At 39.8% G+C, this 72,089-nt stretch overlaps 1 protein-coding gene and 2 pseudogenes across 2 annotated transcripts; 1 reads left to right on the top strand and 2 right to left on the bottom strand.

Moving 5' to 3' along the window:
• The first annotated feature begins 24,153 nt into the window (after positions 1-24,153).
• Positions 24,154-25,092, top strand: LOC110196154 (olfactory receptor 7C1). Its single transcript, XM_020969285.1, has one exon. The coding sequence runs from the start codon at positions 24,154-24,156 to the stop codon at positions 25,090-25,092; it is 939 nt and encodes a 312-aa protein (XP_020824944.1).
• Positions 25,093-36,402: 11,310 nt separating this feature from the next.
• On the bottom strand, positions 36,403-40,192 carry LOC110196164 (olfactory receptor 7C1-like; annotated as a pseudogene).
• A 6,659-nt stretch (positions 40,193-46,851) lies between these two features.
• On the bottom strand, positions 46,852-60,843 carry LOC110196149 (olfactory receptor 7D4-like; annotated as a pseudogene). Its single transcript, XR_013485759.1, has 2 exons — positions 60,543-60,843; positions 46,852-48,283 (listed from the first exon to the last, which is right to left on the bottom strand). The product of XR_013485759.1 is annotated as an olfactory receptor 7D4-like (transcript).
• Between the last annotated feature and the right edge of the window lie 11,246 nt (positions 60,844-72,089).

The following is a 72,089-nucleotide window of genomic DNA, read 5'->3' as shown; positions in this document are numbered from 1 at the left end:
CTCTAAATCATCCTCTTATGTAAAATGAAATATGATACTTGTGCTACTTATCTTCAAAGGCTGTTTTTTAAAATTGTTTGCTAAGCCTTAAAGTGCTACACATACAAATTGTTATTGTTGTAAACATTTCAGGTATATTTCCACATTTTGAGAGGTAAAGTGGAAGGGAAAAACTGGATGGCAGGCATCATTCAAAACATGAAGAAATGTAATGTTGTAGTTACAAACACATTTCATGTCCTACTTAACCTAATAACCAGAGAACACTACATCTCATAATTACAAATAACACTAAATAAAGACTCTTTCTCTTAAGAAATTGCAAATGTTCACATTCTGTAGGTAGAAAAGTGGGGTCAACTTTTGAATAGCCAAAATAATACTCCTCAAATTAAAAAATAAGATATAAGGAAAATATGCTCTAAGGAAAAACTAAAAATCAGTTCAATAATAAAAATAACAACCTACATTAGTAGAAGAGTTTATATTAATCAAAATGCTGACATATATCTTGTTGTTCAGTGATGGCTGCAGAGTGATAGAAAAGGAGTGCTCTAACAGGTAGCAGAAGAAACAAGAGGGCCCCAGACCATACAGGATGAGAGAGGATCCAGGAAAAGAGGGTGGCTGACAGTGTCAAATGCTGCAGAGAGTCAGGTAGGACACAGGTTGAGAAAATACCACTGGATTTGTCATTAAAGATCTCACCAGAAATTTTGGTGAGAGCTTTACAAATTTAATGAGAATTAAAGGATAATAAGGGGAGCTAAGAGCCAGAGAGACTAGAAGGATGAAAGTACCTTGATGGAAATAGGAAAGGTCAGAGGATGGGTGGATTTGAGAAGAGAGGATGCAATTACAACCTATTTGTGCCTCTTCAGTCTATGATATTCACTCTTTTCCCCTGAAAAGATGAGAAAGCAATACTTGGGGGCCATTTACTCGTGGATAACTGCCCAGAGCCCACCACCTAAGGAGTATCAGTGGCAGCTAAGACATGATAGGAGCAAGATGCTGCCTTGGGAAACAGTTGAGAGGGTAAGAGAGAAAAGAAATTTTGGCTGCTGTGTATACGTGGATCAGGTTAAGCTATAACGATAAAGGAAGGAAGGTAGGATTGATCCCATCTTCCTATACGGGGAAGTCAAGTCACAGCCTACTTGGAGTCATTCCAAGATTCCCCTGGAGTCCCCCATGCCCATTTTGGAAACTAATGCTGTGGAGTATCTGAGAATCCCCAACACCCAATATCCTTTTTCCCTGTCCTTGCCCTAGATCTTGTCAAGCTTTCTTCTTGATACTGTGAGCAGAATCTTCTATCTTCATCTCTAGATATCTATCTGTTTTTCTTCAGCTTATGGTAAATGTCCCCAGTTTCCTGATCATCTATAATGGTAAATGGAATATGTCCTTCCACCTTTCCTGCCCAGACTTCAGTGCATATTGGGGAGGAGGTGGCCTTTGGGCAATTCAAGTTCAGCTTGTAAGTTTTGTTACAAATCTGTAAAATCAGTGATCTCAGGAAACACCCATGTTTGGCATGGAAGGAACTATCCAGGTGCCCAGGACTCTGCCTTTGGGAGTTAGATAAGGAACCCCTCTATCCTTACTGGCATCATTTGAGGACAAATGAGATTTGATTGACTTGAGTTTTAACATGGACTCTGGAATAGGCTTGGCTCAGATGTGCTGAACCACACTGGACTTGGACTTCATTATGATAACAGCAATGACAACTATACATTTCTATTGTAACTTATAAGTAGCAAATATTGAAATGGATATTAACACCTTTGATGCTCACAAGAACATGCCGAAGAATAAAATGGACTATTGCTTTTGACACTGAGCAGCTCATCTGGTGCTTCTGCTTCTTAACAATCACACAAATGTTTGACCAAATATCAACCCATTTTATGACTAAGGTTCAGAAAAGGTAAGCAGTTAAGCCAATGTCTGCCAGGTATTTGGTGGCAGGGCTAAGACTTACACCTAGATCTCTCAATGTCACACTCAGCAGCTGGTAGCACATAGAGCACTGGCCCAGGGATCTGGAAGATCCAAGTGCAAATCCAGCCTCAGACATTTACTACCCATGTGACCATGAGCAAGTCATTTAGTCAATGTTTGCCTCAGTTCCCTCGACTGTCAAATGAAAATGATGATCATACCTACCTTATAGGCTAGTTGTAAACATCAAGTAAAAGAATATATATTAAAATGGCACACAGTAGGTGCTATAAGTGCTTATTTCCTTTCCTCCTCACTCTCCATTCTCCTTTTTCTCTGCATTTCACTACCCCTGAACCCACCAATCAGCTGAACTGGGGGCTGGGCTGTGGTCTTTCAGAGACTAAGGGATGTCTCAGAATGAGCTTGGATTGAACTATAATTTGGGTTGTGTGAGGATTAGTGGAATCTCTCTGAATTTCTGAAGAAAAAGCAGCTGCCTCTCTATTCCCACATTTTTCCACATTTTTCCACCCTTCTCTCACTCTTCCTCCATCATACTTACATTGCATCATGGAGGGAACAGGTTTGGGGACCCTGTTTCTGGCCTGAATTGTTGTAAAGAAGGACAAGGTAGACAGCAGCTCTGCATCCTAGAAGAGCTAAGGCATGAGGCCTCTGACTTGGTGACTAATGTCACTAGGAGATGAAGTAGACTCTTTCCTGCCCTGTGACAAATTATCTGAGGGTTTAGAGAGCAGGAAGGGAATAAAAGAAATATTTTCGTTTCTGAGGTTTTGAAGGCTGACTCCCAAAGCTCCTAATTAGAAAAAAATCATACACTTGTCATTCCATTCCCTGAATAGCTCAGATCCCTGTAGGGCAGGAAACCTTGGAAGAAAACTTCCTAATAATGAGGCCTATATGACAGTGGAACTCAACATGCAAATCTTCCGACAGCGGCTTGATGATTATTTCTCCGAGTTGCTGGAGACAGGATTCATTCTAGGGCTATTGATCAGCTGAGTGACCTCAGAGTTGTTCTGGTTCTAACGACCTCTATGTGCTTCCCTGGAGCCAGTGAGCTCCCTCATCACTGGAGGTCCCCGAGCAGAGGAGGGATGATCTCTTTTCTATTGTGTTGTATCGAGAATTCCTAACAAGTGACATGGTTGAACTCGATATCTCGTAGGTGTATCTAGGCTCTGTAAACCAATGTCACCTCTTAAATAGTTCCTAGTCCTCAAGTTCTTCAAGCTGATGCTTGATGAACATTTACAGATTTGAGAATAATGTATTTGGAATCACGTACCCATGTTGGAATCCCAGTTCATCTGCTTGACTTCTCTAGACCTGAGTTTCATCATCTGCAAAGTGCGAATCTTGGACTATAAGATCTCTAGCCCCAATTGTAGGGCTAAATCAACCTAATGGCCTCATAAATCCTATCAGGAGATACCTCTTTAGGTCTGACTTGGACCACATGTCCCATGGACTCTCTGTCATTTTAGAGAATGTAGGATAGTCAATTTTTCAACCAATTCCCTATTTTGAGGACATCAGCGTCAAGGCTGGATGTTTCCTTCAGTTACTTTGTACTCCTAACTTCATGGGGATTCTTCAGTGCTGACTTCTTATGTCTGAAAACTGGTCTCTATGTCTGCTCACAGAAGTAGGACTCATTATTCTTTCAAACTCAATTCTCTCTCTCTCTCTCTCTCTCTCTCTCTCTCTCTCTCTCTCTCTCAGCAATGGGGTTAAGTGACTTCCCAGGGTCATACAGGTAGTAAGTGTCAAGTGTCTGAGTCTGGATTTGAACTCAGGTCCTCCTGACTCTATGGCTGATATTCTGTCCATTGTGCCACCTAGCTATCCCTCAATTCTCTCTCTAAATAAATGACTGAAAGACAAATAAGGAACAATTGCCCCCAGAACCTGATTTGGTGCTACAGGTATGGCCCCTAAAACTCTGAAGTTGTGTGTGCAGCATAGATATTATCCCCACCACCATTACGAAAGAGGACATATCCTACAGAGATGCAAAACTAGACTGATTACATGTGAAAATTTTGTGGACCTGATGTCCATAGCTTTACAAGTTGACTGAAGTGGTCAAGAAGGAATGTCAGAATTATTGCTAGATAATGACTTCCTAATGAAGTTTTAGAGACTGATAGGATGGTGGACTACACAAGGCTTGTGAAAGGAATTGTACCATCAGGAAGTATTTGTTGAAGCCATATAGCAGCTCCCTCTGATATTGCTCTTTAATGTACTTTTTTAAATGTACTATTTCATTATTTCAAAGATTCTGTCATTTCAGCTATGTGTATACTATTTCCAATGGTAGAGATCATGTCATATTCATACCTTTCTAGACCATGGGATTCTTTTAATATTTCTATTAAATTTTTGTTTTTAATTTTTTAAATTAATATGCATTTATTCTGCCTCTTACTTCCATCTCATTGAACAATCAAAAAGAAAAAACAAAACACCACCAAAAATACATGTAGACAAGCAAAGCTGATTTCTACATTGACCATATCCAAAAATATGTCTTATTCTGACTCCAGAGTCCATCTCTGGGCTGTCAGGAATTAGGTGGCATTCAGCATTATCAGGCCTCTGGAAATGTGACTGGTTACTGCATTAGAGTTCTTAAGTTTTTCAGAGTTTTTTGTCTGTACAATGTTGTTATTTTATAAATTATTCTCCTGGTTTTGCTCACTTCATTCTGCATCAGTTGATACAAATCTTCTCAAATTACTCTGAAACTCTCATTTCTTATGGAACATTAGTATTACATGACACTCCTATTCCATATTTTGTTTATATTTCCCCAATTGATGGTCACTCCTTTGCTTTTTAGTGTGTTGTCAGCACAAGCACAAATTTTCTAAATATTTTTGTACTCATGAGTCCTTTTTCTCTTTCCTTAATCTCTTATTTGATATACAAGACCTATGCCTTGTAGTAAGTAGTATCACAATCAAAACGTATGCACAGCTTAGTGACTCTGGGGGCATAGTCCCAAATCGTTTTCCAGAATACCTGGAAAATTCTTGGAATTGGAATTAGTGGAACTGGAATTAACAGTTTCACCAACAGTTCATTGATGTGCCCATTTTCCCTTGGCCTTTCCAAAATTTGTTATTTTCCTCTTTTAACAACTTTGTTAATCTGGTAGGTGGATCCTCAGAGTTGCTTTAATTTCTATTTCTCTAATTATTAGTGATTTGTCTAGTTCTTCCATATGGTACCTTAGTTTGGATTTCTTTCTTTGAAAACTCTTCCTTCTTATCTTTTGACCATTTATCAATTGGGAATGACTCTTAATCAAAATTTGAATTGAATTGCTTATGCATCTTGGAAATGGGACCTTTTTCAGATAAATTTGTTCTAAATAGTTTCCCTAATAAACTATTTCCTTTCTAGTTTTAAATGTATTAGTTTTGTTTATGACAAAACTTTAATTCTAAATCATCATAATTATCTATTTTTTCTTTTCATTCCTTTCTGTCCCTTATTTGGTCATGAACTCTTCCTCTATCCATAGATATGAAAAGTAATTCCTTCTTTGATCCTCTAATTTGTTTATAATATGACCTTTTGTATCTAAGTCATTTTTCTATCTAGAGTTTATCTTGGTATGTAATAGAAGGTATTGATCAAAACAATTTCTATCAAACTTTCCAGCTTTTGTCAAATAATAAGTCCTTACCCCAGTAGCTGAGGTGTTTGGATTTATTAATGTACTTGGCTACTAACTTCATTTGCTGTGTGCTTAATGTATTCCATTGATTGACCTACTTTTTAAGCAATGCCAAATCATTTTGATGGTTTCTGCTTTGTAGTTAGTATAGTTAAAAGTCTGGCTTTTATTTAAGTTGATGATTTTATTGGCAGATAGTTGCTAATAATTTTTTTTATTTCTTCTTCCTGTTGTGTGAATTTTTCTTTTTCATACTTCATACTGATAATTTGGTTTTAAACTTTCTTATCTTAACCAAAGTCATCTAATGGCTCATATATTTTTTGTTTTTCTATAGCTTATAATTTTATCAATTTATTTTTCAATTTTAAATTTTATTAATCTGTTTTTTTAATTTTCAAGATTTTTATTTTGGCATTTACTGGTTTTAAATAATTTATTTTCAAGGGTTTTCTTAGTTGCATTCCATTACATTTATTTTTTCATATTTAATTTCATATTTAATTTTTTCCAATTACATGTAAAAATAATTTTAACATTCTTTTTTTTTAATTTTGAGTTCTAAATTCTCTCTCTTTCTTGCCACCTCATTGAGAAGGCAACAATTTGATATGTTATACATGTGTAGTCATGCAAAATATATTTCCATATTCTTATATTACTCCATATTATTGTTTCTATATCATGCTGTGAAAGAAAATATAGACAAAAACAAACACAAAAAAAGGTTTTTTAAAAGTATGTTTCAGCTCTTTTTTTGGTGGCAAAAAATTGTAAATTGAGGGGATGTCCATATATTGGGGAATGGCCGAACAAGTTGTGGTATATTAACATAATGGAATACTATTCTGCTATAAGAAATGATGAGGAGGCAGACTTCAGAAAAACCTGGAAAGACTTATGTGAATTGATGCTGAGTGAAGTGAGCAAAACCAGGAGAACACTGGACACAGTAACAGCCACATTATGCAATGACTAACTTTGATAGACTTAGCTCTTTTCAGCAATGCATGGATCTAAGACAGCTCCAAAACACTCATGATGGAATATGCTATCCACATCCAGAGAAAGAACTTTGGAGTCTGAGTGTGGGTCGAAGCATACTATTTGCTCTCTTTTGTTGTAGTTGTTTTGTTTCTTCTTTCTCGTGGTTCCTCCCATTTGTTCTAATTCTTCTTTGCATGATGACCCAACTGAAAATATGCTTAATGTGAATGTATATGTAGAGCCTATATCAGATTGCATGCCATCTTGGGAAAGGAAGAGGAGAAGGAGAGAGAGAAAATTTTAACTTCAAAATCTTAAGGAAGTGAATGTTGACAACTAAAAATAATTTTTTTTTGGCTAGGCAATGGGGTTAAATGACTTACCCAGGGTCACACTGATAGTAAGTGTTATGTGTCTGATGTAGGATTTGAACTCAGGTCCTCCTGACTCCAGGGCAAAGCTCTATTCACTGCATCACCTAGCTGCCCCCATAAGTATTTTTTTTAAAGTATGCTTCAATCTGCATTCAGACTCCATCAGTTCTTTCTTCAGAGGTAGATACCGGTTTTCATCAGGAGTTCTATGGAATAGTCTTAGATCATTGTGCTACATTTTCACAGCTAGGAAACATGTAATACGAATACTGTCTTCTGTTCTCATTCAATAATAGCCTAAGATCTATTATATCTCAAATTCTGTTCAGGTCCTTCCTTCTTTCTTGTTTATTTTTGATGGATTTGTCTAGGTTTGAAAGAGGTACATTGACAGCCCCCACTATTAAAGTTTTACCATTTTTTCTTGTAACTCATTCAGCTTTTGCTTTAATCTATACCATTCGAGGCATCATTGCCCATAACTTTTTGTTTAAACTGTCTTTCAATAAAATGTAGTTTCCATGTTTATCATTTAATCAAATCTATTTTTGCTTTTGCCTTCTATGACATCATAATTGCTACTCCTGCTTTTTTTGAGTTCCACTAAAACATAATAATTTTTTCTTTGGTCTCTTATTTTTAACAATGTGTGAAACTTTATGTCTCACGTGTGTTCTTTGTAAACACATATTACAGAATCCTGCTTTCCAATCCATTCTGCCATCCTTTTCCATTTTGTAAGTGAGTCTATCCTATTCATACCCCATCAGTTATGGTAGAATGTCTTATTATTATCATTTTCTTTAATGAAATTTTCTTTTGTTTCTATAATTTGTTTTTCAACCACTAATTCTTTAAAATTATGTTTAGTCTACAGTTGCTTTCTAGTTCAAGGTCCCTTACTGAATGTGATTTTTATACATTTGTTATGCTTATGACAATTCCCTTTCCTATTCTACCTTTTTAGACCCCTTTCTACCGCTACTTTTTCCCTGTCTTCTTCTAGTTCTTTTGTGAGTTTATTGTATTTCCACACCAAAATATCTTTGCAAGGGTTGGGGTTGAGGCCATAGTGGGGGGTTAGGGGTAACTGTGTTCAATATTTCTTTAGTGAATTCAGATGAAGTGAGGTTCATGGGATACCTGTTGCATCCACCATTTTGTTCATGACTATATACTCTACATGTTATGTAGCTCTATTATATGACAGCAATTTCCCTTTCTTTCTCAATTTTTCCTCAGTATTCCCCTGTTCTTCTCATATTTTGCTCTAGAATAACAGGGCAGTTTTACTTGATAACTTCTTGAAATATGATGCCTAGATTCTTCTTTTGATCATGGCTTTCAGGTAGTCCAATAATTCTTAAATCATCTGTCCTCAATATGTTGTCCAGGTCAGATTTTTTTTCAAATGAAATAGTTCACATTTTCTTCTATTTTTAATTCTTTTGGTTTTGTTTTATTTTTTCTTGATGTCTCATGGAGTCATTAACTTCCACTTGCTCAATTCTAATTTTTAAGGAATTACGTTCTTCAGTGAATTTTTTAATATCTTTTGTCATTTGTTGTTGTTCTTGTTCTTGTTGTTAGAAGCTCATCTCTTCAATGGATTTTTGTGCCTCTTTTACCATTTGACCTATTCTGCTTTTTAAGGTGTTATTTTCTCCAATATTTTTGTACCTCTTTTACCAAGCTGTTTATTCTTTTTCATGATTTTTTTAAAATTTTTTTTTATTTTTTCCATATGCTTTTGAGTTGAAAATTTTTCTCCCTTTTCCTCCCCCCCACCCTCCCCAAGACGGCGCACAATCTGATATAGGCTTTACATTTACATACCCATTAAACATATTTTCACATTAGTGAAGTTGTAAGTAAAAGTTAAAACCAATAGGAGGAATCATCAGAAAGATGAAACAAAACAACAGAAGGTAAAAATAAGTGATAGCGATTCGACTTCCATAGTTCTTTCTTTGAATGTGAACAGCATTATCCATCCCGAGGCCTCTGGAAATGTCTTAGATCCTCAAAATGCTGAGAAACGTTCAGTTTAACAATCTTAGTCACTACATAACATTGCTGTTATTGTGTACAAAGTCCTCTTCGTTCTGCTCACTTCACTCAGCATCAGACTATATAAGTCTTTCCAGGTTTTTCTGAAGTCAGCCTGTTCATCATTTCTTACAGCACAATAGTATTCCATTACATTCATATACCACAACTTGCTCAGCCATTCCCCAATTGATGGGCATCCTCTCAATTTCCAATTATTTACCACCACAAAAAGAGCTGCTATGAATATTTTTGTACATGTGGGTCCTTTTCCCATTTGTTTGATCTCTTTGGGATATAGCCCTAGAAGTGCTGCTGCTGGATCAAAGGGTATGCACATTTTTATAGCCCTTTGGGCATAGTTCCAAATTGTTCTCCCAGATGGTTGGATCATTTCACAACTCCACCAACAATGTATTAGTGTTCCAATTTTCCCACATTTTCTCCAACATTTATCATTTTCCTGTTTTGTCATGTTGGCCAATCTGATAGGTGTGATGTGGTACCTCAGAGTTGTTTTGATTTGCATTTCTCTAATCAATAATGATTTAGAGCATTTTTTCATATGATTATAGATGGCTTTAATTTCTTCATCTGAGAACTGTCTGTTCATATCCTTTGACCATTTATCAATTGGGGAATGGCTTGTGTTCTTATAAATTTGTCTTAATTCTCTATATATTTTAGAAATGAGGCCTTTATCAGAGAGACTGGTTGTAAAAATTCTTTCCCAATTTTCTACCTTCCTTCTAATCTTAGTTGCATTGGCTTTGTTTGTGCAAAAACTTTTCAATTTAATGTAATCAAAATTATCCATTTTGCTTTTCATAATGTTCTCTATCTCCTGTTTGGTCATGAATTCTTCTGTTCTCCATAGATCTGATAGGTAAACTATTCCTTGTTCTCCCAGTTTACTTATGGTATCAGCCTTTATATCTTTTTGGTATATGGTGTGAGATTTGGGTCTATGCCTAGTTTCTGCCATACTCTTTTCCAGTTTTCCCAGCAGTTTTTTTCAAAGAGTGGGTTCTTATCCCAGAAGCTGGGGTCTTTGGGTTTATCAAATAATAGATTACTATAGTCATTGACTACTGTGTCTTGCATATTTAACCTATTCCACTGATCCACCTCCCTATTTCTTAGCCAGTACCAAGCAGTTTTGATGATTGCTGCTTTATAATACAATTTAAGATCTGGAATTGCTAGGCCACCTTCCCCTGCATTTCTTTTCATTAGTTCCTTTGATATTCTGGACCTTTTGTTTTTCCAAATGAATCTTTATTATTTTTTCTAACTCTATAAAATAATTTTTTGGTAGTTTGATTGGTATGGCACTGAATAAGTAAATTAGCTTAGGTAGGATTGTCATTTTATTATATTAGCTCAGCCTACCCATGAGCAACTGATGTTTTTCCAATTATTTAGATCAGATTTTATTTGTGTGAAAAGTGTTTGTAATTGTGTTCATAGAGTTCCTGGGTTTGTTTCGGGAGGTAGAGACTCCTAAATATTTTATAATGTCTACAGTAAGTTTAAATGGAATTTCTCTTTCTATCTCTTGCTGTTGGGCTTTGTTGGTAATATATAGAAATGCTGATGATTTATGTGGGTTTATTTTATAGCCTGCAACTTTGCTAAAGTTGTTTATTATTTCAAGTAGTTTTTTACTTGATTCTCTAGGATTCTCTAAGTATATCATCATGTCATCTGCAAAGAATGATAGCTTTGTTTCTTCTTTGCCTGTTCTAATGCCTTCAATTTCTTTTTCTTCTCTTATTGCTAAAGCTAATGTTTCCAGTACAATATTGAATAACAGTGGTGATAATGGACATCCTTGTTTCACCCCCGATCTTATTGGAAATGCTTCTAGCATGTCCCCATTACATATAATGTTTGGTGAAGGTTTTAGATATATGCTATTTATTATTTTAAGGAAGCTTTTTCATGATTTTCTTGCATCATTTTCATTTATTTTCCAAATTTTTCCTCTATTTCTTTTATTTGGTTTTTTAAATGTCTTTTGAGCTCTTCCAGGCTTTCTTTTGGGGCCTGAGACAAATTCACGTTTTTCTTTGAAGCTTTGCAAGTAGCTTTTAATTTTGTCATCTTTTCCTGAGTTTGTGTTTTGATCTTCCCTGTCATCACTATAGTAATTTTCTCTGATCAGGTTCTTTTCTGTTGTTGTTTGCTCATTTTTCCACCCCATTTCTTGACTTTTCACTTTATGTTAAAGTTTGGCTCTGCTTCAGGGATAGAGAGGGCACTGTCCCAAGCTTCAGGTTTTTTGTGCTGCTATTTTCAGAGCTAGTTCTGGGAGGTCAGTAAGTTTTCAGTTCTTTCAAAGGGGTGTTATCTAAGAAGTGTGGCCACCCCTCTCCTGGCCTGTACTCTGGTCTATGAGCAATCAAAAGTGCTCTTTTTCACCCTGAAACTGTGACCAGGGTCCCCACTTCCCTGTTGCTACATGATCTAGTGTGCTAGTGCTTCTCCTCATCCTGAGATTGCAACCTTGAACCACATCTGGGCAATGCCAATAGCCAACTACGCTCTATGCCAGCAAAGGATCTTCTATAATCCCCTTAAGACCAGTTGTCCAACCCCCTTACTACCTGTGGGCTGAGAGCTCTAGAAGCCACAGCTAAAGATTCAGTCACTCCCAAGTCATGCTACTGCCTTTCCAGGATGCAGTGTATGCTGAACTGTGTTCCACTATCACTCCAATAAGACAGATTTTTCCTACCAACCTTTTAAGTTGTCTTAGGCTAGAAAACTGTTGAATTCCATCCTTTCATTGGTTCTGCTGATCCAGAATGAATTTCGAGTTATTAATTTAAAGTTGTTTGGGAGGGAATTTGGGAGAGCTCAGGCAAGTCCCTACCTTTACTCTGCCATCATGGCTCTGCCTGTCTTTGTATTTTTTTTATTGACAAAAATATCTACAGATAAAAATTTTATTCTAAGGACTGCTTTGAATGCATCACAAAAAGTTTGTATGTTGTTATTATCTTTGATGAAATTATCAATTTTTTCTATGATTTGTTCCTTAACCTACCAATTCTTTAGGAATAAGTTATTTGTCTTCAAATAATTTTTTATCCTTTATTCAACAGCTCTTTGTTGAACATTTTTTATTGTATTGTGATCACTAAAAGAAGTGTTTAATATCTCTGCTTTCATGCATTTGTGAGGCTTAATGCCCTTATACTTGGTCAATTTTTGTAAATGTTACATTTCCACAGCTAGGAAATATTTAATATGCATAATCTCTTCTGTTCCCATTCAATAATAGCCTAAGACCTATCATATCTAAAATTCTATTCAGGTACTTAACTTCTTTCTTGTTTATTTTTATGGACTTCTCTAGGTGTGAAAGTGATTCATTGAGTTCCCCCATTACTAAAACTTCACCATATTTTACTGTAACTAATTATTTTTTTTCTTTTAAACTTCATTCAGAGCATCATTGTCCATAACTTTTTGTCTATGGTAACTTTCGCTATAATGTAATTTCCACATTTGTCTCTTTCAATCAAATCTATTTTTGTTCTTGTCGTCTATGAGATCATGATTACTACTTCTGCATTTTTGAGTTCCATTAAAACATAATAGATTTTAATTTGATCCCTTATTTTTTAACAATGTGTAAACTTCTGCATCTCACATGTGTCCTTTGTAACTGCATATTGTAGAATTCTGCTTTCTAATCCATTCTGCCATCCTCTTCCATTTTGTGAGCCCATCCCATTCATAACCTATCAGTTGTAGTATGCCGTCTTATTATTCTCATTTTCTTCAATAAAATTTCCCTTTGTTTCTATAATTTGTTCTTGAACCACTAGTTCTTTAGCATGTTTAGCCTACAATTGCTTTTTAATTCAAGGATCATTGTTGAAGATAATTTTTATACATTCATTATGTTATGACTATTCCCTTTCCTATCCTGCTCTCTTCTTAGACTCCTTTCTACTGCTCTATTTTTCCTTGTCCTCTCCTACTTCCCTTTTGAGTTTAATGTATTTCTACACCAAAACCTCATGGAGGGTTGTAATTGTGTTTAATATTCTTTTTCTGAGTTCAGATGAAAGTGAGTTTCGTAGGATGCCTTTTTCATCCACCATTTCCTTTATGACTATATATTTTTCATCTTATGTTTCTCTATTTTATGACAATTTCTCTCTATTTATCCTTTCTTCCCCAGTATTCCCTTCTTCCCATTTTTTGCCTCCTTCTAAGACCATTAAAATAAAACAAAGCTACTCACAAACCACTATCATTTCTACCTTTCTTTATGGTCCTTAAAAATATTATGAGCTTGAACCTTATTCTCATCAGTATTGGCTCAGAGAAAGAACAATAGTACACCATCATTTGAATATACATTATTATAGATCTTACTCAACAGGAAAGTAGGGGGGAGGAGATTAAATAAAGGAGGAAGGGACTGACAGAAGAAAAGGCAGACCAGAAGAGATGGTAGACAGAAACAAAACACTGTCAAGGAGGGAAAGGGTTAAAGGAGATAGAGGACAAATAAAAGGAAAAATAGGATGGAGGGACATACAAAGTTAGTAATCATAACTGTGAATGTGAATGGGTGAACTATCCCATAAAATGGAGCTGGATAGCAGAGCGGATCAAAAACCAGAATCCTACAATATGTTGTTTACAAGAAACATACTTGAAGCAGAGAGACACATGCAGAGTAAAGGTAAGAGGCTGGAGGAGAACCTATTATGCTTCAGCTGAAGTAAAAAGAAAAAAAAGCATGGGTAGCAATCCTGATCTCAGAAAAAGTAAAAGCAAAATTAGACCTAATTAAAGAGATAAGGAAAGAAGCTATATCTTGCTAAAAGGTACCATAGACAATGAAGAAATATCAACACTGAACATACACACCAAGTGATACAGCATCCAAATTCTTAAAGAGTGAGTTACAGGTTCACAACCAAACAAGAGAGAGGCATTACAACATGTAAAATAGATAATTTTGATAATATAAAATTAAAAATATTTTGCACAAACAAAACCAATGCAAACAAGATTAGAAAGAAAGCAGAAAGGTGGGAAAACAATCTTTCCAGCAAGTATCTCTGATAAAGGCCTCATTTCTCAAATGTATAAAGAAGTGAGTCAAATTTATAAGAATACAAGCCATTTCACAATTGATAATGGTTGAAGGATATGAACAGGCAGTTTTCAGATGAAGAAATCAAAGCTATCTATAGGTATATGAAGAAGTGCTCTGAATCACTTTTGACTAAAAAATTGCAAATTAAAAGAACTCTAAGGTACCATCTCACATCTATCAGATTGGCTAATAAGACAAAAAAGGAAAATTATAAATGTTGGACAAGATGTGGGAAAATTGAGACATTAATGCATTGTTGGTGGAGTTGTTAATTGATCCATCCATTCTGGAGAGCCATTTGAAACTATGCCCAAAGGGCAACCAAATCGTGCATATCTTTTGATTCAGCAATAGAACTACTAGATCTGTATCCAAAAGAGATCATAAAAAGGGAAAAGAACCAAAAATATTAAAGTAGCCCTTTCCATGGTGGCAAAATATTGGAAACTGAAGGAATGCCCATCAGTTGGGGAATGGCTCAACAACTGTGGTATATGAATGTAATGAAACTATTGTGCAATAAGAAATGATGAATAAGCAGATTTTAGAAAAACCTGGAAAGACTTGTATGCACTGGTACAAAGTGAAATGAGAAGAACCAGGAAAACATTGTACACAGTATCGGCAACATTGTGTGATGACCAACTATGAATGACTCAGCTCTTCTTAGCAACATTATGATCCAAGACAAGTACATAGCACTTACAAAGGAAAACGTTATCCACATCCAGATAAAGAAGGGATGTATTATGAATGTAGATCAAAGTGTATTTGTTTTCACTTATTAATTTTTTTCATTTTTTCTTTTGATCTGTTTCTTCTTCCACAACTGTGATGAATATGGAAATATGTTTTACATGGCAGCATATGTATAAACTATATCAAATGGCCTACCATTTTCAGAAGGGGGAAAAGAACGGAAGGAGAAAAATTTAGAACACAAAATCTTGTAAAAATGAATGATAAAAATTTTCTTGAAGTGTAACTGGGGAAAAAATAAAATACTATTAACAAAAAAAGACAAAGAGCTGGAAACAAAGAATATTCTTTTTGAGTGGGGAATAAGTAGCTAAAAATGTTATACAAGAGTATAATGGAATATTACTGCACTATAAGAAATGATGAATATGAAGAATTCAGAGAATCATTAAAGGCTTATATGAACTAATGCACTGTGACATCAGTAGAAGCAGGAAAACAGTAATGTATGCCCAATGAATACAAAACTGGTAGTGGAAAGAAAAATGAAATGGGAAAGGATTGAGAAAATGCATCTCCTTCCTTTCTTCCTAGAGATGAGGGGCATTAGCATGGAACATTGCATATGCTTGACACAATTGATATATTTATACATTTGCTGGAACAAGTATTTTTCCTGCTTCTATTATAAAGTTTAAGAAGATGCAAAGGTATATATGGAGGAGGGGTGGATATATATTTGGAAATGAATGTGATATAGCAACAGAAAGCATTGAAGATAATTCTTAAAAATATGAAATAAATCAAAGGCCTCTACAGCTTCCTATTAAGTGTAACATAATAATGAAATTAAGATAGGCAAATATGAAGAATACAAAGAAATATAGAAAGATCTTTATGAAATAATGCAAAGTGAAAGGAGTAGTACTACTAACTACTACCACATATGGGTACGCGCTAACTACTACTACATATGAGTAAAAATGACTGAGAGTGAGTAGGCAAAAGAACAAAATAATGCAAAGGTGACTAATCAGGAATCCCTCTGTACCCTCATCAATTTGATGAGGCCTCCAGTCCAATTGCTGGGATTATAGGTTATCAGTCTTTGTTTCGGAGGTAGCTGAAGAGCACCTCTCCATCAAAGTGCGTGCCTACTAGGACCTAATTGAGATGACACAGGAATTCCTGATTACTTTTTAATTGGAGCAGTCCCCAAGAAGCATGGCTTTCTGGGACTCAAGATGACAAATCGGTGACATAAAATCTACCCCTCTGAACTGTAGAATTAAAAGCACATTATTGTCTCTTTTCTTTTTTTCCTTTTGCCCATTTTATCTTTCACTTATTCAAAAGTAGAACAAACATACATCAGAGCAAGCCTGGATCTTGGATAAATAAAAGTTGCGTCGCCCCATCCTCTTAGCAACTGTAAATGGCTGTCTTAGAGCCAGAGTAATTACATGCCCTCGTGCACAGATTTCTCAGCACAGAACAGAAAATAGAGTTCTGAAGATTAGCCTGACACATCCCAAGAGATGGAAGCAACCAGGGCATTGATTGAGTTCCCAAAAAGCATGTGGTAGAAACAGATATGTACTCGCCAGAATGGCTAGAGAGGATAATTCATGGACAATGCCTATTAATCCCAACTTCTAGTGCAGAAGACAAGGGATTTGGGGTTCCTAGGCAATGTGGTCCTAGAACCTTAATTTCTAGCCAAAGAGGACAGGTTTCCTAGGCCAGAGATAGTTCAAGGATAAGCCTGAGCTTGAGAGTTCCCAAGTTCAAGTGAAAGAAGAAGATTGCCTCCATAATTCCTGAATTGAATCCAGTTTTGAAGATAGAATATAGCCCAAATGACCCCCATTGCTGAAAAACTAAAGTTACATAGAAAGAAAGGAATTAAGAGCTTTGGGTCTTGCCACCACAACCCTCTCCATTACAGTGAACTATTCAGACTATACAGGCCCAATAGGAAGAGTATTGCTTGATCAGTAACACCTAAAGTACGTTTTCCTCCCTGAGAGTGTCCAAACCACAGGGAACTATGTAGGACTTTGTGGGAAAGAGCACCCCAGGGGAATGTCACAGAGTTGCTCCCCAATGGTATCCCCAAGTTGCCTTGCACGCAGACCTTGTGACTACTATAAGGGTTTTAATGTACTTTCTAAATCTGGTTACGAACTCCAAGGCAGAGTGGTTTGAATACCTCATATATTTTCAGTGTCTGCTTATAGGCTCCTATAAGTCCTTGCATCTACATTTTCTGTGGGATGAAATAAAGGTTGCTCCACAGTGCATTTGAATTATTACCTTGAGAGTTTGTATGGGACCTTGAGCCAACAATTGGGGAATTCCAGAAATAAACCATGTCTAAACTTTATTTTGAATTTTTCTTTGGAATAAATTCTGAGACTAGGACATAAAAGGTCAAAGAAAAACATGATACTTGGGGTATTTGGTGCCCCAGAATTGCACCAAGTACCTATCATTTGGTGACTGGGGGACTCATAATAATAGTAACAATAATAAGCAATAACAATAAAATAAGTATATAGAGATTATTTGGTCCTCACAAGAACTATATACTGCAGGGTTTATTACCAACATTTTGTAGATTCAGAAACTGACCCTCTGGTAGACTTGCAATGCAAAATAGCCCAGCAATACAAAGCTAGTAAAAATCAAAGGCTGTACTCAAACTGAAATCTTTTTAATCAAAACTCAGCACTCTAACCATTACACCATACTCCTTCCAATAAGGACTTGGAATGACTAAAAATCATTAAAACTTTATGAATTGAAATTAATTGATTTAGAATTACCAAGCAAGTTTATTAGTTGAGCTGATGTTGAGCTTTTCATGAAACATTTAAGTATTTGTTTTAAAAAGACCTTGAACAGCTATAATATTGAGTCAAATCTAATTAGATGAAATTTAACAGGAATAAATGTCTGGTCTTAGACTTGAGTTGGGATGGCAAATGACAAAGATAATATTTATGAAGACCAATATACAAACTAGAGATATTGGTCCTGGAGAATAGGAGATTTTAGTTGGACATGACAATTGTCTTTATGGGATTGAAATTATCTCATGTAGAAGACTAATTAGACTTATTCTGCTTGGTCCCAGAAGATAGAACAAGGAACAATGAGGCAAATCCACAAGGAAGCCGATTTTGTTTCAGCAGAAGCAAAAACTTTCTTGCAATTAAAATACTACAACAGTAGAATGGGGTGCCCTGGGAAGCAGTGGATTCCTTGTTGGGAACATAGTAGATGATTTAAACTGGACCAAAGAGCCCCTGAGATTCTTTCCTGCTCAAGATCTACAGAGTTTGGTAACTTCCCAGGTAATGCTGGACAGCTCTCATCGTTAAGAAGGTTTCTGCCATAGTTTCCTGCCCTATAGGGAGTTCAGTTGCACAGGGAACAGAAATACAATTATACGGTTTTTCTAATGAAGAGTTTGGGGGATTGGGCCTCTTAAGCACTAGACATTTCAAATATTCTTCCTGTTCCTCCACAGGACCAAACATCAGCCATCTCAGGCCAAGAGGAAGTCTGCTTGTGCCTCCCAGAGATACCAATCCAACTGCCTGAAACTCTCCACTTTTTCTGGGACCCAGAGTTTCTGCCCTCCTCATCTTCCCTTCCAACAGATACAGTCAGCCAAACCTTTCCCCTTGGTGATGTTCAGTAAGTGATTACAGGTGGGAAGTGTCAGGAAGGGAGAGAGGAAAAGAGGGGGTAGGAAGTAAGGAAAAAGAGAGGTAGCCAATTGTTGCTCAGAAACTCAAGGAGATTCTCCCAAACCTAGCACAGCTTACATCATAGACTAATCAAGATGATAGAGCAAGAAAATCTGACCCACTCCAGAGTGTACTTGAACACTTAGAGGTCAGCTGAGGGTCACGTTTGGAGGAAAATCAAAGAAAAGCAGAATAAGCCTTATACTCTGAGTTGGGTTCAGGTTTCATCCTTGCCATTAACTAGAAATAGGACCTTGGTTTAATCACTTTCCCTCTTGAACCCTGAGGCATAAAATAGGGATCAAAAATGTCCTATTAACTTCATGGTGTATTTTGTAAGAATCAAATGAGATCATCTTTGTGGAATTTCTTGGTGACCTTAAATCATTTCAGAAAGATAAATTTTTACTTTTGTCATAATAGCAGAGCTATGAGTTCATTTTGGCCAGCCTATCTGAGCCAAGTATAGTCCAAACACCAGGGACAATTTTTAACCAGAGGTAAATCTCAGCTACACCAATGGGAAGCCTAGTAAAGAGAGAGAGGTCATATCACTACTCACAGATATAGACTACTGGGCTATGGTAATGCCCTTTCCATACAAACCATAGATGAATCTTATATTCCCTGATTCTACAGACCTCTGAATGACACTGTGGGCTGAGTTTATCACTCAGAGGACAGCTCACAGGGTCAGGGAGTTTGCCTGAGGGCAGGGGTGGAAAGACTGCCTACCCTAATAGGATCTGTTGGGTAGGCTGAAATCATTTTCCATGATATGAAAGTAGACACGAAAATGGTGAATTTACAGAGGAGGGGCTGGAATAACTAGGGAGATCGTCAGGAAGAAATATATGATGAGGACACAGACACAGACTCTATACACAGTTGGGGAAAGCAAATAGAACCAAGTCTGATGCAGGGGGTGATGAACAGGAGTTCCCAGTTGCCTTGAAGATGAGGAAAACAAAATTTCCTCTCTTTTATGTATTACTATTGAACCTCATGACTTAAGTGTGGTGCAGGAAGGAGTTTAAGAGTCCAATGGCCTGGGTTCTATTCCTACTTGTGTCATTAAGACAACTAGTTTTGCCTTTTACAGCCATTATGTGTTATATGAGCCATCACTGCAATGTCTATGCACATTGCTCAGGTTTTCTTAAATTCAGTAGGAGCCGTTATCTCTTTAACTCCCATAGCACTTCCTATTGTCCTCTACCTAATCTCTGAATGTAATTTCTATGTATTTTTCATCTTTTATCTACTTTGTCCCACTGGTCTTTTTTCCTTCTCTCTTTCTGCTTCTGATAGGGGATAGACTAGATGATATGAAATTCTGATTCCATTATATTTATTTCATGCCTTCTCCTATCTCTTCTTCCTTTCCACTTTCTATTCCTATCCCCATTCCTCTGCATACTCAGACTTTTACTGAGGATACTTATAACACAAACACAAAAATCAACTTATCAAAATTAGCCAGAACTCCTTGAGTTCTACTATGAGTAAGTCCAGGAAGTGTTTGGTACCAGGCTGTTTGGTGGTATACAATGCAAGCATATTGTGAACTAGAGACTCTAATCAATTATCATTTAATTACTGCATTTATCTGCTTCCAAGGATGTGGAGAAGGCTGGGGTGGGGAGAGAGACAAAGAGAGAGGAGCCCAAACAAAGGCTAGAAGGGTTTTAAAGAACAGGTAAGATTGGGTATGCATATCATGATAGGGGAGGGGAAGACAACTGCTTTCAAGTATTTGAAGGGCTGTCATGAGAAAGATTAGATGTGTTTTGCTTGACTTCAGAGAGCAAGACTAGAGATAATGCAAGGAATTTACAAAAAAAAAATAATATTTAGACTTGATGGATGGAAAAACTTCCCAGTAATTATAGCATTGGGACTTTGTAAAAAGCACAGGCAAGCATTACACCGTGTCTAGGAGGAATTTCATGAGGGCTCCAGGAAGGGGAGAAAAGGACTTTTAGGAAAAGGGCTTCCACAAGCTGTGCTACCCCTTTACAACAAGTACTCTCTAAATTTGATCCCACTTTCCCCTGCAGGATCTCTGTACTTGTGGGAGAGTGTATCATTGCCTTTTTTTTTAGAGGGGTGGATTATTTTATACCAATTGGTCATGCTATATGACCTTAGTAAACACGCCTTTCTAGAAACCGATTCTGTCTGTCTGGTGTTTTTGCACAGTTTAACTTTATTTTTACTCATTTAAAGCAAGAATTTACCAAAAAATCACAACTTCTTAACTTTCCTGTTTCTAATAGATACTTAAATACAAAATATTTCAAAGGAAAATAAATTAACATAAATAATACGTATTAGGATCACTTAGGTACAACAACTTTTCTATAAGTCAAGTTTAACTCAGTTCTTCCTTCTGTGTATGATAGGGTTGGGAATTACCTGTTGGAAAGTCATGCTAGGAATTCTTCTGTACTTCTTTTGGCAGGGGGAAAGAGTAGGGAAGGAAAGAACGAGGAATTTTTTTCCCCAATCCTCTTAGTTGGAGTGATTCAATGTATAGGCTTCTGAACACACAGAAGCTTGGGCTTCATAGAAAAGTTTGGGTGTGTGGCCATGACATACAAAGATGACTTGGAGGGGTAGCATTATGGAACATAGATCAACTCAAAATCAGTAGATGAATCACATTGGTGGAAGCTTATAAGTTTATAAGTATTGGAGAACCATACCCAAACAACTCAGGGTACCCTCTAGAGACTTGAGGGGAAAGATTGTTGTGGTCCTCTAGGTACACAACTTGCTAGTCTGAGTGTGGGTTAGGAGAATAACCCCAGATTATATCCTACATGTATGAAAAAGACTTGAGAATCTTAGTGGAGGATAAGCCAAGTATGAATTGGCACAGACTTCCTTTAGCCTGGACATGATAATCTTTCTGGGGGATTCTTCTCTCTTACTTGCTGTCAACTCCAGCAGGCTCTAGTCCTGCTACTACAACCAACACTACCCCAAAAATGAGGGGAAAAAACTGCTTTTCTTCATGTCTCCAAGTATTCTCTTTTGGGTTTCAAGGTATCTGCCCATAATAGATATGTCCTCTACTCCCACCTCTTCTGGAGCAGTAGCTATCTTTAAGTATTTGAATGACTAGCAAGACCTGTTTTCCTTAGCCAAGAGAGGACATGGCAAAAAGACAAATTTGGACTTGATCTTAGAAAACAAACAAACCAGCAAACAAACTTCTTACAGTTAGAGCTTTCCAAATGTGGAATGGGTTCTTTCAGGAGGTGGTGGGTTCCTGCTCATGGGAGAACATCAAGCAGCAGTTGGATAATGACTTTTGATCTGTAAAATGGCCTTTCATCACCCTTTCTGCTGTGTTTCTGACTCAGCAAATTTCAAAGTCATGACTCAGTACCCAGGAGCATCATTCCCAGATGCCACCCTCCTTTTCCCATTGGTGACTTCCTTCAGGGAATTCATCATTTCACGAAAGAACTCAGGTTTGTCCCTCTTTGTTCTCCTCCTGTCTATGCCTCTGAGTCTCCAGGCTCTGTCTCTATGCCCTTCTACTGGTAGTACCTTCCCTTTCCCTGCCTCACCCCTCTTATTTCTTGTTTTTGCATCCCTAACACCTAGCACAGTGTCTATCACATGGAAAATTTTTAATAAATGTGTACTGCCTGCCTAACCATATAGGAAGACCTCAGTATGTGTTTTTCATAGCTACATCACATTTTCCATGGGTCATATAGACAGAATTCTTATTTAGCTATCGGTTCAACTAAATAACTTCTGGGGTCCACTTCAGTTCTGAGGTTCAGTGCTTCTAGAATTCTCAGAGGGATTCACCTTCTAGAAATCCTGTCTCTTTTACTCAGACTGTTCCTGACTTTGCTTGTTAATATAAAGAACACACCAAGTAGCCCTGAAAAAGTTTGAAGTTGTTAAGTCTACCCCAAAGTCTCAGACCTGACTCCATTCTTTCTAGAAATACCTTCCTGGACTGAATAGACCCATTTAAACATTGATTGCCCTTCCATCTACACTATTGTTGGCCTAGCCCATGTGCTCCTGTGAGGTTTTTTTTTTTTCCTTTTCAAAACGACATGGATCATAGGAAAGGAACTTAAAACATACTGCCAGCTAGGATGGGATTTAGAATGTACAATGTCTCAGTTTAAAGGGACTAGAGAATAGAGTCAGAACTCGAAGGAGTCATTGCCCGGAGCTCCCAAAACCCTTTCAAGGCTAATGGGGCAGAGTCTCAAAGAGGTGCCCTTTCACATATACAGCCCAGCCCTAAGCTATCACAGGGGAGCCTTAGCAACACAAGATCATAAAATGCTAAAAGGATGATCTCATGCACTACAGCATATAAGAAAGGAAAATGCACACAACCCTCAGAACACCTTCCCCCAACACACAAGACCATTATGCATTTGTAAATGCATAGGAGGTTTCCAGTGGATTGTAAACTCATTATGAGTCAGCAGCTATATGGCAGACAAAATAACCTAAAGAAAACAACCTACATTAGAGGAGTCAGAGCTTCCAGTAAGAAAGAGATGATCATCCCATTGTCTTTGAACATAATCAGACCTCATCTGAAATTCTGTACTTCATTCTGGGGACCACAATTTAGAAAGGACATTGATGATCTAGAGAGGATGCAAGGGAGAGTAACCAGAATGGTGAAGGGCTATGTAGATCAGCTGAAGGAACTAGAGTTGCTTGGCCTAAAGGAGAGAAAACATGCAATATGGGCTCATGGTCTTCACATATTCAAAGGGATGTTATGTGGGAGAGAAAAGGGATTTGTTCTGTAAGCACTCAGAGGGTGGAATGAGGGCATTGGATGGAACTCGAAAACAGGCATATTTTGGCTCAATAGAAAGGAAAGTGAGAGCAAAACCATAGTGAAATAGGCTGCCTCAGGAAGCCAAGAGGTTTCCTTTGTATGGAAGTCTTCAAGGAAAGGCCCACTTGCCAGGTATATTTTTGTGCCAGGATTTTTGTGGGGTATAGTTTTGTCTTATGTGTCCTATGAAGTCCCTTCCACTTCTATGTGATTTTATGATTTCTGTTGAAGAATGGATGGCCCAAACCTTCATTCATTTGAGATCCCTGTCCTCTCTCTTTGCTTTTGTCTGCAGGAATAGTCCTGCCCTGCCCATGGTATCTCCTTCTTTATCCCAGGGCTCAATGGTTGTTGACCTTTAGGGTAAATTTCAGATGGGATTCTTAAAACGTTCATTTCTAAATGTTGTGGTTCATGTTTTAGACTATCTGAACTCAAAGTAATCTTAGAGGTCATTAGGTGTAAGTCCTTCATCTTTCACTGGAGATGAAATGTGTAAATAGTGACTTGTCCAAGATCACAAAGTGGCAGAGAGAGGGACAGAACTCAGAGATTTTAAGTCAGAGTCAGAGTTCTCTCCATTTCATGTATGAAAATAATTGTATTTTCATGTCGTGCTCTTATTTCTTTTTCCCAGCAGAAAAGTCAGCCCCATGCTACCAGGAAACCAAACACAATTCACTGAATTCATCCTCCTGGGATTTTCTGAAAAACTAGATGAGCAGGGGCCCCTCTTTGCGCTGTTCTTGGGCATGCATTTGGTCACAGTGGTTGGAAACCTGCTCATAATGTTGGCCATTGGCTCTGACTCTCACCTCCACACCCCCATGTACTTCTTCCTTTTCAACTTGTCATTTGTAGATGTATGTGTGGTAACCACGACAGTCCCCAAGATGCTGGTGAGCATCTTGACACAAAATAAGACCATCTCCTATGCTGACTGTCTTGCCCAGATGTCCTTCTTTATTGTTTTTGCTGATATGGACATTTTCCTCCTCACTGCAATGGCCTATGACCGTTTTGTGGCTATCTGTCACCCTCTACGCTATGCAGCCGTCATGAGCCCTCGGCTCTGTGGCCTGCTGGTGCTGCTCTCCTGGATAATAAGCCTTCTAAACTGCCTTCTTCACAGCCTGATGGTAACACAGCTCTCCTTCTGTACAAACCATGAAATTCAGGACTTCTTTTGTGATCTTGCTGAGGTTCTGAAACTCTCTTGTTCTGACACTCTCATCAATTTGATCTTGATATATGTTATTATTGGACTGTTGGGCATTCTTCCCTTCACAGGGATCCTTTTCTCTTATAGTCAAATATGTTCTTCCATTTTGAAAGTCCCATCTGCTCGGGGTAAGCACAAAGCCTTTTCTACTTGCGGATCTCACCTCTCTGTTGTTTTCTTATTCTATGGCACGGGATTTGGAGTATATTTGAGCTCCTCTGCTACCCCCTCTTCCTGGAAGAACACAGTGGCCTCAGCAATCTATGCTGTGGTCACTCCCATGTTGAACCCCTTCATCTATACTCTAAGGAATAAGGATATAAAAGATGCCCTTAGGAGGCTCATTAGCAGAACAGCCACCTCTCAGTGAAGGGCTGATTCCTGGTCCTTGGAATAAGACACTGGCACTTCTGAGGAAAATGTTGAGAGGCAGAAATCTTGGATTCCTCAATTCTCTCCACCACTCCAATCCATTCTCCATTTAGGGACAAAAGTGATTTTCCTGAAATACAGGTATGACCCTGTCACCCCTCCCAAGCAATGAATGCCAGGGATTCTCTATTGCTCCAGGGTCAAATACAAAATCATCAGTTTTACATTCAAATCCCTGTAACCTAGACCCTTTCTACCTTTCCAGTCTTCTAATACCTTACTCCATACCACCAACTCTTGGTTCCATGTACATTAGCCTTTTTGCTGTTTCGTGAACAAAACACTCAATTTCTTGGCTCTGGGCATTTTCTTGGGCTGTCCACCATGTCTGGAATTCTCTCTCTACTCAACTCTATTTATTGGCTTCTTTTGTTTCATTTAAGTCACAAATTTTTTAAAAATCCAATTTTTACTGGAACCCTTTCTCAACCCCTCTTAATTCTACTCACTTCCTTGTGTTAATGATTTCCTACTACTCCTGTGTATAGCTTGTATGTATATATTTGTTTGCATGTTGTCTCCTCCATTAGATTGTAATATCCTTATGGTCAGGGACTATTTTTGCCTCATTTTGTATCCCCAAAACTTAGCAAAGTGCCTGGCACGTATTAGGTGCTTAATAAATGTTGGCTGATGAATACCAAGGTTCCTATCTTACTGGCTCGCTCTGCTCTTGTTGACTGTAAATGACCTTGATATCATTCTTTATGGCCTCTATTCCTGGTGTTTCCACCATAATTACATCAGATTGAATACTTCCTGCTTCCTCATGACATTTTCAGCTCAAAAAAGTGCTGGAAATGGAGTGAAAAGACAGGATTTAGTCCTCAGCATAGCACTTACATGCTGTGTGCCCTTGGCCAAGTCATTTATATCATTGTCTCTTAATTTGTCATTTCTGAGATGGGAATTGGAAGACCTGCCCTAACAACCAGAAACATTTTTTCTCTGTACATCAAATCAAATACTGCATATGAAAGTGTTTTGTAAATTGTTAAATATTATATAGCTTCAGGAAAGAAAGACAAAATTAGAGAAAATTAACATGTGATTTTATTATTTAGAGTCTAGGTCTCAACTCCTCCATGTCTTTATAGATGGTGATTATGAATTGCTGTGGTTAAAAAAAAATCATCACATTGTAGCCAGCCCTCTCGTGATAAGCCTCTTTGTCCTTTGCCTGATGCCATAGATAAAGTCTTTCTACTTTAGTTGACCTGGAAAAACTGGAGCTCTGATGACATGGCCTCTGAGAAACTATGATCAGTTCCATTTGACAATGAATTGAATGGGTACATCTGTTCAAAATTCAATTGCTTTTGTGGTCATCTTTGTCATCATTTCCCCCAAACATGGCGCTGAGATTTCACTACTTTGCTTAAGATGCTTCATGAGCTCCCTATTATGGCTAAAATTTCATCTCCTGTGACATTTAAAACCCTTCATAATCTAAGTCCAACATATGTTCCCAGTCTGATTTCACATAACTGCCTCAACATACTCTACATTGCTGTTGAACTCAACTACCTGTAATGATGTTGCATCTCTTGCCTCAGAGCCTTGACAAAGGCAGTTTCCCATGCATGGAACAGAGGCAAGCCCATACTTATCTCTATATCTTCAATTCCCAGCTCCATTTATGGCTGACTTCAAGTGCTAAATCCAACAAGAATTCCTGATTTCCCCAACAGTTAGTGTTATCCCCCATTCCCACCAAATTTACTGGATAATATTTATTTCTGTAAACATCTTGAATTTCCCCTGGTCCTGTGGAAAATAAGCTGTTAGGGCTTGAGACTGTCACATATTTGTTTTTGCATCCAAAGCACCTAACTCAATACCTGGGACAACGTAGGCATTTAATGAATGCTTGATATGAATTGACTCATCCTTGGCTCTCTCTCTCTTTCTCTCTTATGAATTCCAAACTCATAGGAGATATCTGGGAGGTCCTCTACTCCAGCTTCTTAAATAATGAAATAATCCTCTTTAGACCTAAAATATCCCTGAAAAAATGATCATCCATCTTTTGCTTGAACTCTTTCGGTTAAAGATAACTTCTTACTCAATAATTAGCCATTCTCACTATTTGACTGATTGATTTAGTTGTGAGAAAATTCTTCATTAGACTGAGTAAAAATCTACCTCCCCATAACTGCTATTTATTCTTACTAATATTGCCCTCAGAGGCTACATAGGAAAAGCAAAAAGAAGGGAGAAGGTATGGCAGTATGTCTCTCCACAAAGACATATATGAAAGAAAATTGTGCCAAAATAGGAGCAATAGCAGTTAAATCACTCCAAATTTCGGTCTCACTCGAGAAAGAACAAGACTCATTTCCTTAAATGTCAATTAAGAAATGCCAAAGTGTGGCCAACACAGATGATAAATGGGAGGTATTAATGCAAAGAGGCAAATTTGACCTCAAATGTTTCCGTGACACTTGGTAGGGTAAAATCTATGACTAAAATATGGCTCTAAAAATGATGTCCTATTTAAAAGATGTAGCATATGCAAAATGTGGGGTACGGTATCACTGTGTATTATATACTCTAGTATATACTCTAGATATACTCTTAGTAAAGAAATCTGGGTGCCAGAATCAAGAAGCAAAGTAGAAAGCATTGAAAGAAACATCAATGGATCTATAAATAGAAGCCATTTTGTCATTATGTACACTAATGGATGATTGGACAGAAAGAAGAATTAGATGATTTCCTGAAACAGATCACAGTACTTGGGTATGGTATAATACTAAGGGAATACTTTCACTCACTGGACTTCTGCTTGAGTTTTTTTTTTTTCCCAATTCCATCCACCCTCCTTTTACATCTTAAGTCTTTCCTCCTCTACTGGCTACTTGGCTTCTGCTTACAAACATGCTCAATTCTGCACTACCTAATAAAAACCTCTTCCTGACCTGTTATCTTAAGCTAAGCACTGCCCATTTTCTTTAAAAAGTAGTGACCAGTTCCTTATCTCCCATTCACTCATTCTCTATGCCCATGCAATCCAACTTTTATATTCACAACTCTATTGAAATTCCTCTCTTCAAATCACCAAATCCGAGCTTTTGTCCTACTTAATCAGTCCTCATTTTGTATCATGGCTTCCTTTTTACCTTCTGTTTTTTGGCACAGCTCTATTGTTTCTCCTATGTCTCTGACTGATTCTTTTCTGTTTCCTTCCCTGCCCACCTGTGCCTCCTCCTGGTCCCTCACCTCATTGTGGGCATTCTGCCCAAGTTTCTGAGCTTAGACTCATCATTTCTCCCTCTATGAAAACTGAGATCTGGGAAAGACCTTAACTTAAAAAGGCAAGGTCCCCCACTGCATTTGGGACCATCACTAGTCATCTTGACCTATGTCTTGCCACTGGACTCTGATAGCTCTGGAAGAGAGTGTGAGGCTGATGACTTTGCATAGCTCTGTCTCACTTCAATCCAATTCATGTCTAAGTCGAGACATCACCCTTGATGTTATTGGTCCTCTTCAAGAAGGAAGGATGAACAATAACAGCCTCTCTTTATTTTCTCTCTGTTGATGATCTCAAACACTCAGTATCAGAGAATCACAGAATTTTGGAGTTGGAAGGGACCTCAAAGACCATCCCACACCTAAAAGGAGTAATCTTTTCTATAACATACCCAACAAATCTTCTTTCCTTCTGTACTTGAAGTTTTCTAATGGACAGTCTACCTTAGGATGGCCACACATTCCACTCTGGGACAATTTTAATTGTATGGGAATCTTTCCTATCATCAAGACTAAATTTACCTCTTTGCAACTTCCACCCTTTAACTCTGGTGGCTCCTGATCTTTCTCTCTGGGGCCAAACAGAGCAAGTCTAATCCCTCTTCCATATGGCAGACATTCAAATACTTTAAAATGGCTATTATTCCCCAATTGAGTCTCTCCTTCAAAAGGCAAAAAATTCTTAGTTCCATCCATCAGTTCTTATGTGATATAGATTCAAATCCTTTCGCCATCTTACTTGTTTTTCTCTGCATGCTCCCCAAATTGTCAATGTCCTTCTGGAACCCTGGTATCCAGAATGAAACATAATATTCGTGATGAGGTCAGATGAGGGCAGAGTACAGAGAGATGGACATGTCCTTAATCTTACAACTTGTGCCTTCTTAATGTAGCTCAGTTGCATTAGCCTTGGCAGTTGCCACATCATAGTGTTCAATTCATATTGAGTTTGGAGCCCACTAAGACCCTAAGGTCTTTTTCTCAGATCATCTGCTATCTATGATTCTCCCATCTTGTATTACGGTAAATTGAAGTTTTGTATGCAAATATAAGACTTCACATTTATCCCTACCGAATTTCATCTTAGAAATGGTCCAGTGGTCTGAACTGTCAAAATCTTTTTTTGCATTTGTTGGTTTTCATCCAATGTGTTAGTTATCCTTGGCAGCTTTATGTGTCATCTGCAGATTTTTATGACCTTTATCCAAACCATTGATAAAAAAAAAAAAGTTAAATGCCACAAGGCCAGCATAGATGCCTGGACAATCTATTGGAGACTTCCTGCCATTCACTGAACCATTAACAACAAGATGTTGCAGTGGATAGAGCACAGGACTTAGAGTCAGGAAGACCTAAGTTCACTCATGCCTCAGACCCTTACTGCCTGTATGTCCTTAGTCAAGCAACTTAACCTCTTACACCTCTGTTTCTTCATCTCTAAAATGAGAATTAAAAATAGCACCTACCTCACAGGATTTTTTGAGGATTGAATTAATTAGTATATTAACATGTTATATTAATATTAATTAAATAATAAATGTAAACTACCTTGCAAAATACCAAGCACTATATACATGCTAACTACCATAATAACTACTCATGGAATCTGAACATCACGCAGTTCCTAATCCATGTATTTACCACTGAGTCTGCATCCCACCATCTTCTCTGCAAAAATAGTATTAGATCAAATACTCCTTCTTTCTATGGCTTTTAAAAATTCTTATTCCTAACATATCTAGAATATGTTTTTATTTAAAATTTCTGCATTTCCTTGGTGGCAAATACAGGCTCTGCCCAGAGCATTTGCACATTAAATGCTTGTTGAAAACGCATTGAGTCTCCCAGTTTCTGAATGAGAACTTAGGTTCAGTGGATAGTGTGCTGAACTTAGAATCACAAAATCCTGAATTTAAATCTGGTCTAAAACAAGGATGACTCTGGGCAATTCATTTAGCCTCTTTCTGCCTCAGTTTCTTCATCTATGAAATGGAAATAACAATTGCAGCTCCCTCCCAGGGTTGTTGCAAGGATCAAATGAAACACTATTTATACAGTGCTTTCCTGACCCTGAAGTGCTATAAAATCTTAGCTATTACTACTAATATTAAGTATCCTATAAGTTAGACTCAGAAAATGAGGCTGAAAGCAGTTAAGTGATTGCCCAGTCACATAACTACTAAGTCTGGAGTAGGATAGCTCTTCCCGACTCCAAGTCTAGAGTTCTACCCTCTATGCCTCCAAGCTGCCTGAGTAAATGAATCAAAATGGATAAGGGGTAATAAAAAAAATGGATCACCCACTGCACCCAGATTACGGTTATGGAACACTTCTTACAGCATTGCTATTCCTCCATTGATATTCATGACCATAATAAGGATAACACATGACCAACAATGATGGAAGACTGATATTTTCTCTGATCCCCACAAACTATCTGACCTCTGCAAAATTGAAAATTTATACTAAAGATAAAGCAACTTTAGCTGCTTCCATGGCCTAGGGCACCAGGAACCCAAAAGAAAGTTTAAAAAGGCCCAACTCAAGCTCACACAGTGCCCCATTCTCCACCATGCTACCAGCAGCTAGACTTATCTTACAACAAAACTCAGCCCCAATACCCTCTACTTCCTTTCAGTGCTGAGGAGATCCAGGTTCCAGAGTGTGAAAGTTGGCTTGGGCCTCTCTGAAGCCAGTGCCATGACATTTTTCTATGCTACAGAAGATCTCCGTTGGAGGGCAGAGACACCAAGGGGACAAGGAAGGATGTGTGTCTGGGCTTGAAATAGAACATAACTTCATTCTCCAATAGTCTCAGAGATCCAAACTCCAACTGACAGAAATCATCCCCCACTGCAGTAACATTAGCATGGAAATGCTTTGTACTGCAGAGCTAGAGAATTGGGGAATACAGGGAAGGGAAAAAGACAGTGTGGGGGGGGGTGCTGAGTAGGGCTGTGTCATTCTACTAAGCCTGAAGAAAAGAACCCAGCATTCAACAGAGGACAGTTCTGTCCCCTCAAAAGTCATTTAGGGTAAAGATCTAAGCAGGTGAACCATGAATCACTCAAGATGGGAGGAGGCTTACACGCTCCCAGAAAAAATCACCATCAGAGGGGAGAGAGTCAAAAAGTAAGCAATGGGAGAAAATAAGAGGAAAAAGACTGAAATTATCAAAGATCTCATGAGGAAGAAAACTCAAAGACCTCAAACATAAATGGATAAATCAATAAGGAAAACATTAACAGTAAAAGAAAGTATGGCTTCCAGATGCAGTAAATGAGTTCAAGGCTGTATGAATAAATGCTGCATGAAAAAAAATAAAATAAAATGACTCAACACTTGATGAGACAGAGGACGCTGTGGAATTTGAGAAGAGCATGGAACCACAACAGATTCCAAATATACTGAGGTGAAGGACAATCTAGAAGAAGATGACTTCTGTGATCTTTCAGGAAGAGAAAAGCCTACAAGAGAGTGAGTGAGTAGGAAAGAGGGAAAGACTGAAAAGGAGGGAGAAAGAAGGAGTCCTTGTTTTAGTAGTGGGAGGGGTTTGTTCCATTGATGAATGTTCCTTTGGGTGAAGAGAGATATTCAGTGAAAATGGGAGACCACGTATTGGATATTGTCTGTGCGGATTTTGTGCTTGAAGGGACCATTTTCCTACCTCAGGAGGGGGTGGGTTGGAACTTTTGTGGACAAATGATGCCTGGGGGATAGGGAGGGCATAGGAATAATATGAAATAACCGTGAAAAGGTAGGCTGGAGCCAGACTATGAAAAACTGCCGAGCCTTTTAGGATATTAAAGGCAATAGAGAGTCATTTAAGCATAAGAATGTCATGGTAAGGCCTGTATCTTAGGAAAATACTTTGTCAGACTGTAGAAGATGTATTTTAGATGTGATGGGGAAGGAACTGGCCACTTGGAAGCCAAGTAGAAGACTATTGAACTGATACAGTGTTGAGGGCCGATCTTAAGAGTCTGATAAGGGCTCGCTGATTAAGTGGTACGGCTCCCCACTTCCTTCCTAATTTTGAGGTCTCTGAGATATTCTTTCTCTCTCTTTGAACCTTAGATTTACATATTTACTCCTCTATGCAGGTGATGCCAAGGAGCCTGGGAAAACCTTGGAATCTACAGCCCAATCTAGGAACCCTGATAAGGAGGAAATTCATGATTGTTACATACTCAGCAGATGTTCTGGAGAGTATCTCACGGGGAGGACTCTTTGAAGTTAGGCTAGATCTTCCCTATATATTCTGTGCCCTGATGAATAAACTGAGTCAGTAATTCCACTCCGCCTGGCCCATGTCATAAGTTATTTCACGCCTCTCCGTTTGGTGTACAATCTGGTTGCGGGCAACAATACAGGTAATAACTGATGAGGACCTGAATATAGGTATTGGCCAAGTGAAAGCAGAAAAGTAGGTGAATATGACAGATATTGTGGAGGTAAACTTGATAAGGCTTGACCTCTGAGTATGGTGAATGGAGGACAGCCAAGAATCAGGCATATCACTGGGGCTGTGAATGTGTGTAAATGGCAGAATGGTGCCCTCAACAGAAAGAAGGTGTTTGTGGGACAGGCAAGTTTACGGGGATATGTTATATTTCCAATAGACTGTTCTGTTTGGGACATAAGTTTGAGTTGGCCACACGGAAGGAAGTTGGTGATGTGGAAGCAGAGCTCAGGAAAGAGAACATGACTGGATATAGATATTTTGGAGTCATACGCAGGATCCCAGAGCCAAAAAGGACTTCAAAGGGCAAATAATTCCTACCTCAGGAAGAGTGCCAAATGTAACATGCCTGAGAAGATTTGAGTATGCTTGTAGAACCCACTAGGTGGCGCTGGCACAAAAGGTAATCTGAGCTGTCAACCACCCTTAGCTTGAGCAGGGGACCAACTCTTTCTATTCTCCCTTCACAGAGGAACGGCTTTCTTTCTCATCTATGTACTTCCCCCTCCCTTTCATGGGGTGAAGATTTCAAAGTGACTAACTCCCTTTCACATATGGGCTTTCCTGTCAAACCCAGTGCTAAAAGGGAAAAAAAAAAAACCTGTCCCTGCTGCACTCTCTTGCTTAACCATTTCAAGGTCCCAGGACTGCTACTTACTGTGGAATACACCACCATCCTCCAGTTGCCTTTTCATTTGGAAGATCCCTACACCCCAGCTACCTGCCTTCCCTTTATGACTTCCTCCCAGAACCTCCATTTTGAGAAAAGGCATCAGTCAATCCATTCTTCCTTCCTATCCTGAATGTGCTTCTGACTCTCCGGACTTTGCCAAAACACCCCCATGACGCTACCCTCTCCCACCACTTTTCTTCTTCCTTATATGTGGTATTTTCCTCATTAGAAAGTAAGCTCAGGCAGGACTGTATTTTTGCTTGGTTTTGTCTTCTCAGCACTTAGAGCAGTGCTTGGTTTATAGTAAGTGCTTAATAAATGCTTGTTGACTTTTTATTGACTCAAATCTCAAGAGACTGTTCCCAAAGGTGTTCTCTTTTTCCCCCTAATGAAGTCTAATTATGCGGCTCAAACCCCTAGTCAGCTTACACCGGAACTCCATATGCAAATGGACTTGGTGACTCTATTTTAAAATCTTCTGTAAATTATTTTTGCTTCCTCTTTGGGTCCATTCTCCCCACTCTCACTGTTCCAATTCAAGTAAACAGAATGGGCACAGATTTGTATAGGTATTTGGTTTTTAATACATTGTCACACGCATTCTGAGGAAACTTAAAATAGTCCTACTTAAAGAGATAACAGTTCTGTGTCCAGTTGCATGATCTGTACCAACACGTGAGGGAGTGGAAGAAGAAATTTTGTGATTACTGTGATTTTGTTATTGGCTTCACCTTGCCATCAAGGGAATGGGTACAGTAAAGTGAGAAGGATAAAAAGGGAGGGGATCTCAATTCCTGTGAGGTACAGTCAAGAATCTCCAAGTGGCCTTGGAGTCAGGAAGACCTGAGTTCAAATCTGACCTAAGATACTTACTAGTTGTGTGACCCTGGGCAAGCCACCTCACCTTGCTTGCCTCAGTTTCCTCATCTGTAAAATGAGCTGGAGAAGGAAATGGCAAACCACTCTATTATCTCTGCCAAGAGAACCCCCAAGTGGGGTCATGATTAAATGACTAAACGAAAACAATTGAATCCTATGCCTTATGGTGGGTGGAGCACCAAAGCACTTTGACTTTGGCCTAATACCCATACAACTTTTCCTCAAAACTTCTCTGTTCTTTAATACCTTGACTTGTCATTTAAATAGAGTAAGAACAGTAAGTTTTCTTTTTATTTTAATTCTTTATTTATTTGCAAACTGAATATTACTAAACCCTTACTTTGTCATTTTCTTCTTCTCAGATCACATAGGGGATGGAGGGGGGGATACTGGGTCCGTGGTTTCATTAGCATAGGGACTTCCCTGTGAGGGAACTGTGTAGGTCAACACCTTCTCTGAAACTTCAATGTTAGAGAGTTACCTGGAGAACTGAGACGTTAAGTGATCGCTTGCCCAGGGTCACACAGCCAGGATGTGTTGGAGGCTTTGAGACCAGCTCTCTGTTCACTCACACGCACATACACACACACACACACACACACACACACACACACAATCTTTGTTATAAAGGATGACTTTCTGGGAAGGGGAGGTAGAGGAATACAGAAGGAAAGGTTGTTGATGTGAAGATAAAGGATATTAATAAAATCCACTTTTAAAAAGAATTTAAGATTTCCTTTCCTAAGCAAACTGCCAAATACAAAAGATGTTGAAAAAATTTATCAGGTTGCTGACTCAGTGGGTGAAAAGGTAGGATTGGTTACTAATCCCAGTGAAAGAAAAGCTTTCAGAAAGTACAGACAGCTGGAAGTATGGACTCAGGAGTTCTTTCAATTTGGCACTTAAAGTTCTTTTATTTAGAATTCTAAGTAACTACATTTCTCCTTCTGCATGGCCAACATGGAAGGTTACATTATACATAGAATAATTTGTCAGAGGTTAAGATCTCTGTGAATTTGTGCAACAGTGTATATGTCTGAGTCAAGAATCTGAGCCCTTCTTTCCAGGAAAAGGATAGCTTTGTAAATGTCATTATAGATTCAATTCTGTGAATTTTGAATTTGGTACAAATTAAAGTGATAGGGAAATTAGACTTTGATGAAACTAAATGGAGCAATTTCATCATGGCTTATACGAGCTTGAATATGCCTCCCGTGGCATTCTGCATGTACACTAATTTCATGTGTGACATAGTATGGGTGGTAGGTGCCAGGTATGCACATGGCAGAGCTGCCAGAGATCTATCCACCCACACATAGCTTATTGCCCTGTTTTCTGTCCTCAACAGAGGGCAGAAGGCAACCAATTAAACATATAACTCCTTAATTAATATAATACAGTAGAGTATATTTATTGGTATATATTATAATATATTAACAATATTACATAATATATAAAATCTTATAATATACAACTCATTAATGTAGTATAGCATATTTACTATAGTGTATTATATTATAATGTGCAATACATTAATAATATTATATAATATATAAAATCTTATAATATAATATATAACTTACTAATTTACCTGGTATGGGAGTATATTAAAAATGTGGCCACCAGATGGTGCTCTGACTTCACATGACTTCACAGTCTGACTTTCCATTATCAGTGATGGCTGCATATAAATCTAGGGGTATGACTTGGAATATGCTTAATTTTTTAAAAAGAGGAAATCTTCATCTTTGTGCTAAATCCCCATTTCTACAAATGGAAACTTTCCTTCTCATTCATATCCCCTTATTCAGAGGGTTTAATAATTTGATGTTATATACCCCAGTAGAATGTAAGGCCCTTGAAGGAGGGAACTTATGCTTTTGTATTCACAGTATTTAACATAATATCTTATATACAGTAAGGTTTAACAAATGCTTCTGATCGGATTTCCTAAATCAGTGTAGCATTTTTCTGTTTATACTTATTCATATACTGTATCATTTGATGTACACGAAAAGGAAAAAAAAAACAACCAGAGAAAGTACTCTGATCTCCATTGCACAAATAAAGAAATTGAGTCTCAGGAACTTTAACTTGCCCAGGGACAAACTGCTAACATAACTAATGGGCTGAGCATTGGAACCCAGGTCATCTAATGATGTATAGAGCTTTAAAAAAAAAAGCAGATGTGGGGCAGCTAGGTGGTGCAGTGGATAGAGCACTGGCCCTGGAGTCAGGAGGACCTGAGTTCAAATCCAGCCTCATACACTTGACCCTTACTAGCTGTGTGACCTTGGGCAAGTCACTTAACCTCATTGCCTAGACCAAACAACAACAACAACAAACACCAGATGTTCTGCTGAAGGAGGGGATGTCAAACCTTGATGTGATACTAAAGAAGCTCCAGGAATAGAGGCCATAAGATAGATAACCAATGTAAACTACAGTCAAAGAGAGAAGAGGTAACAAGACATTATAGTCCTGAAGGGTCCTAGACCTCATGCTGGGAATCCAAGACTTCTGCCTGCTAGGTATTTGGTCACAGTTATCAAAACCATAGTTGTAGGCCCAGGGCTATACCCCATCACTGAGAAGAAGCAGTTCTGCCCATCACCCTCCTCAGGGCATCCTTTACATCCTGATTCCTCAAGTTATAAATGCAAGGGTTTAGCTTGGGAGTGACCACAGTGTACATTGTTGAGGCAACTGAATTCTTCCAGGAATGAGTAGATGAGGAGCTCAGATGTACTCCAAGCCCTGGGCCACAGAAGGGTGAAACAACAAAGAGGTGAGACCCACAGGTAGAAAAAGCTTTATGCTTATTCCCCAGGTGATGGGACTCTAATAAAATAGAATAAATCTGAGTATAAGAATGAATGGTGGCTTAGAGGGGGGGAAATGCCAAGCAGGATAACCCCTTGTTCATAGTACATAAAAAGGTGCTGATGAGTTTTTCAACAGGAAAGCTTAACAATTCAAAGGAGATCATGAAAGAAGTGACAGATTTCATGGTCTATGCAGGATAACTGCATCACCATTGGACTATGAAGGAGAGAATGTAGAATACTGATGGTCCAAGACAGCAGGCTTCAGAGCTGAGGGTGCATGATGGCCACACAGTGCAGAGGGTGACAAATGGCCACAAAGCAGTCTTGGACCATCACAGTGAGGAACAAATTGTCCAGGCAAGCAAAGACAGTGAAGAAATAAAACTGAGCCAGACAGCCAGGATAGGGGATGGCCTTATAGTGTTAGGATGTTGCCAGCATCTTAGGGACTGAGATGGATACCAGAGAGACATCCACCAAGGAATGAATAAAAGGCCGCCATTTCAGGCTTGCCACAATCTGGTGCATCCCTACTTCGTCCCTTTTGATAATGAAGAACCTAAGACTTGGAAAAATTAAGTGATTTGCTAGTAAGTACCACAGATGGGGCTTGTACTGGCTATATTTTCCTGGGCATGTGAAAGACAAAACAAATCTAAGCTACAGGCCTGGCTAGGAGTGGGACACACATAAATCTGGATGTTGGGGGTCATAGTTCAATGATAAAAGTCTGTATGTATGGGCAGAAATCCTAAGTAAAACAAGTCCCACAAGACCGTATTTTCACTCAGATCTCCTGGAGCTACAACTATGGAGAAAGTTCCTCAACACACTGAGGAGGAGCTAGTCTAAATGATAACTAGCAAGAATTAAGACTCCTTTGCAGAGTTTTAAAGACAGTGCTGATCTTTGATGTTGCCCGAATGTTGCCAGCATCAAGGACTGGTCATTTTGCCTCTCTGGGGTTTTTTGTCTTGTTTTCTTTAGCTTGGCTAGTTTAGTGCTAACAGTCCACTTTCCTCTTAATGCAGAATCTTAGAATCTTCGGCTGGCAGGCAGGGCCTCAAAGATTGCCTAATTCATTCTCTGTCCTAATCAGAAATCCTCTCTACCATGTCCTAGAAGGCAACACACAGCCCCTGCTCAAAGCCACCTAGTGACAGTGAATCTACCACTTCACTAGCTAGCACAAAGTTTTTTCTTATATCAAGTGGAAATCCACCTCTACCTTGTGCCCATTAGTCATATTTCCATCCTTAAAACCAAACCAGTTTTATGCGTCATTCAAAAAAGTTCTCTTTGGATTCAATTCAATTCATCAAGACTACATAACAAGCATTGTTTGAGATGCTGGAGATACGAAAACAAAAAATGAAAAAGTCTCTACCCTCAAGGGACTTAAATTCTACTGGGAAGAAACAACGGTTATAACAGATAAGTAGGAAATAAACATGAAATAGTTTCGAGGGTGCTAACAATTGTAAGAATGAGAAAAGGCTTCATGTCAAGAGGCAATGCTTGAGTTGAACCTTGAAGAATCTAGAAGTTCCAGGAAGCAGAGATGAAACAGAAAATATTCTAGGGACAAGGGACAGCTTATGAAAAGGCACAGGGTGGGAGACAGAACAATGTTTCCAGAGACCCACAAGTATGTCAGTTTGGCTAGATTCTAGAGCTCCTGAGGGGGAGTAATAGGCAAAAAACTTGGAAATATAAGCTGGAATTAACCATATGGGGGAACACTGTTTGCCCTCAACAAGCTTGTGCTGAATTATTACAGTGTATGACTACAATTGATTTGCCCAGATGTTTAAATCATAGAGTAATTCCCATCCATTGTGTTAGGTTGTTTATGAAATGGATTTTTATAATTGTTGCATTTATTTTGCCAAAATTTGATTTGAAATTGGATTTGAAAATTACTTGAAAATTTAGGAATTTCCATTTAACTTTACCAGTGCCCAAAGTACAAAATTTTTTTTTTGTCCCTGGTTTCAAGTGAGACTCACAACTAGAAAATCAAGCTTGAGCCATAGACTTCTTACACAATATAATATAATATGGTATTGTATTATATAATTATATGTTATAATGACTTCTTCTCGTGCCCAGAAGCAGCCTTCTACATCATTTTCTAAACATTTCCAAACCATATTGCCTCCATGCCAACCATCTTCCTCAGCCTTCTGCTACCAGTCAGTCATTGATCACCTATTCTATTCTAGGCGCTGTGCGAAGTGCTGGGGATACAAGAAGAGGCAAAAGAAAGTCCCTGTCCCTGAGGAGCTCACATCTGGAATCTACCTCTGGCATTCTGGGCTTTCGTGGGTGATCTTTCATTTGTCTTGCCCAGAACCAGGACTTCATACTTCCCGGCCATTTCCAGACTATGCTATTTCTACTCCAATTATCCTTTTCAACCCTTTGTCAGTGGAATAAATGGAACCATCTGGACTCTGTCCTTATGTCACTAAACTTTTTTCTTTATATTGTCTAGTATCAGACTTCCATGTCACATCCTGGCCCTATGCCTCCTTTCTAGTTCCCCTTTATTTGTTTTCTTCCCTGTTACAATGTAAGGTCCTTGACAGCAAAGATGATCTTGCTTGTGTTTGCATTCACTGTGCCTAATTCAGGACTTGGCACAGAGTAAGTACTTAATAAATGCTTTATCATTCATTTTATGAAAGAATGAGAAATCATCAAAATATAGTTGTCTTTTTAATCCTGATATCTGATTTGGTGGTAATGGTGTCTGTCCTTTGTTTTTCGAAGAGGACTAATGACATCATAGGGTGACATCTTGACTTGCAAGTGAATTGAAGTGAGGTGGAGTTATGCAAAGTCCTCAGCCTCACTCTCTCTTCCAGAATCATCCAAGTCCAGCAGTTACAGCCCAAGATGCAGGGGACATGGGGTCTTCTACTTCCACTTCCTTCATGGCTGTTGGAACAAATTGTTCTCATCCACCCATTCTGCTAGAGGAAGTCTTCACATGCTTGGAGTAGACAATCCCCTAATTCATCAGTTCCCCTTAACCTTGTTTAGCCCATCTGCAGAGACAGTTTACTAGGGTGTGGCCATTACACATGCTACAGCTTCTTGGAGCCACAGGTGAGAGTCAGTGGTAGGTGGACACTAAAGGTGGATGAGCAGCCCTAAAAAGGGCTCAGCAAACCCTCATAGCCCATATACCCCAAATGGGGTCATGAAGAGTTGGATACAACTAAATCTGACTTCAGACAACTTCTTATCCAGACAGATGTTCTACATATGTCTCTTCTAAAACATCCCCAAATTTTCATCCTGCTTCATCTTTTACACTCCCAATGACAGGTAAATCACTGCCTGATAGGGCAGTTCATTCCAAAATTCACTGATTATTAAATCTAGAAAGGACCTCAGGGACTGAAGGATACAGAAGGGCTGAGAGAAGAGAAATAAAGCAATCAGCAAACATTCATTACGTGCCTACTGCATGTCAGACATTGTGCTGGATACTATGGAAACAAAAACATCATCATCATCATAACAACTAACATTTATATGGCACCTACTATGTTCCAGGCACTGTACTAAGCACTTTACAACTCCCTCTGAGAGATCCTCACAACTCCCTTGAGAGATAGGTGTTATTATTATCCCCATTTTACAGATGCAGAAACTGAGGCAGACACAACTAACAAATGTCTGAAGCTGAATTTGAACTCAGGTCTTCTAACTCCCAGCCCCCATGCTCTGTACCGAAACCACCTAACTAGCTGCTGGTAGATGAGAACAGCAGGGCACAGGCGTGGGGAACCTGAGGCCTCAAGGCCACATGTAGCCTTGTAGGTCCTTAGGTGCAGCCTTTTGACTGACTCCAAGTTTTACAAAACAAATCTTTCTATTAAGGGGATTTGTTCTATGAAGTTTGGATTCAGTCAAAGGGCCACACTTGAGGACCTAGAGGGCCACATGGAGCTTCGAGACCACAGGTTCCCCACCCTGGGGGAGGTGTGGTGGCTTGCCCAAAGTCCTTCACTTTTCATATGGCACAATTGGGGCCCAGAGAAGTCAAGTAATTAGTACAAAGTGGCATGCCTAGTCAGTGTCAAAACCACAAAGTTTGCTGTGCACAAATGTCCAAAGTTTAGGCAACAAAGAAGGGCTAGAAGTCCCAACTAAAGGACCAGTTTGGCTTTAGAGTTATCCCTGAGACTCAAGGGAGATGGGATGAAACCCAAGCCTGAAATATATGGCTCTGGGTTACCTCATTCAAGGGAAGCAGGAGAGATTCAGAAAAGCAAGAGAAAGGAAGCATTGTCTACTAAAAGGGCATATATGCATGGGGGAAATCTAGCAACCAGAGTGGGAAGTATCATAGAAAACATCTTCAGGAAGATGAATAGAGGGAGAAATAGAAGTCCTTTTGTCATTTGAGTGCGCTAAAGACAATTGCACCAAAGAGAAGAATCAGATAAGGAGTTTAGGAAACAGATCACAAGTTTAGCACAGAGGCATGATAGAGTAGTGCTAGGAGGATTCAATTATCCAAATACCTGCTGGAGCACCCTCCCCTAAACTCTCCTCAACCCTGCTACTACCCCACCCCTCTGCTCACTCTCTCTCTCTCTCTCTCTCTCTCTCTCTCTCTCTCTCTCTCTCTCTCTCTCTCTTTCTCTCTGTCACACTCACACACACACACACACACACACACACAATCAGAACAGTTAATGACTACTTGATTTGCCTTAATGATAATTATACACCCAAAAGAATAAAGAAAACGAAATTCTGATCTTACTAAAGGGATGAGATGGTTCCTGGGGTATAAAGGATGGTGACACTGGCTTAAAGTGACCACTTCCTCCTACAGTTTGTGATAAAGTCAATCAGGTAATAAGCTTTGATGAAGGACCTGTAGGAAATGTGGTTGGGAATGTTGCTTCTGCATATACTCGTCTGCTAGGGTGTTAACAACTGTAGGTTGTTGACAAGGAAATGTGGGGAGTGGGAGAAGTAATTAGGAGCAGAGACTCATGTGGGGAAATTGGGCACTCCAGATAGGCTGTAAACCTGCATTACCCAGCCAATGGGGAAACAGGGGAGGGAACTGTGATTCAGGCCCAGGAATAAAAACCTTTGCTCTCCCTTCTGTAAGGTGAGCCCACACGTGGGACATCCGGCCTTGCTAGGCCATTAATAAAAAGTTTTTCTGGTTCACTTATAGCTTCTTGGAACTTTTGTTGATAACAGACCTACTATGAATCAGGCACTGATGCCTACATTTGAGGAAAGTAAATTTCAAAGGGTTCCGAGGAAGGATAGGTAGAATCTCATAGATTAAAATCCAATAGGATTGGAGTTCGTAACCTTAACCTCTTGTGGTCACAGATCAGTTTAGCAGTCAGTATGGTGAAGCCTATGGACCCCTTCTCAGAATAAGAGTTTTTTTAATACATGAAATTAAAACATATAAGATTACTAATGAAATTAATTCTCATATAATGCAGTTATCAAATTAAAAAGAAAAAGACAAATTCACAGACACCTCCCCCCCACCCCAGAAAGAATCTGTGCTGTAGAAGAAGTCAGCAAGAAAGGAATGGAATGATGTTTAGGATTGAAATTCAAGACAAAAAAGGGGGGAAATTTCAAAAAGGAAGGGAAATGAAGTTTTCTGAAGAGACCAATGTGGATGCACAGGTAAGTCACCAACTTAGATTTTTTTAAGGATATACATACATCAATGGAGCAGACTAGATAAAGAAGCATCATAGACAATTGGACACAACAACTTAGTGTTCCATTGATCTGAGAATACAGAAATTACTTGGGGGAAAGCACTCTATTTGACACAAACTACTGGGAAAACTGGAAAGTTGTTTGGAAGAATTTAAGTTTAGAATTAGACCAGTTTTATAGATAGAACTGTTACCCACAATTACTCAGAAGTAACACTGATCCAAATATCTCATCCTATATACCACAACAAGCTCAAAATGCATATTAAAGGTCAAGCCATTAAAAATTAGAAAGGAATCAGATCAGGAACTTGTCAGGACTATAGCTAAGGAGATAGTTCTCAACCAAAGAAAGAATTTTCAAATCACAAAATTTAAAGCAGGTAATTTCAATTACAACATTGAAAAAGTCACGAACAACATCCATGCAAGTAGTGAAGCTATTGATTGGGGAAAATAACTTTGCATCAAATACCTCTGATAAGGGTCTAATAACCAAGATAAATAGACAAAGAGCACAGATATATGAGACCACAACTTCTGCCTTAGTCAGACTTCAGGTGGAGAGTTGTGTTCAGTTATGGGTGCCATGGTTTAAGAAGGACATTGATAAGCTGGAGAGTGTCTGGAGCAGGCTTACCAGAGTAGTGGAGGGTCCTGAGTCCCTGCCATATGAAGACAAGTCAAAAGAAATGGACACATTTGGGCTAGAGAAGATAAGGCTGGGGACAGGTGATGGGGAGGAATATATTCCAGTACAAGATGTGCATCTGTTTAAGACAGACGAGATTTCCTGGGACTTTGTCCCTTTTCTTTCTATACTATCTCTCTTGGTGATATCATCAGTTCTCATAGGCTCAACTATCATCTCTGTGCCAATGGTTCCCAGATCTATAGATTCATCCCTGATCTCTTTCCTGACCTCACATCACTATCTGCCTTTTGGACATCTCCAACTAGATGTCCCATAGGTATCTCAAACTCAACATGTCCAAGTCAAAATTTATGGTTTTTCTCTCAAAACTCTCCTCACTCAGATGACCAATCTGTCGTCAAATCTTGTCACGTTCACCTTCACATTTCTCTAATTCTTCCCTTCTCTCCTCTCACACAACCACCACTTTGCACATGCTCTCATCTCCTCTTGGATGGACCATTGCAATGTTACAATGATCTCCCTGCCTCCAATTTCTTGCTGCTCTAGTCCCTCCTCCATCCAGCTGCCAAAGTGATTTTTCTAAAGAACTATATCTCACAGTGTTGTTGTGGGGAATCAAATGAGTTAATATATGCAAAGTGTTTTGCAAATCTTGAAGTTATGCCTAGAATTCATTCTCTCCTTACTTCCAATTTTTAGAATGCTTAGATTCTTTTAAAACTCATTTCATGCAACTCTTCCCGTAAGAAGCCTTTCTTCATCCCCTAGTTTTTTGTTCATTCTTCCTCCTCAACTTATTTAGACGTTCATTCAAAGGTCGGATGCATAAGGACAGGGATCCATTCATTCCCCACCCCATTTTTTTCCTTTTGTTATATTTTAATTTTATTTATTTTATTCTGAACTTAAGAAATAAAAGTATTTCCATAACATAATAGAATAGGGAAAAAGAGATTGTGCATGAAACTGCAAATCTATTATGCACAACTTGCAATTCCTTTTAAATATATACTAAAATTATTGTGTAACTTTTTTTTTCTTCTCTCCCCTTTCCCCTCCATATATATGTGTGTGTGTGTATGTGTATATGTACACATACATACATATACATATATGTGTGTATGTGTATTTGCATATGTATAAGTGTACGTGTGTGTGTATATATATATATATATACATACACATATATATATATATGTGCATATAAATCATTCTATACATACTTCTATTTATCAGTTCTTTGGAGAGCAAACTGGAATTATGCCCAAAGAGTTATTAAACTGCCCCCTTAACTTTGTTAAGAAAGAACATTTCTTGATTTAATGCATCAGTCAGAACTGTGAAAAAGGCCCTGTATGCCTCCTTGAATCAAGATGGAAGTCATTTCCAGTTGGGTCAAGGGTTTGGTCATGCCCTAAGAAAATTGGATAAAATTAGGAGCTATCTCAGAACTAGAGAGATTCCTAGGGTCTGACAGCTGAAAGGAAGGAGTATGGATATCTAGAGCTGAGCCAGAAAGAATTGGCAGCACAGAAGACAACTTGCAAGAGGAGAAAAAGAAATTAGTCCTGAGCTGGGACAGAGAAGGAAGGAGAAAACAAGAAGGGCCATTTGCCCTACAGGAATCTTAGTTTTACCCACTTATTCAAGGACTGGAACAAGTTTCAAAGAAAGGTCTGATTTCTCCTATTGTTTTTATTAACAGACATTTCAACATACTCTCCTTTTCCTTTACATAAATGTTTCTGGTAATCTGAATTTTAGATCAACCACAGAGAGGCCCATGGTCAGAGATAAATTTAAACGTCAATTAAGGTCAAATTCCAAGCTTCTGCCTCAATAATAGGAATTTTCCTAACTGGGGCTTGGTGAGATTATGATTGTACTCCTCAGTTGTTGTTTTGTTGTTCACTCATTTTTTAGTTGTGTCCAATTCATTGTGAACCTATTAGAGGTTTTCTTGGCAAAGATAGTGGAGTGAAGTGGTTTGTCATTTCTTCCTCCAGCTCATTTTACAGATGAGGAAACTGAGGTAAACAGGTTGAAATGATTTGGCCAGGGTGACATAGCTAGTAAGTAACTGAGATCAGATTTGAACTCAGGAAGATGAGTCTTCCTGACTCCAAGCCCAGTGCTCTATCCACTGCATCACCTAGAAGATCCTAGCTGCTTAATATAAACTCTGTAAAGCAGCGGAGAAAGAGAATCATGTGGACCTGAGGAGCCATCATATTGCCCCTAGCTTTAACATAAACTGATTGTTTTTGTAACAAGATGTTAACACACTTAAACTTCTTAAGGGAAGGTCTTGGTTTTGTCTTTGTAGTCCCAGGACTTACAATAATGCCTTTCAAATTAAGAGAAATTATGATTTTTTACTATATTAATAACCAATTATTAATTTGGGATCCAGACTTTTCTTTTTTATTTCCTCATTCAGGGACTAGCCCCTGTGGTCAGTCAGCCAGTCTCTGAAGGACAAGGCTGATAGATGAGATTGGCCTGATCTTTGGGGTATGTGCTCTGTGGTCTTGGATGGGACCCCACCCAACTAAGAGATCTTACTTCTGTTTAGAGTGTACATAGAATCTAATCTAGGTGAATTCCAGCCCCTAAGCACTAAGCTTATGCCATTGTACCACCCCCTCCCTCATTGGACTTTGGGTAACCCAGCTCATAAAGGAGAAAACCAACCAGAGTGGTCTGGGTAGAGATAGATTCCTCATCCAGGTTGCTAGAGGTGGCCAAGCCCCATGATAAAGCCATTCTCAGCAAGATATGCTGAAGACTTTTAGCCCACCCCTTCATTAATTACTCACCAGTCAGGGTTGATTTTCATCAGTGAGGGGCATCCCCTTTTCCAAAAGTATATTAAAGCTTCCAGTCTCTTCATGTTTTGTCTTTGGTTATCTTTTTTTTTTAAGGCAATTGGGGTTAAGTGACTTGCCCAGGGTCACACAGCTACTAAGTGTCAAGTGTTTGGTCCAAGGCCGGATTTGAACTCAGGTCCTCCTGACGTCAGGGCCGGTGCTCTGTCCACTGTGACATTTAGCTGCCCTTTTGTCTTTGGTTATTGAGAGAGACCATTGATCATCAATTTATTGATTATCAGCTAGCCTAATTAATAAATTGATTATTAATGGCCCAGCACCTTTGTCTCTTGGAATTTTTCATTCATCCCACATTGTAGGAACTTAATAAATTACTTTTGTTGTATTTCCTATATTTTTGCAGCATTTACAGATTACAAAGCATTTGCACATATGCCAAGTCATTTGAGCCACAGGGGAAAACACATTCTGAGGGAAACAGGAGATGTTACTATCCCCTTTTTACAAATAAGGAAGTCAAGGATCAGATATTTCAAGTGACTTGCCCAAAGGTCTAGTACTTGCACATGGTAGAACATGGACTAAAACTCGGGTCTTGTGACTTCACATCTAGAGCTATGCTGTAAAACAACAGATCTTTGGATGAAACCAAACTTGGTATGTAAAACTGCCGATGTCATGGCAGCACCAGGAAATAGAGTCCAGAGAGCAGGTGATCTATGTCATCTAAGGCCAAGAAGAGAAGAGACAGCCAGGAGAGTGTGATGCTGGGGAGTCCTGGACTTTATGTTTGGGAACTGAGATTTATATCTACTAGACTTTGGGGCATAGCTACCGGTGCTATAATCTTAGGTTTAGCCATGCATGGTAGCTGAGAGAAAGCCCATCCACTAATGAGTCTTCTCAGAGCATGCTTTATGTCCTTGTTCCTCAGGCTATAGATGAAGGGATTCAACATGGGAGTGACCACAGCATATCACTGAGGCAACTGAGCTCTTCCAGGAAAACTTTGTAACTGAAGAACTCAGATATACTCCAATTACTGTTCCATAGAATAATAAAACAACACAGAGGTAAGACCCACAGGTAGAAAATGCTTTATACTTTCCCCCAGTGGATGGGATCTTCACTATGGAAGAACAGATCTGAGTATAAGAGAAAAGGATCCCTGTGAAGGGAAAAATACTCAGAAGTGCAGTTAATAAATACACCAAAATGTCATTGATGAGCATGTCAGTACAGGAGAGCCTGAGAACCTAAGTAAGATCATGGTAGAAGAGTGGAATTTCACGTTCTGTACAGAACAACAGCCTCATCACCAATGGACTGTGGAGCACTGCATTTAAAAGACTGATAGTCCAGGAAAGTAAAGCCAGCAGGCCACAGAATTGTGGCCTCATGATGGTGACATAACTCAGAGGGTGATAGATGGCCACAAAGCGATCATAGGCCATCACAGTGAGAAGTAAGGTGTTTGAACAAGCAAAAACCATGAAGAAGAACATCTGGGTGAGGCAGCCAGCATAGGAGATGGCCTTACTGTGTGTCAGGAGGTTCACCAGCATCTTGGCACCAAAGTGGTTACCAGACAGAGATCTACCAAGGACACGTTGGAGAGGAAGAAGTACATGGGGGTGTGGAGGTGGGAGTGAGATCCAATGGTCAGCATGATGACAAGGTTCCCACCCACAGAGACCAAGCACACACTCAGGAACAGCCCAAAGAGGGGCAGCTGATGCTCTGGCTTCTCAGAAAATCCTAGAAGGAGGAATTCAGAGACATGTGTTTGGTTGGCTGGTCCCATGTAGCTTGTTTTTCTGTGAGAAAAGAAATGGGAGAAATGTATTAGGTGAAAACACAGACATCCTTGACTTGCATAAGGAGGAAAGTCCAGAGCTTGGACTCAGAAGATCGGGGTTTGAATTGCAGCTCTACCACATCCTCCTTGTATGATAACCATATTCATAGTAACAACAGCAACTAATATTTATATAGCGCTTACTATGTACCAGGCACTTTGCTAAACACTTCACAATTATTATTTCATTTGGTCCTCACAACACCCCTGGGATGTAAGTGCTATATTATTCCCATTTTACAGATGAGGAAAGTGAGGCTAAGTGATTTGCCCAGGATCACACAGGTAGTAAGTGTCTGAGGCCGGGTTTGAACTCATCTTCATGACTCCTGGCCTGGTATTCTATACACATCACCACCTAGTGGCCTCCACTAGGAGATTTCAATTATCCAGATACATGCTACAACTTAACATTCATTCATTCTCTCTCTTCCCCTCCCTCTCTCCCTTTCTCTCTCTTCTCCTTCCCTTCTTCCTTCCTCTTTCTCCTACATCTCTCTCTGTCACACACACACACACACACACACACACACACACAATCAGAACAGCTATGATTTGCCTTAATGATAATTACACTCCCAAAAAAACTAAGAAAAGGACATTCTGATCTCACTAAAGGGAGGAGGTAGTTGTTGGAGGAAGAAGGGTGGTGACACTGGCTTAAAGTGACCATTTCTTCCTACAATTTGTGGTAAAGTCAGTCAGCTAATAAGCATTGATGAAGGACCTACTATGTGCTGGGCACTGATGCCTACATTTGAGGAAAGTAAATTTCAAAGGGTTCAGAGGAAGGATAGGTAGAATCTCATAGACTAAAATCCAATAGAAATGGAGTTCTTTTTTTAAATTTTTTATTAATTTATTTTGATTTATCAACAATCACTCCCATATGCTTTTGAGTTTAAAATTTTTCTCCTCCTTCTTCCCCACCACCCTTCCCAAGACAGTGCACAATCTGATATAGGCTATACATATACAAGGAATGGAATTCTTAACCTTAACCCTTGTGTTGCAGACCAAGTTAATAGTCAATATGGTGAAGCCTATGGACCCCTTCTTAGAATAAGGGGTTTTTTTAAACGCATGAAGTTAAAACACATAGGATTACTAATTAAACTAATTCTCTTAAAATACAGTTATCAAATTTAAAAAAGAAAGACAAATTCACAGACCTCTGGGGAAAGAATCTCTGCTATAGAGGAAGTCATCAAAGAAGGAATGGAAAGATGCTCAGGATTGAAATTCAAGACAAAAAGGGGGAAAATTCCAATGAGGAAGGGAAATGAGGTTTGCCTGAAGAGACCAATGTGGATGCACAGGCAAGTTACCAACTTAGATTTTTTCAAGGATATACATACATCAATGGAGCAGACTAGATAAAGAAGCATCATAGACAATTGAACACAACAACCTAGTATTCTATCAATCTGAGAAAACAGACATTACTTGGGGGAAATCACCCTATTTGACACAAACTGCTGGGAAAACTGGAGAGTTGTTTGGAAGAATTTAAGTTTAGAACTAGACCATAGATCTGTCATAGATAGAACTGTTACCCACAATTACTTGGAAATAACACTATGAATATTAAAGGTCAAGCCATTAAAAAAAGAGAAAGGAATCAGATTAGGAACTTGTCAGGAGTATGGCTAAGGAGATAGTTCTCAATCAAAGAAGGAATTTTTAATGACAAAATTTAAAGAAAGTAATTTCAGTTACAACATTGAAGAAGTCATGGACAAAATCCATGCAAGTTAGTGAAGCTGTTGATTGGAGGAAATAACTGCCTCAAATGCCTCTGATGAGGGTCTGATAGCCAAGATGGATAGACAAAGAACACAAATATATAACTTCTATAAGTAAGGTGGTGATAGTCCCACTTTACTCTGCCTTAGTCAGACTTCAGATGGAGTGTTGTGTTCAGTTATGGGTGCCATGGTTTGAGAAGGACATTGAGCTGGAGAGGTCTGGAGCAGGATTATCAGAACAGTGAAGGGCCTTGAGTCCCTGCCATATGAAGAGGTCAAAAGAAAGGGACACTTTGTGGCTAGAGAAGATAAGGCTGGGGACGGGTGGTGGAGAGGAATATATTCCGGTATGTGACGTGTATCTGTTTAAGACAGACAGCATTTCCTGGGACTTCATCCCATTTCCTCCTATACTATCTGTCTTGGTGATATCATCCATTCTCATAGGCTCAATTACTAACTCTGCGCCAATGATTCCCAGCTCTATGGACCCAGCCCTGACCTCTCTCCTAACCTCCATCTGCCTTTTGGACATCTCTAATTAGATGTCCTGCAGGCATCTCAGACTCACTATGCCCAAATCAGAAGTTACGTTTTTTTTCTCCCAAAACTCTACTCTCTTCTGAACCTTCCTGTTTCTGTCAAAGGTGCCCCCATTCTCCCACTCATCCATGCTCACAACCTCATTCTCATACTTAGCTCCTCACTCAGATCATCCTACATAGCCAATCTGTTGTCAGATCTTGTCACGTTCACCATCACATTTTCTAATTCTTTCCTTCTCTCCTCTCACACAGCCACCACTTTGCACATGGTCTCATCTCCTCTTGGATGAACTATTGCAATATTGCAATGATTTCCTTGCCTCCATTCTCTTCCTACTCCAGTCCATCCTCCATTCAGCTGCCAAAGTGATTTCCCTAAAGAACAATGCTTATTCTATCAACCCCTGCCCTCCTAAATAAACTCATTTCTCTGTTACCTCCGAGATCAAATATAAAATCCTCTCTTTTACTTCCAAAACCCTTCACAACCTCTTACCTTTCCAATCTTCTTGCTCTTTACCCCCTTCCATGTACTTTATGATTCAACTACACTGGCTTCCTTGCTGGTCCTCAGACATGGTCGTTTAGCACTTAAAAAATGTTTTTCCCTCCTGGAGGGGTGAGGTGAGAAAGGATTTCATCCTTCTCCCATCTTTCCCTTTATCCTGTTCATTTAGCAGCATTTGCATAATTTCTGAAGTTGCTTGGACCAAAGACAGCTATTTTTGATCACTCTTGACAAGTTTCTGTTTGAAACAGCAGCTGCCACCAATTAGCCATACTGCAAGAAATAGTTCTTCACAACTCATCTCTGCAACCCTCAACCTACCACCTGCACTCCCTTCATGCCTGCCTGGATGAAATAACTGTGCCTGGCAGACATGGTGAAAGCTATCAGACCTCCACATCCCAGGATCTCAGAGCTAAACAGATCCTTAGACCCCTTTCCTGGGAGGTCTGGCTCAAGTTCCACATCCTCCAGGAAGCCTCCTTGATTTCCCACTTGGACCCCAGTTGGAAGTCTTCTCTCCCAGTCTCCCATTTCTCAGGGAACTTTGTAAGGCCTCAACCTCCCTCCCAAAACCACCACTATCGTGCCCAGGAGACTGAGGCACTACACCCCACTCCCTTATAATAATAGCAAGCATTAGCTCTTTTTGTGGTGGCAAAGAATTGGAAATTGAGGGGATGCCCATCAGTTGGAGAATGGCTGAACAAATTGTGGTATATGAATGTGATGGAATACTATTATGCTAAAAGAAATTAGGAGCAGGTGGACTTCAGAAAAACCTGAAAAGACTTGTATAGACTGATGCTGAGTGAAATGAGCAGAACCAAGAGAACGTTGTACACAGTAACAGCCATATTATAGGATGACTGACTTTGAACAGACTCATCTCCTGTCAGCAATACAAGGATCCAAGACAACACCAAAGGTTCCATGGTGGAAAATGCTATCCACATCCAGGAAAAGAAATATGGAGTCTGATTGCAGATTGAAACACATTAGTTGAGATCTCTTTTTTTTCTTTTGTTTTTGTTTGTTTCTTCTTTCTCATGGTTTCTCCCATTGTTTCTAATTCTTTACAACATGACTAATATGAAAATAGGTTCAATATGAATGTATACATAAAGCCCATATCAAATTGCATGCCGTCTTGGGATGGAGGGAGGGGAGAAATGGGGAGAAAATTTGGAACTCAAAATCTTATGGAAGTGAGGGTTGAAAACTAAAAATAAATAAATAAATTTTTAAAAATAATAGCTAGCATTTATATGCTGCTTTAAGGTTTGCAAAGTGCTCATTTGATCCTTATAAGAACCTGGGGAGATAAGTGGCATTATTACCCCCACTTTGCAGATGGAGAAATTGAGGCAGAAACCCATTAAGGGACTTGTCCAGGGTCACACAGCTACTAAGTGTTTGAGGCTGGATTTGAACTGAGGTCTTCATGACTCCAGCTCCACTGCTCCTTCCACTGGGCTAACTAGCTGCCTCATTAGCTTCTCCACTCAGGGGCACCTCTGCTCTGGACTGAAACGTGGTCCATACCGGGTTCAGTCCAGTGGGAGCCTAAACACTTGGAAAAAGAATTAGACTCCTTCTCTCTACCTTCCAGTTGAGGGAAGGGGGAAGGGACCTTAGGTTTAGGCTCATGTCTAGAACCTCCTCAAGTGCCAAATAGAAAAATACTCAAGGGGGAGAGCCAAGATGGCAGAGCGAAAGCAGCAACTTGCTTGAGCTCTCCCCCAAGCCCCTCCAAATACGTATAAAAAATGGCTCTAAACAAATTCTAAGGCAGCAGAACCCACAAAAAGACAGAGTGAAACAAATTTCCAGCCGAAGACAACCTGGATGATTGATCAGAAAGGTATATCACACTGGGCTGGGAGCAGAGCGCAGCGCAGTGTGGGCATGCAGACCACAGCGAACCTGGAGCAGGCCTCAGAGGACTGAATCATGTGCAGCTGTGGCAGTTTCCAGACTCCTCAATCCACGAATGCCAAAGACAACTTAGAAGGTCAGCGGGAAAAGTCCATTCCTGAGGTGCTGAGAGAGGAAGGCGGGGTCTCAGATCCAGTTCCCCAAGAACGTGGCCCTGGGGTGGGCAGCTGCTTCCCAAGCTTCCAGCCCACAGACTAAGGGGGAATCCAGTGGCTGATCAGAGGGGGATTGCAGGGATCTCTCTGTTGGTGCTGACGCAGCAATCTCTTGCTTTGCCTATGCTTGAATCTGGGTCACAGTTCTGGACGGGGTCTGGGGTGAGGAGGAGCTGGCATGGTGGAGCTTAGTGGCTGTGGACAGGAAACCTTCCTCACAGTTCCAGGACAGAAAGGAGTGCTTGTGGTCACTAATAGACCACAGCACAGGCCAGGAAAGGAGTAAACACCTTACCCCTTATCATACCACCTTGCAAGAACTGAAAATTTACAGGTCCCTACAAGTATCTCTGAAAACAGCTATAAAACCCCGAAGCTTGGGACAGTACATTCTCCACATTGGAAGCAGACTCTTACCTTAACAAAGAGTTTAAAACTCAAGTAATTGGCCGGGATCATGAGCAAGCAGCACAAAAAGAGTCAGACTATATTATCTTACTTTGGTGACAAAGAAGATCAAAATATACAACCAGAAGAAGACAACAAAGTCAAAGCTCCTACATCCAAAGCCTCCAAGAAAAATATGAATCAGTCCCAGGCCTTGGAAGAGCTCAAAAGGGATTTTGAGAAGCAAGTAAGGAAGTAGAGGAAAAACTGGGAAGAGAAATGAGAGTGATGCAAGAAAATCATGAAAAACAAGTCAATAGCTTGCTAAAGGAGACCCAAAAAATGCTGAAGAAAATAACACCTTAAAAAATAGCCTAACCCAAATGGCAAAAGAGGTCCAAAAAGCCAATGAGGAGAAGAATGCCCTAAAAAGAAAAATTGGCCAAATGGAAAAGGAAGTCCAAAAGATTACTGAAGAAAATACTTCCTTAAAAATTAGAATAGAGCAATTGGAAGCTAGTGACTTTATGAGAAATCAAGACACTGTAAAACAAATCCAAAAGAATGAAAAAAGAAAAATGTGAAATATCTCATTGGAAAAACAACTGACCTGGAAAATAGATCCAGGAGAGAGAATTTAAAAATTATTGGACTATCTGAAAGCCATGATCAAAAAAAGAGCCTAGACATCATCTTTCAAGAAATTATCAAGGAAAACTGCCCTGATATAGTAGAACCAGAGGGCAAAATAGAAATTGAAAGAATCCACAGATCTCCTCCTGAAAGAGATCCCCAAAGGAAAACTCCTAGGAATATTGTAGCCAAATTCCAGAGTTCCCAGGTCAAGGAGAAAATATTACAAGCTGCCAGAAAGAAACAATTCAAGTACTGTGGAAACACAATCAGGATAACACAAGATTTAGCAGCTTCTACATTAAAGGACCGCAGGGCATGGAATATAATATTCCAGAGGGCAAAGGAGATAGGATTACAACCAAGAATCACCTACCCAGCAAAACTGAGTATAATCCTTCAGGGGAAAAAATGGTCATTCAGTGAAATAGAGGACTTTCAAGCATTCTTGATGAAAAGACCAGAGCTGAATAGAAAATTTGACTTTCAAATACAAGACTCAAGTGGAACATGAAGAGGTAAACAGGAAAGAGAAATCATAAGAGACTTATTAAGGTTGAACTGTTTACATTCCTGCATGGAAAGATGATATTTATAACTCATGAGACCTTTGTCAGTATTAGGGTAGTTGGAGGAAAAAAATTATATGTATGATAGATAGATAGATAGATAGATAGATAGATAGATAGATAGATAGAGATAGAGGGCACAGGGTGAGTTGAAGATTAAGGGGTCATATCTGGAGAATAAAATTAAGGGATGAGAGAGGATTATACTTGGAGAAGAAGAAAGGGAGAGGTAGAATGGGGTAAATTATCTCACAAAAAAAAACAGAAAAGAAAATGCTCTTACAGTGGAGGGGAAATGGGGAAGGTGAGAGGGAATGAGTGAATCTTATTCTCATAGGATTTGGCTTAAGGAGGGAATAACATACACATTCAATTGGGTAAGGAAATCTGTCTTACCCTACAGGAAAATAGGGGGAGAAGGGGACAAGAGAGCAGGGGATGATAGAGAGGAGGGCAGATTGGGAAAGGGGTAATCAGAAGCAAATACTTCTGAGGAGGGACAGGGTCAAAAGAAAGAATAGAATAAATGGGAGGGCAGGATAGGATTAAGGGAAATAGAGTTAGTTTTTCACAACATGTCTACTATGGAAGTGTTTTGCATAACTGCACATGTATAACCTATATTGAGTTGCTTGCCTTTTCAATGAGGGTGGGTGGGGAGGGAGGAAGGGAGAAGATTTGAAACCTAAAGTTTTAAAAACATATGATTTTTAAAAAATGTTTTCACATGCTACTGGTAAATAAGAAATACAGGAAATGGGGTACAGAAGTCTGTCCTGTCCTACAGGAAAATAGAAGGGGAAGGGGATAAGAGAAGGGGGGAAGAGATAGAAGAGAGGACAGACGAGGGGAAGGGATATTCAGAATGCATGCCATCTTGGGGTGGGGGAGGTGTGAGATGGGGTGAAAATTTGGAACTCAAAATCTTGTGGAAGTAAATATTGCAAACTGAAAATAAATAAATTTATATTTTAAAAAAAGGGAAAAAAAGAAAGGTACTCAATATACAATGGGCCGCTAGGTGGCGCCATAGTGCATAGAGTGCCGGGCTCGGAGTCAGGAAGATTTATCTTCCCAAGTTCAAATGTGACCTCAGACACTAGCTGTGTGACACTGGGCAAGTCACTTCACCCTGTTTGCCTCAGTTTCCTCATCTGTAAAATGAGCTAGAGAAAGTGAATTACTCCAGTACCTTTACCTAGAAAACCCCAAGTGGGGTCATGAAGAGTCAGACACCACTTAAAAAAAAAAAAAAGAACAACAATATACAATATGAATCAGCTATTGGGGAGGGGCACGACTAGCCACGGAAAAGCAAGCTAGGTCTAGAGGCAAGGGCCTTAGCTCAGCTCCTACTTACCACCCCTATGTTCTTCATCAAGCATGTAGCTTCTCTCTGTGTTTCTAGTTCTTCATGTGTAAAAGGAGGGAAATGGATCAAATGGTCCCCTAGGTTTCTTCCAGCTCTAGGGCTATGATCCAGTGACCTGAAGGACCAACTAATTCAACCCTCTTCTTTTTAATTCATAAAATGAAACGCAGAGGAGAAGTGACTCGTCCAAAGTCATATGGTAATTCAGTTAACGCTCGGACTAGAGCCCAAGATTCTTGCTCTGTGTATTGAACCACACAGGAGGCTCCAGGTCCAAGAGAGACAGCCAAGATGGAAAGGCCCCTTAGTTTTAGCAGAAGCAATAACTCTGTCTCTGAAAGTGATCTGTCTCATCTAAAGCACATCGAAGCTCCCCCCAGCCAGACCCCTCACTCTTTGTCCTTGCCCCCAGCCATCCCTGATAGCACCTAGAAGATCCCCCTTGCACACTTCTAATTTGATGCATCCATGTGGGTGTCTCTTCTACAGATGCAGGGTCGAGGCCTTTGTCTGTGTAATCAATTAAAAACTTGTAACAGGTTCCTTTCCCTGATATAAGAATAATTGTGATAGTATTATGCCCTTATGCCAGAAAGAACCTCATGAAATCACGCGAGAATCATGAATTCACAATGTAAAACAGAGTGCATAAAAACAGATTCATTAACAAAAAAATTTTGCTCCTATTACCATCTCTTCATTCTCCCTCAGTTTATGGGAAAAGGTCACAGTGATCTCAGCTTCTATTATGAGCCACCCCAAAGTTTCAGGCCATGTTGCCCCTTCAAGTCTCCAACATACCTCTCACAGCTTCCTACAATCAAAGGCCTCAGGAGACTCAGATTGCTGTAGGAAGACCTACCTAGGACCCCAGGACCACTTCCCCTGAGTCAGCAGACAAAATGATGGCAGTGAAGTAGTTGAAGACAGTACTAAAAAAATAGCAGAATTAGTGTCATTCATTGTGACAACCAACTTTGTTAGATTTAGCTCTTCTCAACAATGAAATGACCTAAGACAATTCCAAAAGACTTCTGGCGGAAAATGCTATCCACAGCCAGTGAACTATGGAGTCTGAATGCAGATCAAAGCATACTACTTTCTCTTTTTTTGTTTGTTTTCTTGCTTTTTCTTTGTCATGGTTTTTCCCTTTCGTTCTGTTTCTTCTTTTACAATATGACTAATGTGGAAATATATTTAACATGATCACATATGCATGCCATTTTGGGGAAGAGGAGGTGGAAAAATTTAGAACTCAAAACCTTATAAATGTGAATGTTGAAAACTAAAAACAAATAAATTAATTATTTTTAAAAGAATCAACATTGCTTCCAGGTAACTGATTTTAAATATGCTTTCACCTTTCTGTTAAGAAAAGTTAATATAATGAGCTAAAATTAACATTTCTACGGGTCACAATTGCTGTTAGTTTTGCTTTTCTGTCTGTTCTTTAAGGAATCTTTTATTTAGGAGAAGGAGTGTTAACTTGTAGAGTGGAGTCCAGACAAAGAACACCCTTGAATCCATCCATCAGTCTAAAACAAGACAGTCCCAAGGAGATACTCCTACTACCACTGAGGTGTCTCCTATGTTGACCTATCCACTCTAACCCTTGAGTCATATATATATATATATACCCTCTGACCATGTGCTCTGTGGTCTGTACCCAGAATTCCAGCCTTGCTCCTAGACTCACCAACTCCCTAAAAGGCCTGTCTCAACCAGGCATCTCCCCTGCTTTTTGATGTCCAGGTGACCCTATGTTTGGGGGAGGTAGAACCCAGTGAGTTTTTCCCTGCCCCTAGGAGAATCCTCAGTCTTCTAAAAGTCAAAAACGTCCATCCTTTTCCCTACTTCTTTTTTTATTTATATTTTCAGTTTCAAATTCTCTCCCTCCCTGTGCCCCCTCCCTAAGCCATTGAGAAGGCAAGAAATCTGATCTCCATTATACATATGAAATCACGCAAAACACATTTCCCCTTTGTCCATGTCCCACCTTCTTTACTTCTCCCATCCTTATGAGTGAGATAGATGAAGTTTCCTCAGTACTAAAACTCATAAATTCCTTTATACCCCCCAAAGCAGTAAAACTTGATGAATCTGCAAACATTTGCTGTGCATTAAGCAAGAGCTAACCTGTGCTCCAATTCCTCTAACAAGGTAAAAATTGCAAAAGACTGCTAGTTTAACTGCCAGGGGCTTCCTGCTTATCTGTCTCTAGGTGGAACTTCTAAACCATTATCAAAAGTCTTCCTGAGCCTCTGTCTCTAGGCAAATATTTCCAAATAAGGATATTATTGTACTAAGGGTCTTAAACAGCCACATTTAGATTCTGCACCCTGAAACCCAACCAATGGGAAGAAGGGTTCAGGAATGGGAAGGGGGTATTGCGTTAGGACTATAAAACTTTGTTCCCCACTAACAGACTTTGCACTCCCTGGCTGTCACTGCTTGAGTGACGAGGGCTGTGCCCTTTCTCATGAGAAGGAATATAACCTTTTCTGATCTCTGACTGAGCCTCCGAACTTTTAATTCTAGTGTGGCCGTTGTCCCACACACTTACAGTCACACAGAATCACATCATTGATTCTTCATCTTCTCTCACCTCCCCTCATCCAATCAGTTACCAAGTTCAATTTATCCTACCTCCATGACATCTCAGCCATCATCCCCTGCTTTCTGCTCATAAGGCCACCTCCTAGGTGATGGTCCTCATCATGTCTCACCTGGACCATGAAATGACCTCCTTATCAGTCTCCCTGCCCCGGTCTCTCTTCTCTCCAGTCTTTCAACCATATTGATATCCTCAAAACCCACATCTGACCATGTCTCCCAAAGCCTCAGTGATTTCCTATTCACTCTAGGATGAATTTGGCATTTAAATCCCTTCACAATCTGGCTCCAGACTCACTTCATATTACTTGCCTTTCTGCATTTTCCATTCTAGACAAACGACCTTATTTGCTATTCCCATACATTACATGTAATTTCCCAGCTGTCCGCATTTATACAGGCTATCCCCCATTCCAGAATGCTCAAGGTCTTTCTACCTCATGGAACCCCTAGCTTTCTTCCTTCAGAGCACAGTTTAGGCACTGCTTCCTACATGTTTTTCCTGACTGCTCTCTCCAAGTCTGGAATTATTTCTCCCACCAGTAAAATCCATGATTCTTGAGCACAGAGACTAGTTTAATTTTTATATTTGTACCCTTGTCTCCACCTCCTGGCTTCCTTCAGCTAAAATTCCATCTTCTACAGGGAGCCTTTCCTGACCACCCCCCCCCTTAATGCTGACAATTTCCTGCTGTTGGTTGTCTCCAGTTTATCCTGTATGTAGCTTGTTTATACATAATTGCTCTCTCCCATTGGACTGTCATCTCCTTGTGAGCAGGGATTGGCTTCTGCCTTTCTATGTACCCCCAGTGCTTAGCCCTGTCCCTGGTACAGAGAAGGCACTTAATATGTGTTTGCTGATCTTGTCATATTCTGTTCATGTTTTCTTTTTTTAACCAAATCTGTGATCTCATCAGTTTGGGGAACTCTTGGTAAACTCCCTCTAACTACTCTGCAGATTACTCACTTAGAGAGTTTCCTGAAGCATTGAAATGTCATGAGCCTTGCCCAGGGTGAACTTCATGACATAGACACTAAAAAATGTATTCTCTGTTCCAAGACAAGCCGACCTGTTAGCTGTTCCCTGTATGTTCTACCTTTGTGCCTTTGCCCTGGTGGGCCCCCACGTGGCAAGTGCATTCCTTCCTCACCTCTTCTTCTCGGGATCCCCAGATCCTCTCAAAGCGTATCTCAGGTACTCTCTCCCACACAAGCCTTTCTTGAGGCACCCACCGACCCTTCCCTCCCCAGGTATTTTTAGATCTCCTTTCCTTTTGAAATTGCTTTATATGATTATTTATATATTGTCTCTACTTATTTACATGTATATCCTCCCTCTCCCAGTAGAATATAAGCTTCTTGAGGGCAGAGAGAATTTCATTTTTATCTCTGTATCCCTGGTACCTGGAACATAGCAAGTGCTCATTTAATCTTCACAGAAATATGTGAAAGTGTCTTAATTATACTGGGAAGGCTCAGAGTGGGGAAATGACTTGTCTAGGGTGCCACAGCTAGTCAGTGGCAGGGCTGGGTTTCTCTCCATTGCCCTGCACTGGAATGGCTGCATCGAGCTGGGTTCTGGGATCTCAGATAGACTAAGGTCTGGGTTAGACTGAACTGGGCTCTGGTCTAGACTGGGCTGTGACAGGGGCTGTGCTGGATTTGGCAGAATTTGAGGAAAAATAGGTTGCCTCCCTTCCCATTTCTTCTTCTCCCCTCCTTTTCTGTCAGTTCCCTCCAAAGTACTTACCCGTCATCACCAAAGGGACAAGTTTGGCTCACTCTGGATCCATACTATGTTGTAGGTAGTAGCTCTGGGTCCCAAAAAAGGCAAAGAGATGGCCTCAGGCATGGGGACTAATGTTCTGGGAGATAGAAGCGGACCCTCTCCTGAGTTGAGAAAGATAGTTTGAGGGTCTAGAGTGGTCAGGAAAAAGAGGAATACTCGTAGTTTTTAGGACCTCAGAGACTCAATCCCCAAAGCTGCTCATTAGAAAAATCATACAATTATCCTTCCACTCTCTGAGCAGCTCAGTTCCCTGTGGGTCAAAGAACACTGACAGAAAACTTCCTAATAATGAGAGCTGTCCAAAGACGGAATTAATAAACTATCTGGGGGAGGGGAAGGGAAGAGAAGTTAGCTATCACTAAAGTACTTCATGCAGAGAATGGATGACTGTTTACCTGGGTTGTAGATAGGAGTCATGACTTCGATTGGTATTGGACTAGATGACCTCTGGGACACCTTTAGGCTGTAACAATCTATGAATATATGAATGAACTTTCTTGGAAGGTAGTGAGTTTCTTATGAGGGTAGGTCCCCAAACAGAATCTGATAACCTCTTATCAGCTATATTGCAGAGGAGTTTCCTTCCTCAAGATAGTAGTTTAAACTAGATGATCTTTGATGTTCTTTCCAGTTCTAATAATCAATGAATCTGACTAGGAAGATTCATATAGGCTGGCTAGGTGACACAGTGGATAGAGCACTGGCCTGGAGTCAGAAAGATCAGAGTTCAAGTCCAGCCTCAGACACTTACAAGCGGTGTAACTTTGATCAAGTCTTTTATTTTTTTTCTTTTTTTTGGGGGGGTGGGTAGGGGGGTTAAGCAATGGGGGGTTGCCCAGGGTCACACAGCTAGTAAGTACTATGTGTCTGAGGCCGGATTTGAACTCAGGTCCTCCTGAATCCAGGGCTGGTGCTCTATCCACTGTGCCACCTAGCTGCCCTGATCAAGTCCTTTAATTACTCTCAGCCTCAGTTTCCTCATTTGCAAAATGGGAATAATAATAGCACCTACCTCACAGGGTTTTGATGATTAAATGATATATTTGTGAAGCATTCAGCACAGTGCCTGGCACATAGTAGGAACCAATAGATGTTCATTCCCTTCCTCTTTCCCCTTCCCTCATACAGTACTGAAACATCTGGGTGGCACAGTGGATAGAGCACTAACCTGGAGTCAGGAAGATTCAAGTTCAAATCCAGACTCAGAGACTTACTAGCTCTGTGACCATGGGCAAGTCCCTTAACCTCTGGCTGCCTTAGTTTCCTTATCTGAAAAATGAAGACCTACTCTGTTGTGATGATCAAATGAGATAGATTTACAAAGCACTTAGTGTCCTGATAGCAGGTACAAAAGCCAATCCATGAGGAGCGAGGATTTACTCTCACTTAGGCTTGTCCTATATACTAATATGGCAGGAAAACTGTTCCCAGCTATTGACTCATGCCCCTGCCTCAGCTACTCCAAGGACAATTCTGGTTTTGGTTTTAATCCAAGAATTCTCCCCAGCAAGGCAGGGAGTGAGGGAGATTTTTTAAAAAGAAAGAAAGAAAGAAAGAAAGAAAGAAAGAAAGAAAGAAAGAAAGAAAGAAAGAAAGAAAGAAAGAAAGAAAAAGAAAGAAAGAAAAGGAAGGAAGGAAGGAAGGAAGGAAGGAAGGAAGGAAGGAAGGAAGGAAGGAAGGAAGGAAGGAAGGAAGGAAGAAGGAAGGAAAGAAAGAAAGAAAGAAAGAAAGAAAGAAAGAAAGAAAGAAAGAAAGAAAGAAAGAAAGAAAGAAAGAAAGAAGGAAGAAAGAAAGAAAGAAAGGAGTACCCAGAGCATAAACATGATTCAACTACGGAACAGGTCATTGGTTGTTTTTTTTTCCCCGCACAGAAAAGGAGATTCTAAGCAATTTTTAAAAATCACAGAATGATTAGAACAGAATGCAGTAATAGATTTTGACTAGTACATTCAGTTTAGAAACTAATACTAAAACTTCATCCGGACTTCTACAAAGTTTCTTTGTGGGGCCAACTTCATTTTACATTTTCACCTACATTGAGTCCAATTTCACCTACACATAGTCCAATTAACTCCAAGTGGGCTTTTTCTTTTCGCTGTGGTCTCTCTCTGCTAGTTCTTCTTTCCTTAGCAGCCTACTTCTGTGGATGTTGAAGCTGCAACTAATCTGGTAGCCACCATGCTGCTCCTTGGGTGCCCAGGAAGGGGGAAATATCAGCTGCCTCTCAAGAGTTCACAAGGTCCAGTGCCAAAGGAAAAAAGACACAAACAGGAGATGGCCTTAGCCCAGGCACACGCTTGCCTAGAAGACCATGAGCTAATGGCTTGCAGCTAGATGGGAGGAAGTGCATGCCCCACCCAACCCTCCAGACAGCTCAGAGTCAGGCCTTGCAGAAAACACGTAAAGGAGCTCAAAACAGTCTGTCAACGAGCATTTATGAAGTGCTTACCATGTGCCAGGCACTACACTATGTGCTGAAAAGACACCACTCCAGCCCATTCTCCACTCCACTGTCAAATTGATTTTCCCAAAGAGAAGATCAGACCATGTCCCCCTCCTCAATAAATTCCAGTGGTTCCCTGTCACCTCTAGAATCAAACATAAAATCATCTGTTTAGTGTTTAAAGCCCTGGTTTCCTTCTACCTTTCCAATCTGCTTATACCTTGCTCCCTGCCACATACTGCATAATCCAGTGACTCTGAGGTCCTTGCTCTATACAACACTCAATCTCCCCACTCCAGGCATTTTCAGGTTATTTCATAGCTGTCCCCCATGCTTGGAATTCTTTCCTTCCTCGTCTCCATCTCCTTCCTGCCCTCCCTGACTTCATGCCCAGCTAAAATATCACCTTCTACAAGAAGTCTTTCCCAATCCCCTTTAATGCTTATACCTTCCCTCTATTGATTATCTCCATTTTATCCTGTATATATCTTGTTTGAACTTAGTTGCTATGCTTTTCCACCATTAGACTGTGAGTTCCTCTAAAGCAGAGACTCTTTTATCTCTCTTTGTAACCCTAGTCCTTAGCATAGTGCCAAGCACATAGTAGGTTCTTAATAAACGCTTCTTGACTTGACACATAAAGTCATTCACAATAATCAATAACTTAGTCAACAAGTGTTATGTGCCAGACATTGTGCAAAGTGATGAAGATACAAAGAAAGTCAAAAAACATCCCTCCCCTCAAGGAGCATATATTCTAACAGGGAGACGACATGTGAATAACCCGGTACTAAAAATATATGTAAAGAGCAGATCAAGGTAATTGGAAAGGGGAAGGCAATAGGAGCTGGGTGAACTTGTACATGGTGGGATTTAAACTGAGTTTTCTTGAAGAAGGCAGAGAAAAGCCAAACTGAGTAATTTAAGTTTACTCTGGAAGTAGCTGGGACAATATTCCCATCTACAATCAACAGAATCCTCCTGTCTCTCTGGGGGCTCCCACTTTGCCAGAGAAGGAGTGTTCCACACAATCTTCTCATGTGCTCTGCGCTCCCTGACAGAAATGAAACACATCCGGTGGGCTGTTAGGAAGGCAACCCTAGTCTCCAAAAAGAGAAATAAAAAGCAGACCACTTTATTAGCAGAGTGTAAAGTCCAGGTCTCACGCTGTTCCATATCACAGCTTTTGGCTCATTGTTATTGTATCCTTTCAGCAGCACCAAGAGCCGCGGGTGTAATCCTCTTCTTTCGTCAAGAGGAACATTGCTCCAAAAATTCCCCTGCTTTACCACCTCCTCTTGAACTCGAGGTTACTTGCAAGGCAATCACTGGGGCTGGTGTTTCCCAGGAAATCTAGGAAGGATGGCACAGAAGAAAGGACACAGAGTCAGGAATCCTGCCTTCAACACTTACTCCCTGGGAAAACTCAGGCAAGCCACTTAATCTACGTGGGGCTCACCTCCTTCATCAGTAAAATTAGTGAGTTGAAGTACATCTCTGACGTTCCTTTCAGCTTTGTAACTGTAAACCTATGCTCCCTCCTCTAGATAGAGTTTGATAATGATTCTTCCAGAGAAAGAACTAATAAATAGAAGTATGTATAAAGTAATTTTACATACACACACACACACACACACACACACACACACATAAATACCAATTTGTATAATTTACCTATTTGTGTCTAATGATAGCCATCTCTAGGATGGGGGTGAGGGGAGAAAAAAAGGAAAAGAAAAAAAGAAATTTACATGATTACTTTATCACAGATTTAAATGGAATAGCAAGTTGTACACATTAGATTTGCAGTTTTAAGTGCAATCATCTTTTTTATTATATTATGTCATGGAAATGCTTGTTTCATTCCATAAATTAAAAATTAAATATATATTTTTTTTAAAAAAGGTGATTCTGAATGGGAAACTTCCTTTCTCTGGCTAGAAGGTTAGATTTCTACACTCCCAAACTTGGGGTTAACCACAAGGCAAACCCTAAAACTATTATTGCTCAGGAAATCCCCATTTCCTGGCTAGATATTGAGATTATTGAATTATTTAGCCTAGGAAATACTAACTGTCCTCCTCCCATCTTCTAAAGAGGAGGCTAGAATCCAGGAACAATATTGTCCAGGAAATCCCCTTTGTTCTACATGTGCAAACATATCCGACCCTATCATGGATCTGTCCAAAGACACCACTAAGGGCTTCCTGTGCTCTCAGGATCTCTCCAAATAAAAGGCAGAAAGTGAAAAAAGTGGGAGAAGACTCCTTTTTTAAAGACCAGTGAAAATAGGCATCTGCTTCCTCAAGACACCACCCTCCCAATAGCCCAAGCCAACCACTTCATCTTTGTGACAGATAACCTCAGCCATTGAGACTTCCATCAGATGTCTTTTTTAGCCAAATACTCTATAGGGAGATGCTCATCAAATCCCCTCAAAAAGATAGCTATTGATACAGTGGATAGAGCACAGGACTTGGAGTCAGAAAGATCTGAGTTCAAATCCTGCCCCATGCTTGCTAGCTATGTGACCCTGGGCAAGTCACTTAAGTCAACAAGCAAGCATTTATTATGTTCCAGGAATTGTACTAAGAGCTGGGAATCGAAATGCAAATAGAAAGGAAGATAGTTCCTGACTTTAAGGGGATCCTATACTAATGGGGGGAAGGCAATACATAAAAGGAGGCTGAAGCAGGGGAGGAGAGAAGAGAGGAAGGGGATACCCACGTTGGGGCATAGGAGAGAAAGTCTGAAGGGGAATGACGTCATGGCTAGCCTGGGTGTCCTTTAAAGTGGAGATTGTAGGAGGAACCAGCCAATTAGAGGAAGAGGCTACAGGAGACGAGGGTACTTCCAATGTGAGAGGTCCGCAGGTAAAGTGAACTGCCAGGGTGAGGATACTTCTATGGCTAGCTAGAAAAAATCCAGAGAGTCAGGCAGCAACATGAGAACCTAGGGCCAGGAGCCAGGAAGTTCAGTAGACCTCAGATACTTACTAGCTATACAAATCACTTAAACCACTGTATGCCTCAGTTTCCTCATCTGTAAAATAGAGATAATGATAGCACCTACCTCACAGGGCTCTTGTGAGGGTTAAATGAGATAGTGATTGTAAACCACTTAGCACAGTGCCCAGCACGTAGTAAGTGCTACATAAACGTTAGCTATTAGTCAAGAGTACTGCTGCTGTCTGCCTCCATTTCCTCATCTGTAAAATGGGGATAATAATAGTATCTACCCCACAGGGTTGTCGTAAGGACCAAATGAGATAACACAAATGCTAACTATTGTTATTGTTAGCAATGATTTTTAAAAGCTCACACCACTACCTGTAAGCTCAGCAAGTTGATCAGAGAAATCTCTTGACCAACAGTCCTTGCACTAGCAAGAGAGACTTTATCAGATTTGCTAAAATCTAGCTATAAAGATATGGGCTAGGCCAAGGGGCACTGGGGCATTTGCCCTCTCCCTCTCCACTCAGGCCTCTTTCAGCTCTGGGCCATGCGCACACAGAGTCCAGTCCAAAGGGAGTGTGGCCTTTAAATGAAGGACACAGGCTCTTTTTTCTAAAACTCTCTGGCTCTTCACACCCCATCTCAAAGTCCTGAGGAAAAATTACTCATAGCTTAAGTTTGGCTCAAGGGCCTCCCAAGAGGGACTAGGTAGGATAGTGGAGGACATCCTAGAATGCTGTGGTCTGTGGAGTCACAAAGAGTCAAACATGACTTTTTAAAATATATCTAATATTTTATTTTTCCCCAATTACATATTAAAACATTTTTAACTTTTTTTAAAATTTTGACCTCTAAATTCTATCCCTCCCTTCCCTCCTCTTTCCCTGAGACAGTAAACAGATACAGGTTATACATGTGCAATCATGTGAAACATTTCCATATTAGTCATTTTATATGAGAAGAATCAAATAAAAAAAGAATGAATGAAAGAAAGTGAAAAATAGCATGCTTCAGTCTGTATTCAAACATCAGTTCTTTCTCTGGAGGCAGATAGCATGCTTCATCATTAGTCCTTTGGGATTGTCTTGGATCATTGGATTGCTGAGACTAGCTAAGTCATTCATAGTTCTTCATCACACATTGTTGCTGTTACTAGTGACTTTGCACAGCTCTGCCTCTCTGAAATGCAATTCACTTGCAAGTCATGGCATCACCTTCCTGATGGCATGGTCCTCTTCAAAAACAAAGGACAAACAGTGATCTGTGAATAGTAGTAGCTGCCACACTGGGGACCCAATTGGCCAGTTCCAATTGGGCAATACAGCTCCTTCCTTCCTCTCTTCTTTCTCTCCTTCCTCCCTTTATTCCTTCCTCCCTTCTTTCCTTCCTTTCTTCCTTCTCTCCTTCCCTCCTCCTTCCCTTCATTCCTTCCTCCCTTCTTCTTCCCTCCCTTCCTTCCTTCCCTCCTTCTCTCCCTCCCTCTCTTTCCCTCCTCTCCCTCTAACCACATAAGGAATCATACCCTTACTTGTGGGTGCTCTGCCCAAAGGAATATAAATCTTGATTACTGAAACCTCTAAATATCTTGGGATTTATGGACTAGATTTCTTTTTTAAGGATCTCTGGCTTTCATTGATTAGCCAACAGTAGGTCCTAGCCCAAGCCTCACCTGGTCATTGTCTGGGCTCAGATTGCTCAGAATGAGTGTAAATAGCAATTGTTTCTGTTTTGGCCAGAAATCCTGAGGGTCTTCCCCTCCAAGATTTTTTTTTAACTAGGTAAAAGAGGCCATTCTTTGCCTCAGTTCTTACCAAGCCTTAATCATTGAATACGCATTGAGATTTGGGAAAGACTTCAGCTTAAAGAGGTCAAGGTCTCCCACTTCATCCAGGGCCATCTCCAGTCCTTCTGATCTATATCTTGCCACTAGACCCAGATAGCTCCTGAGGAGAGAATGAGGCCACTGACTTTGCAAAGCCCTCCCTCACTTAAATCCAATTCACTTGCAAGTCATGACATCACCTTCCTGAAGTCATGGTCCTCTTTGAGAACAAAGAACAAACAACAGTGAACGATACTGTGTCCAACTTCTCCTGACTTTACTAACTTCGTTTTGCATCAGTTCGTGTGAGTCTTTCCAGGTTTTTCTGAAACCATCCTGCTTGTCATTTCTTACAGCATAATAATGTTCCATTTTAATCATATACCACAGCTTGTTTAGCTATAAATATTTCTGTACAAATAGGTCTTTTCCTTTTTTTTTCCCTTTTGTTCTTTGGGATAAAGACCTAGCAGTGGTATTGCTGGATCAAAGGGTACACACAATTTTTTGGTCCAGTGGGCATACTTTCAGGTTGCTCTCCAGAATGGTTGGATCAGTTCACCGCTCCACAAACAGAGCATTAGTGAACAGTTGGACATGACTGAACAACAGTTCAACTATTTATTTCCTCTGCAGGAAAGAAATGCTTAGCTCAAGCGTTTCACGAGCTCCAATTGACAAAAGAATTGCTATAAGCAGCAGTAAATCACTGATTAGGGGGTGGTGTCACATCTGGAAATGACTATGATCTAAAAACAAAAGACAGCCAAAAAAAAAAAGAGAAAAGTTTTAAATAAAAAAAAAGGAAGAAAGAAAATTCCCACTGTTTCCTTGTAGCTATATCTGATAGTTGCTTCACAGAAAGCATTTACCGGAAATTTGCAAGAGAGATGCTTACATAAAATACAGGCCAGCAGTGTCCTTAACTGGAGACAATGCTACCTTGACAGCATTACAGAAGTAAGATGGGTTTCTGCCTGCAAAGAGCACTAAAGAAAAAGGTGGTAATAACAGCAATCACAGTAATAAGAATAGCTCACACTTGTATAGGCTTCTAAGGACAGCTAAGTAATTTCCTCATAGAGCTGTTGTGAGGGAGGTAGTACAATCATTATTTCCCCCATTTTGTATTTGTAAGAGGGGGTAATCAGGGTCCTCCCCCATTTTCTCGAATGAAGCACTTCCATTCTAGGGACTGGGCCTGTGCTCTCTGACTTTTCGGGGAGAGATCTATCTTCCTGCTCAGCTCTAAAGGACTTGTTCTTTCAAATGACCTAACAATCTCTTACTGGTCCTCATCCATGACTATGAGCTGTTGGAGATGATTGGCAATGAAGCCCAGAAGATCAAATAATAGAGGGAAGAGAAAAGCTTTGGATAAGCAACACCAATTCTCCCTTTAGACTTCCAGTGCGATGGCGGCTTGTTGGATGAAAAAGGGAATCTCTTCTCCCTTCTCCCCTAAAGCAGCTAAAATGACTGTATATAAATGGCAGCAAGTAAATGTGCTCACCTGGGTTTCTCTGCGACTGAATAAGTCTCTGGCAGCCTCTTCTGCTTTATGTGTCTTTCCGGGGACAAAAATGGCCAAACAGGAACCCTGAAATGGAAGCTTCCTGTCAGTTCTACTTGATGCTACTTTGAGAGTTCAGGAGGTTGGGATTTCCCAGGTGCTGAAGGTGATGCTTTTGACAATTACATCCTTCTCACAGGAGAAGCCCAGCACAGAGAATGACCCCTTGCATGCCTGACTGACCAGAAGACAAAGACCTTTAGTAGTTACTTCCATGGTTCAGATTCCCAGTGAATGTTCACTTCTCATTCTTCTCCAGGCTCTACTCCTAATCACCCAATTTCTTTGTCCACCATGACCCAGAACCCTTCTCCACCTGCAAGACTACCCCACACGCGTTCCCCTTCCTCTGATTGATCAGTTTCTCCTGGAATCTCCATTTTAGGGAAAGTGTGCAGGTCAGCTCTGTCCCCTCCTTCACTATTTCATTCTTCTCTGGGATCTCTGCTCCTGAGTCTCCAAGGTTCTTCCTCCCCTCACTTCCAACAATCCCCAGCGAGTACCTTCATCTTCTCATATCCCCCTTGCTTTTCAGCTTCCTTTTCAAGAATCTTCTTCCACTGGACTGTAAGTTCTTTGAGTGCAAGGACTATTTCTGGTTATGCTTATATTTGTATTCACACCTCTTAGCACAGTTCCTAGTACTTCAGAAGCACTTAATTTTTTTTGTTTGTTGACTTGTTGACTTGAATTTGAAATATGTTTTGTGGTCCTACAAGTCTTCCAGGAATCTTCATGTGTCCAGAGAGTATAATAGAGGCAATGGCTGTAGTTCATAATTGAAATATGTGTTAATGAGTGCTTCTGAGTCTTTTGTGTTTCAAGCATTTGTTTTATGGTGAGAGAAATAAATAACTGTCCTATACTTCATGTCTGTGCACCTACGTGGCACAGTGGATAGAGTACAGGCCCTGAAGTCAGGAAGACTCATCTTCCTGAATTCAAACATGGCCTCAGACACTCACTGGCTGTGTGACCCGGAGCAAGTCACTTAACCCTGTTTGCTTCAGTTTCCTCATCTATAAAATGAGCAGGAGAAGTAAATGGCAAATCACTCTAGTATCTTTCCCAGAAAGTCCCAAATGGAACCACAAAGAGTCAGACACGAAGGAAACAACTGAACAAGAACCTGATATTTATTACTTTGTACCTTGAATTACTTTTTCAGGAAGGACATTATTAATCCCTTTTGGGGAGACTTTCTTTTTACTCTTTCCCTCCTTCCTTCTCCCATTGTTGTTGTTGTTGTTATACTACTCTGTGGTTCAGAGACACTGGCCTCCTTGCTGTTCCTCAAACATTGCAAGCCATCTCCAGACCCTGGGCATTTTCACTGGATATCCTCCATTCCTGGAATGCTCTCCCTTCTTCCTGCCATCCCCTGCTCTCCTTGGCTTCCTTCAAGTCCCAGCTAAAATCCCACTCTCTACAGGAGGCCTTTTGATCTGCCTTAATTCTATTGCCTTCCCTTTAGTGATTATTTGCAATTTATCATGTATACATCTTGTTTGTACATAATTGTTTGCATGTTGTCTCCCCCTGCCCCAATTAGGCTGTGGGCTCCTTTAGCAGGGACTGTCACTCGCCTTTCTTTGTATTTCTAGTGCTTTGCACTGTCCCTGGCATACAGTAAGTGCCTAATAAATGTTTGTTGACTATTTTAAAGGTTTTCCCTGGCACTGGAACATAATGAGCTAGGTAGGGGGTTGGGGGAGCCTGACCCACTCTTTTAAAGGTCAGGCTCCTTTAAGATGTTACCCATAGCCCAGGGGACATCACTATCCCACAAGGGACCCCCAGCTCTAGCCTTAATAAACTGAGTTCAGTCTTAGAGGATACAATAAGACAATGTGGTAATGGAAAGAGTTATGCCGATGATGGCAGCAAAATACCATCAGATATGGTTGATCGGAAGCATTGTAACATTGCTGTACAAGATTTAAGCATCAGGCATTTTATATTCACAAAAGCCCCAGGAAAGTGATGAGTCTCAATTATAGTAATATGACTGCGTGACTCAACAGGCAAATGACTATGAATCAGGTAGAAAGATTCAAACTAATGCACATAAATGGTGTTTGAAAGCAAAAGCAGAGAGGGAATGTGGAATGTGAGACCAGCTATTTAAAATATTGAGGCTAAAGGTTTCTATTATAAGTATATAATATGAGGGTGAGTATTGGATCTCCAGCGGATTCCAAACACTGACCAAATCTTTCATGGGTCCTTATCATTATCAATGTTCCCTTTGTCTCACAGGGAGCTAGGTGGTGCAGCGTTTAGCACTCGGAACCTAAGTCAGGAAGATAGTTCAAATCCTATCTCATATACTTCGTTGCTGTTTTACCTTAGGCAAATCACTTAACCACTCTCCCTCTCGGTTTCCTCATCTGTAAAATGAGGATAATGATAGCACCTACCTTGCAGGGTTCTTGTGAGGATAGAAGGACTTGGCAAACCTTGAAGTATTCTATAAATGTTAGTTATCATTATTGTCATTGTTGGGGTTGTGATTTAAAATGATATAATCAATCATCAACAAGCAGTCATCGAGTGCTAATTCTGTGCCAAGCACTGGGGATGCCAAAGACAAATGAAAAAGTCAAAATGGTCTCTGCCTTCGAGGAGCGCACTTTCTAATGAGGGAGACTATGGGTAAACAGGTAGGAACATACAAGATAAATACAGAGTAAATGTAAAGATTGGTGTGTCGTTT

The sequence above is a fragment of the Phascolarctos cinereus genome, unplaced genomic scaffold (assembly GCF_003287225.1).
Source record: "Phascolarctos cinereus isolate Bilbo 61053 unplaced genomic scaffold, phaCin_HiC Scaffold_4;HRSCAF=312, whole genome shotgun sequence".
Lineage (NCBI taxonomy): Eukaryota > Metazoa > Chordata > Mammalia > Diprotodontia > Phascolarctidae > Phascolarctos > Phascolarctos cinereus.
This window is presented reverse-complemented; position numbering and strand designations above follow the sequence as displayed.

Excerpts from the sequence above, each read along its gene's own strand:
- LOC110196154 (XM_020969285.1), top strand. The coding sequence starts at position 24,154 with ATGCTACCAGGAAACCAAACACAATTCACTGAATTCATCCTCCTGGGA.